The following is a 52500-nucleotide window of genomic DNA, read 5'->3' as shown; positions in this document are numbered from 1 at the left end:
ACAAGAGAGAGCGAGGAAGAGAGGGGCCTCGGGCATTGTGTAGGGTTTGAAAGCAAGGTCACTGATTTGGGCTAATTACATTACATAGCCCCTACTCAGGGCCGGTTAAGTCTGCATTAGTTGCAGTGCGTGCGTGTGTATGTGTGTGTTTGTGAGTATGTCTGTGTGCATGTGTGTTTGTGTGTGTGTGTGTGTGTGTGTGCGTGTGTGTGTGTGTGTGTGTGTGTGTGTGTGTGTGTGTGTGTAGAAAGAGGAGAAATGTCTTTATTTGTCAGTACGTAGCCTACATTGACGTATATGACAGATTTTAGGAGCACATTATATTGTGCTCCTGCGCCATCACTTATATTTCCCGAAACAGAGACACACACACACACACACACACACCAAATTAATGTTATCAAAGTAATCTGACCAATTTACAATTCAGGCATCAGTGCTAGCACATTAAGCGGGCTAGGTGATGTAAACCACATTACCCGTGGGTCTGGTTTTTCCCCTTCCCAAAGATAATCCTGCAGTTAGCCTGTTGGCCTCCGAACTAGAGCTGCTCTGCATGGCTGCCTTCCACGCCTAAGCACTAGCCTAGCCACTAGCCTGGCAACACAGCGGGCCCATCATATGACTGCATGCCCTGCTCATTGGTCTAATCGTATGGAAGAGACGATCAGAGGCTAGGAAATCACAGTGCGGGGCTAAAAGGAAACAACCTTTCTGCACGGGATTAAGCCAATCATGCCCTCTCCCTCAACTCCACAGATTGGCCACCTCCCCCCCGCCCTCGGCCTCTCTCTCTCTGTCTTTCTCTCACTCTATCCCTCTCTCCCTCTTTCTTGAGCTTTCTCTGTGCTTCTCTGCTCTTTTTTTTTCTCTTCTCTTTTTTTTTAATTATTTTTTCTTTTTTTTATACTCTATTCCTTTCAGTACGTCATGCCATATGGGCCAGGTGTAGTTAAGTACAATAACATTGTGCTGACATTAACAGAGAGAAGCAAAGAACCCCTTCCCACACACACACGCACATACATACACATACACACAAACACAAACACACACACAAGGAAGCAAACGCTAATTCGTCCAAATTGTTTTCAAGTTCAGTTGACCTTAACTCGACACACATAGCCTTGACAAAAATCTGCGTGGCTTGTTTATCTCTCTCTCCCTCTCTATTTCATAGTGTTTGTCTGCCTCTCTCTCTCCCTCTCTTTCTCGCTGTCTTTCTCTCTCTCCCACTTTCTTCTTCTGTCTCTCTTCCTCTCTCTCTCTCAGATAACCCGACCCGCGATTTTAACCTGAGCTCTCGACCTCCTGATGGAAGTGGCCGGGGGAGGGCGATGCGTAACACAGTGGTTCGTCTGCCCTGACATCCCCCCAACTCTGCCATCTTATCTGTGGATCAGAGGGACTGGCAGGTGAACCCTTTGTCCTGCCAAGGTAGGAAGGAAGGTAGGAAGGAAGGAAGGAAGGAAGGAAGGGGGAGCATTCAGCCACTCCAGGTCAAGGTGCACCTCTAATCCCTCCAGCTGTGTTACTAGGATTAGCCACCGGGAGTTGGGCAGGGGGGGATGCAGGGGCCTTCGTCCACCTGACACAGGTGAGACGGTTTCCACGGCGATGGCCCAGAGGCAAGGTCTCGGCTGCCATAGTCATCTTGGCACCTGCTACTGCCGTGAGGACGGAGTTAAAATGCAAGAACGGAAATGATACAGTATTTCATTTAGGATGTTACACATGTGAGAGAAACAATATTTATTTTATAAACACATGTCTCACACACTAACAAACCGCACATACACACTCACACTAAGAAACAGATACACATTCTCTTCTCTCTTTTACACATGACACACTTTCTTTCACTTACACATAAGTGTGTACCATGTGCACGCTGACTATGACGTGACATGAGTTAGTCACCTCTCTCTCTCTCTCTCTCTCTCTCTCTCTCTCTCTCTGTGGAACCGCAGCCCTGGGGAGCTCTAATTGAATTGGATTTCAGGGAATACTAATGGGCCCTAATGCTGAGATAACTGATACACAAACAATGAGTGATCATTGACAGCATGTGTTTCTGTTCAGTAATAAACATGTCACGGTAACGGAGGCAGCCGGTTGGCCCCTAATTAATTCACCTCCCACCCAGCATCCCTTCTCCCTCTCTCTTTCATTCTCGTACACACGCACACACCCACGCTCTCGAACGCACGCGCACGCACATATTCACGTACATATGCACGCTTGCGCGTACACGATGTGAGGGACACATTAACAAAATAAGTGTGCAGATAAATCAGTAAGGGCACAGTACATATATATTCACACACACACACACACACGCATCCCCTACCACCCTGTTTATAAAGTAAATAACATATACAATAAAATATTGTATATCCTTGCCCTTATATTAAATAGTATGAATAAAATGAACTCAAACAACAGCAAGTGTAGGGTTATTTCATGCTGCATACAAGCGCAGCCAACCATGCTATGCCTTTAAAAGTAGGCTATATACAATTTAAGGACTATAGGTTTAAAAATATAAATAGGAAATGATCAGCACAATATTCCTCCGACAAAATATATGGAAAAATAACCCCACATTGATACGTTTAAAGTTCATATAGTTTCAATAAAGTAATATCCTCGTGGCTCAAATTCCTAAAGCTCAACGTTGAAAACGATCGCAAAAACGAATGTATGGTACACACCATACATCCTAAGCTACTGTCAGCAGCTCGAATATATTTGTATGTCTTTGTGTTTTCTTTTTTTAAATCTCTTCTTTGTCTCACTACGCCTGCCGTCGGTCTCCACCGTGCCCTGCTGTGTTATGTGTCCAAACAAACTCCTTCGGTGTGGCCGCAAGCTGTGCCAACAGCGCAGCGCGTGTCAGTGGCGTATCCTTCACAGCCATGCCGTCAGTGGACGGAGCAGGGGAACCACAGGCTGCGAAACACTGGTCGTATTTAAGGCAACACTTCAGTCAAGGCATGATTCGGGTGATGGGTGATGGGACGGGTAGGCCTCGGGCCCCAGAGCGTCCTGATGCACGAACAAGGCCGCTACAGACCAGTTTAATCAAGCCTCCTGTCAGACGTGTGTATCATGAAACATATAGGCATTTGGGAGTAGGCTACGGAGGGAAAATGTATTTTCACCACTGAAAAATTCTTTCATCGGTGGGTTTGTGAGAACGGCCAGCCTGCTGTAGAGACTGGAATACAACTGTACATATTACATTTAACTTCTTAGGCATTTGGCTGAAGGCCTCAGGCAGATGTTCAAAGTAAATAACACGATTGCTTGTATTGCATTATCTGATAAAAAATCGAATTAATAATTTGACAAGTTATCAAACCTGTTTTTGTTTTGGCGTTGTTTAAGATGGATTTCTGGCATCGAAATATTTGTAGGAATTTTGCCTTATTTTGGTTGTCATTATTGTTTGTTGTTTGGTGCATTGCTGAACTTTGTCTCTAGTTGAAATTATAATGCACCATATCCTAATGTAATTATTCACTTCGAAAGAAATGCCTAATGACTATGGCAGAAGATCTTGCGTGATGGCATAGCCTACACCAGATGCACCATACACACTGTACTATATACTATAGGCCTATATAAGTAAGGTTTCCCTACTAGGGAATGTGATATTATAAATAAATTATATGGAACAAAAAAAAGTAAACCACTTTTGTCATTCTTTCCAAAATAATATAGAGCGGTAGTCTGAAAAGTCAGTTGGCTAGGGTAAACCAGAGGTGTAAACCAATATCGCATTTTGAGCGGCTACGTCACGCCCACCTCCTGCGTCACGCGTTGACCTTAGAAATTGAAAAGTTATATGGGAGTTCACGGAGCTACGTTTAAAAAGTGTCGGTTTCAATCTGAATATCTATGAAATTTACCTGTCAGGGTTTATAATAAAAATACAATTTCAAACAATTAAAAAGACTGAAACGGACTTAAGTACCCAATACCCTTACATATATACATCGGCATTACTTTGACTTGGGTTTGTGCAGATTACATTTTCTTTTTATTGCATATGTCTTGATTTAGAAGATTTAATTTCACTCCATTGATTCCCATTCAAAAATGTCAGTGTGGTCCAGCCGTGATGCAAGAGGTGGGCGTGCCTTAGCCGCTCTAGGACGTGCAACATGGTCCTACAATGACATCTTCTGGCTAGTAATGAAACTAATTTAAAGTTCCCAGATTGAAAATTAGGCAGAAACCACAGGGCAGTGATATTAATTAAAATGAAAAACATTTTACATCCGATTTAAACACTACTAAAAATATACAGAGACACATATTAACACAATACGACTATGTATCATGCAATGACAAGATAATGAAACATTTATATATAGAAGAGCAAACTATACGAATGAAAGTGTTTCTATTTCGTAACTTACCAATTGACAATAGGCTACTATATGAGACGAATGGAGCATGGTCGTGCTAGACCAGTTTCCCTACAAAACTAAAATGACAAATTAAAATATTTATATTTGTTGAATGTGTTTACTATTTACCACGCTTTTTTCCACTACAATATATTGATAGATACAAAAAAGATTTATGTATGTTAATTATGAGTTTATGCTTATTCAATTATGTTAAATGATAATAGTAGCATATAGCCAGAAAGCAAATCTAGTTTGGTCAAAATGATGGGGTACATACATCGGCCGTGGGTAAACGGATGTGGCAGTGTGTTGACATCAGACAACAAAAGGTCGGTAAACAAGAGATGCCCATCCCACATCCTAGTGTTTCCAAGGTTACCAAATGCAAGCGGCCTGCAGTAGCGCCAGAAAGCCAAAAGAGGGCAAAGTTTCCTCAGATTTGTGTAGACGAGAGATACCGCCATCACCCAGGTAGTGACTGTCCACAAGCGGTTCATCAGTCGACACTGGAGACCGAGGGGGGTGTCTTGCATAGCGGTGCTGTCTCGAGCCTTTCCTCTGTCTGAACACTGATTTTTAAAATGGTGATTAAAACAAGAAAACAAAGCAGCGGGAAAACCCAAGCGACCTTGGTCGAACGGGACAAGAGTCCGCTTGTTATTAAAAGTAACATGAAACGAGCAGGCAGAGAGGGAAAGGGTTTCGGGAGCTTTCTGCCCAATGTGATTTCAGCCAGCAGAGCCAAGCTTGGGCTCACTCCTGGTGCTTTCATGAAACTAGGAAGCACTCTACTGCTCGGTAAGTTATCGTTAGCTAGCTAGTTAGCCTCGGTGCTCAGCTGCTAACGGGTTCCTTACATCGCGGATACAGTGCTAAATATAGTGCTGAACCCTACGCGAGTGAGCGGTATAACTCTGCTCGTGACCCGGGTTATAGCTCTCACTCGTAACCGCCAGTTAGCTTTACCGTTGCTAAAGTTACGGTTAGCCGCCTACCGTTTGTTGTCCAACATTGACGTCAGTCACGTACATGGCTTTCCAATGTGTGTCGTCCCTTCTTGCAAAGTTGTTAACATGTTACCGTGAGTTTAACGAACCCCATCAAATCCGTAATGATTTCCATAAAATGTCACCCAGCATCACACTACTTGCAAGCATTTTAAGTTCGTTCGACCGCCAGATATTCCAAAAACACTGGTTATGTGTCATTGCAGTCTGCCATTCCAATTCAATATTTAAGGCTGTTCTTCTTTTGCAGCGGCACTTGCTGGATTTATCCACTGGTAAGGGATTATATTTAGTGTGTGTGTGTGTGTGTGTGTGTGTGTGTGTGTGTGTTAAATGCTGTTGCTTTTCCGAAACGATATTTGTTCTACCATGAAGTTACATTTTTTGACAGGTACTATATTAGAAGTAATAACCTATTATTATATTTGTGTGATAATTCCACTTTTACATTTTCGTGTCATGCACTACATGTATAATTTTATGTAGTTTATTTGACGTTATTTTGTATGTAATCAAGGGGACGCCTTAGTCTATGAAAATGTATTTCATGTTTTCATAGCATAAACATTGTCAACGTATTGGCCAACAAAAAGTGAACGTGAATAAAAATGTTTTTTCTTCTCTTTGTGATTAGGTATCACCTCACGCTCCTGTTTGAAAATGACCGACATTTTTCACACTTATCTAATCTGGAAAAGGAAATGGCTTTTCGGACGGAAATGGTAAATAGGATAGAATATATCAAACTATCATTATTGATTCTGGCTTTTCATCCATTTTAATGACTAACAATACATATTTTTTTAGCCAGCACCCACAATTAATCAAAGTGCATCATAAGGTCATTTTATTACTATGCATCACTCTTTCTCGTCAACCATAATCCAGATTATTATCCTGTACGGGGTGAGGTAAAAGACCTTTAAAAAAAAGAAAAGTTTATAACATTTTTGAAAGTGAGAATTTATCTTGCATAGGAAACCAAATGCACTGTGTGCTTCGGCCCCATCTGCTGAATCTATCTAATGTTTCATGTATGACAGTTCCTGCCACAGTTTCCTTTCTTCATCTCTTACTTTTTCTAGCCATTTCTATGCGTCCCTGTCCACCGGCTCCTCCCCTGCAACCATGTGTGTTGGCTACAGCTTTGTTTCTCGTTGTGTTCCAGGGCCTCTACTACTCTTATTACAAGACCATCATCGAGGCGCCCTCCTTCCTGAGCGGCCTACACCTGGTCATGAACGACCGGCTGACGGAGTACCCGCTGGTCATCAACACCCTAAAGCGCTTCAATCTATACCCAGAGGTAATTCAGCCAATAATGTTGTCTACATTATTGTGTAATATTCATTGTTATTAATATGCTATTATGTTATAAAGTTGTGTATGTGTTATTTCGTAATGAGCAGAGTAACCCAATACAAAATGAACAACACCCACTCCCAATGAAGCCACCGATCAGAAGGCAATTACCACTGAGAGAACACAACAAAAAGCCAATATTCGTTTGTTATTCAACCGATACTCATTTGATTGAATATCAACCTACCCTTATGTCTCTCTTTCCCTCCCACTTTGCCCACAAGGTAGTCCTGGCCAGCTGGTACAGAACATACACAGGCCTCATGGACTTCTTCAGTGTCCCCACTAAGATGTGCTGGTCCATCAACAGGGGAGAAGGCCTTGCTCCTGTTGACAGCTGCGAAGGTATTGGCAGTCGTCACTTTCGTTTTATCAGCGAACACAGCATGTTCATGTCTTATGTCTTGCACACATGTCACACACACGGATGTATACACACACAGTTTGAACAGTGACATCATTGGTCCGGGATTTGCCTTCCTCATTTGTCTGATCTGAAAAATTGGTGGTCCCCCCTTTTTCTTTAAAACAGAGTTGATGTTGCACACTGCGTTTTTTTGCAGTGTATGAAGCAATACTTTATTTATCAGAAAATAGCAGAGTGAAACGCTCCTCCTTTAAAGAGCCAGTGAACCCAAGACCACATTTTAAACGTGATAATTTTTCTTAAATGATCGTCAACATAGTAAGTAATTTATAACATTTTAATCGCTGTTTATCACTGAAATAATTCCCCAATTTAGAAAAAACTGGGGGAAAATCCTCTTTTGCCATTCTGGCCTAAACACTATGTGAATGTTCCACTCTGCTGCGAATGCAGATGGCGTTCCTTTCGTGACGTCGGAGTGCCTTTTCCAAGGCTCTCAGATGTCACGAAAAAGGGGTGCCGGTGGACGCCAGGGCAGCAGTTGACTGCGGAGTAAGAGAGATGGAGCGTAGGTTGTAGTGTAGGACCACGGTGTGTGTGGATGGTGAGGCTCCATCTGAGCAGCAACCACAGTGTCTGCGCCCGATTAAGGGTTAGGCATCACGGACATTTCATATACAACATCGCTCATTATAGTGGTCATACACAGCGACGATACTAAAACGGTATCATAAAGTCGGTCTGGGTCATAGCCATGGGGAAAGACAAAGACAAACCTTGAATAAGCTTAAATTAAATTAAAACGGATCACTATTGAAGAAAAATGCAGAGATGACTGAGAAGAATAAGTCTTTATCATTATACTCTAATTCTTATAACTATAAACTCATGCATGTTATTTATTTCCATCTTCATCGTCTCATTCTTTGTTGATTGATGAAGGATATATGAAGGATGGAAGGTGTGGACAGAATAAACTTTTCACAATGAAACTGAAATGCCTTTATTTAGCATAAGTGGTAAGAAAGAAATGTTTTTTTTCGATTGTTGAGCTTTGTCCAATCCATCGCAGTAGCGATTCCACAAAACAGACTCACATTTTAGTGTTTAAAAACCTGACACAAGTCTCCTTGCTGTTGTTTATCTGCATCAGCATGCAAGTCACGCCGCATGAGACATAGCAGGGCGTGATATTAGGAGATCATTGCTTGTTCAAACACCATAACGTTCAAGAATTACACCCTGTGGGGGTGGGTGTTTTGTGGTTAAACCTGGCCTACTGTCGTAATAAAGACCTGGCTTCCACGTGGCCTGTTGTTTAAGATTAAATATTCATCCAGAGGGAAATGACTGGTCAGCAACTGCAGTACAGAGAAGGAACAGAGCATAAAGTGCAAAATAAACAAATAAACAATCAATAGTACAAGAGCAGTAAGGTGCAATAGCTGTACAGCTAGAAATGTGTATATATAAATGTTAACACAATTTAATTCCAAAATAAACAATGCCACATGTAACATTACATTAAGGGCCATACATTTGAGATAAGTGGCATGGGGCAAATCCAAATATACAATGTTAAAATATCCAAGGTTACCAGTAAGGGACAGAATCAATCTGTTGGGACAGTGTGACGGTGATATGCGCACATTTAACAAATCCGCTGTAATGTAAAAGGTTTGACAGGATGCAAACCGTATATTTCAATTCTGTCAAAATTGCATAAGCTCCTTTGTTTTCAACAATTGTTTGTGTGTGTGTGTGTGTGTGTGTGTGTGTGTGTCCCATCCTCTAGGCCTGGGCGACCCAGCATACTTTTATGTGACCTTTGTGTTCCTCCTGAACGGCTTCATGATGAGCTTGTTCTTCATATACGGCACCTACCTCAGGTAACTTCCCTTGAACTTTCACCTACCTACAAAATATTAAATCCAACTCCTTGGAATTTAGTGGATAGAGCTGTTCGAGGGATTCAAATATGTATGCAAAGGGAAAAGATAAACGCTGATCGCTGATCTGCCTTCTCTGTTCTTATTATCTCTCTCTCGTCCTTGTGTTCACTGTCTTTCTTCTCCCTCCCCAGTGGAAGTCGCTTGGGAGGCCTGGTCACCACCGTGTGTTTCTTCTTCAACCACGGAGAGGTAAGCCTCACACACATGCACACACACATGCACACGCAAAGAAAGATAAATCAGTGCAGCAACACAAACACGCACACCTCCTGCAAACCAGACGGAAATTCTGCCTTTCACTTAGTGAGAAATAAACACTGTCTTCCCACACATTTAGATGTGTGTATTTCTGTATGTGTCTGTATGTGTGTGAAATGTATTGCGTTTCGCCTTGCCAACCCACACATCCATTTATTTTTGACAGCTATATCCTTAGTGGTCCAGTTCAAGCGTATGCTAACCTCCCTGGTGCGTATTATGAGGTTGTGCGTACCCCACTGTTGGTTTACTGTGGGGTAGTGACACAAAAGGAAATCTCCGCCTCACGTGTCGCTCATTGTGGGTGTGGGTGTAATATGGTACTAAGTAGTTTGGTAGAAGTAGCTTGAAGTCCTCTCAATACTTGAAACCGTCTTGTTTCTTGAGTGGATAGTGTAATAATACACTGTAACATGATCAGACATTACACACAACTAGCTGCTTAATCTGTCTACTCCCGCTTTCTGTGCGGATCTTCAGAGAAAGTTTCTGATTTTCCAGTATAATTTGCTCCATCCTGAATGCCTCCATTTGTGTCACTGCAAATGGAGGGGATCAACTTTGCTCTTGGATGAAAAAAATACAGATGCACGTTGTTTTTAAGTTATAAATATAACTGATAAATCTATTACCATTACTTCCAACTGAACTTACATTGACTTAACAGGACAGTTCTCAACAAGAGGACTCCCTTTAAAGAAGAATTGGTGTGTAGAATTGTACGCCTTTCGAATTGCTTGCCCTTGAAAAGCATTCAGTTGTAATGCATTGGTTTGCTCTCCTCCTCTACAGTGAAATTTGGAATTCCATTAAAGCATCCCAATACACCTCTAATTCCATTGTTGCTGATAATGTGATATGGAAAGCTCAACCATTTGCATATTCTTTTTTTCTGAGAGGTTAATTCATTCATCCTCGTTTTTCTTATAATGACCAATTCATGTGTATAATAACGGTACTGGGTTTGACGCTAATATCTGTAGCCCAACAGTAGGCATCGTTGAGCAAGTTGTCTTTCACTTCTGGGTGAAATGATACTGCCTTTGTCATTTTCGTCTTTACTCTTTATTTATTTTTCTGGGCTTTGCATTTTGTGTATTTAAACGTCCTCACTTTAAGCTTCCATCTCCATTCAGAGTGATCCAAATAAGAGATCATGAGCTTCTGTCTATTGCTAAAGGACTATTCTACTGTGTGTATGTGTGTGTGTGTGTGTGTGTGTGTGTGTGTGTGTGTGTGTGTGTGTGTGTGTGTGTGTGTGTGTGTGTGTGTGTGTGTGTGTGTGTGTGTGTGTGTGTGTATGTGTTTGTGCGTTCCCAGAGCACTCGTGTGATGTGGACCCCACCTCTGAGGGAGAGCTTTGCGTACCCCTTCCTGGTGATGCAGATGCTGCTGCTCACCTACATCCTACGGTAAGTGTGGGTCTTTTTGGGTTTGTACGTGGGTATTTTTACTAAAGAACAAAAAAAAAACATATTCAGAAATATCAGAAATATTCCCCAGAAGGCCTTTATGTTATCTTAAGGGATTTGGTCCTGGATATTTTTCTGTGACCGCTTTGGCTTCTTAAGAGTGCAAAGCATAGATGCCGGCCTTGGATTGCACAGAATGAATGAACTCTGTACATGCTGAGTGCGCATGCACATTATGTGTATACACGTTGTGTGTATGTGTGTGTGTGTGTGTGTGTGCAACAGTCATGAGCATATGAACATATATATAATCTTCTGTGTGTGTGTGTGCTGTCCCATGGGTCCAGGACAAAGAGACCTAGCAGAACGTCCATGGTGGCCCTGGGGGTCTCCACACTGTGCTTCATGCTGCCCTGGCAGTTTTCTCAGTTCGTGCTGCTCACCCAGGTACAGATGTTTTATTTTGATGCGAGTGAGTGACACAGAACGACACACTCGCATCTTTTGGCCTTTTTCACTCCGACGGCTGCTCTATGCAGGCGCCGTCACGCCGCCATGGAGAATTCCTAGGAGCTTCCGCTTCATCTGTCTCTCACACCGGTCTCTCCCGAATGTAACCCCCACCCCCCTCGTCTCGCCTATTTAATGGCCGTATGGTAGCGTTAATTTTCCTGTAGACCATTCCCTGCATGGAGAAAACTAATGAATGTATCAAAGATCCAAACGATTTGCCCATCCATTTTCCGCATCAGCTCATGTCCTTGCGACCCGGGCCGGCCGTGCGGTATAGTAGTATAGTATAATCCAGGTTTAAGCCAAGTGATCGCACCGGGAATGCATGGCAGCACTCGTGGGCGCCTGTTGAGGCCTGTAGAGTGTGCGACTGGCCAATCGAAATTTGGCGCTGAAGTCGCTTGGAAATAAATTCAATAGCGTGTGCCCTCTGAAGTAGCTGGCTGGTACATTAAACCATCCATTAGGGTTTGAATAAATGTAAACCTTTTTCCATTTATCATGCTCATAATACGCACATATTGTACTGGACTGCTTTTTTTTAATACTATTACTATTGAAGCAAAACTGGAGAGCTTAATGGAAATCATAGCAATACATTTAACTTCCTAGAGTCGACTGGAAGTTCAGTCCCAGTGTGATGATGCCTTGCAGTTAATATCTGCCCCGTTTTGACAGTATCCACACTGCCTAACCACATACCATGAGACACAAGGCTCAATGTTGGCAGGATATCGTTGCTACTAGTCATAGATTTGTACTTTCAGCCATTGTTTGAGCTGATGTTCGGTTGTGCTGCTTTGTTCTGTCCAGGTGGCCTCTCTGTTTGCCTCCTACATCCTTGGCTACCTCAGCCCCACCAAGCTGCAGTCCATCCTGGTGACTCACATGGTAGGAGACTTTCCGCCTGCACAGGGCAACCTTATTCAAAACCTGCATCTCATTTAAAGAAAAACAACCATGTCCAAAATACAGTGTGAATGACCCACAGATTAATTCATTGATTTTAAAGCACAATGCAGACTCTAAAACAAACTAACCCAACAGCTTGGTTCACTCTGCTCCCTCTAGCACTATTTCCATGGTTTCTCCACACCTGTTCCTCGATATCAATAGTGCTCATCAAAGGGTCGCAATTTCAGTTTAGCAAAAAAACATTTTCATGACGAATTTTTTATTTTTTTTTTTTATTTTTTTTTTTAAACATGTCTAAATTGGAAGCAACATGACACCAAACGTATGAGATTTTCTTTCCAGTCTCATGGAAGCCTTTTTGTGTCCCGTTTTGTCTCTCGTCTAAATGAGGGCTGTATGTGAGCGAGGGATGATCCAAGCATCTCCTCCACATTCCTTTGCCCCTAATCCTCCTCTGCATGCTGGGCTATGAGCCAGGGTCTGGAAGCCAGAGGCTGGGAGCTCCAGCGATAAGGAAGTCATCCAGAGATGGTGGAGATCTTATTCCAAGGGAGGGCATGCAGGCAGTGCATAATTCAAACGGCTTGGCAGTGATGATTTCTGTGCACGCGTGTGTGTGTCTGTGTTCCCATGAATAACAAATGCAGCCAGGCAGAAGCATGTGTTTCCCCTGTGACCTACGTGGCTGCCAAATCTTCAGTTGAGTTGCGACCGGAAGTTGGCCCAGTGTGCGAACGCACAGCCCTTGCTCCTATTTAAAATAGCCATGCTTCGTCTTGGGGAAGGCTAAGTTTTCATCACTTGGCATTTGGTCTATTCTAATTATTTATGACAATGTATCATACAACCCCCCACTCTCCCGTAATGATTGACTAACTTACAATCTAACAACAAGCTTCTTCTGTTTCAACTCTGAGGGACGAATCTACTAGGGATCGTTGCTATGCGACAGTTGAAGTCCCGTGAGAGATGAATATTTCTGACAAATTATGCAGGGCTTGTTTTGTCTGATCTTAGGGACTCGCTTTTGTCATGACAAAGTGGATGTGGTTTGTTTGTTTCCTCCCCGTGGTGTCATTGTCATTACACAGATGAGCTGCCTAACGACTGGATTCAGCATCCCAGTGTGAAGCTGGTGGTCCAGAACAAACAGTTTCCACACAACTGGGAGGCAAAGCAGATTGCGGTTGACTGACACATCGTTCTCTCTCTGTCTTTCCCTGGTTGCTTCCTGCAGATCGCTCTTGCTGTGTGTTTCCTCCTGATGTTTGGCAACTCCATGCTACTCACCTCCTTCTACGCCTCCTCTCTGGTCTCCATCTGGGTGAGTCAGTGCTCTGCTCCCCCGAGGCAGGGGGTGGAAGGGTGTGTGTTAGTGTGTGTGTTAATTTTGTGATCGTTTGACACTAAAATCGAGATCGAAATTCGATTAATCGCCCAGCCCTAGTGTCCGGTGTGTGTGTGTGTGTTTTGACATCTACAACAGACAATTTGCAGACAGATTCAAAGACCTCTGAGGCCATTAGCCACCAACCTACACGCCCGTCTCAATGGATGTTCATTAACTTAGCCTTGTCCTTTACATTTCAACACTATTTAGTAAACTCTGTCGAAGAACCCAAAGAACGACTGACAGGCCTGAAGCCTCACTCCCCTGCAAAGACAACTATAGCTCATAGTCTGATCTTTGCTTTATGCAAGTGTAATAATTAATAATAATTAATTATTAATTAATTAATTTGACAGTATATGTGGAATACAAGAAAAGAATAACTGCAGTAAAAGCATTGACAACTCAGGATTGTTTTCTCTGATTTTAGCTTCTAGTTTTAAATAATAAAAGATGCTCCAGTTTATGGCTTAGGTCACCACTACGTCTCCATAGCCATTTAATGCAGTTTATATATAAAGATACACAGTTACATATTGAGTATATTGGATATTCCTTGTGTTTGGTATTTTGTTGTGATTCAGAGAATTTCAATGTTTGGATGTTATGTTGTTGTCTTGGCAGGCCATCATCGCATTTAAGGACAGTTTCACAACAGTCTGCAGACCCGGGATCATCACTTGGGTACGCCCTGCTCGTCATGTAACTGCTGAAAATATGCTGCATTGAATGCTTCTTCATCTTAAAATGCAGGTCATGGAAAACATTGTGTCCAGGACCTTATGGTTGATAGTTGTATGCTTCATTTTAGGGAGTTGGTGCATTTGGCGAATCAGTGGAAAGGTTGTTTTTTTCTATCTCTGCAGCTCTATAGAGGATTTCAAGCTGACCCCACCCATAATATGATATCAACCAGCCAAACGCTGGCAACATACACCGCTGTGAACCGTTAGTCATTGCGAACATTTCGATATAAATCCTGAGTCAGTTTCAATGATTAATTTTATAAATATTATTTTCATTCCTCTCTGATGTCAGAGACTTGCGGCGGCTGTGTGCTATGACAGACTCTATATTCGACAGACTCTATATCAGAATCAGAATGTCTTTATTGTCATTGCACAAAGTGCAACGAAATTGGGGTAGAGGCTCTCAAAATAAGTGTTTTTTTTAAAAAAAGATATGTTTTAAAACAAAAGGATGGTCCTCATTTTTTATGGTTTATTAATGATATTATAAATGATTTTTGAATTAGGGAACGATGGCTTGGCAAACACTTTTGTTTATGAAAGGTGCTCACAGTAATGCAGAGCCAAAAGGCTTCTGCTGCATCAACCAATTCATCACCTCGGCAGCGATATCTGTACCTGCAATTTGTCATAAATGGCAAGCACTTGTAAAGATAGAGTAGGTGCTAAAACTGTCATCAGCAGTGGAAGTACTAAAAGCTTCATCACATCCGTCGACTCGATAAACGTATAAATACACAGTGTTGAAATGTCTACTCTGTAGCAAGAGAGATGATTTGTAGGCATGACAGCTCCTGTATGCTTTTAAGATCTGTTTGTCGACAAAGAGTGATGCGTGTTTTGATATGGATATAGTCTTCCAATTATTGGTAGGCCAGCCACAAGCAGATCAGTACGGTCATCCAAAGGAAATTAAGTATGATCAAACATATAGGACCACCTCTACCTATCAGCCTGATCATCTTTAAACCATTAATTGATATTAGCAGACACAGAAATGGCATTAGCAGTGACTGGCAATTTGAATAAGCTTTTTTAGAGCTTAGAGCTAACCCTAACCCTCAAGTGTAAGGCAGAAAACTATGCACACCACCTCTACAGCACCTAGCATAATGCCAGTTTGGGTTTATCTCCTTATAACCCTCCACCTTGTCCCCTCATGCATCTGCCCCCCCCCCCCATCCTCAGTCCATGCAGGGCCTGGCTTGGGTGGGCTCCACATTGGTGCTCAAGTTCCTATTGTCCACCGTGCTGGGATCCTCCGATGACGTAAGCCATTGTTGCTATGATGAAGTTAGTTGCATTAGGCTGAGGAAGTGAATAATATTGTGAATGTAAAGCGGTGGCATGCATACTACTTCAATATTCATGTTTTGCTCTACATGATAGATTAAGATATATATCAGGGAGGCATCCCGCTCAGTATATCTGATTCATATGTTTCTATATTTATATTTGTCATTTGTATATTGCTTCTGATGGGGGCGTCCATTTAGTGAGACAACCTCACCCTCAGTGATGAGCCTGGGTGAGGCGTGGGGTCGAGCTGTGACGTGTTTCCTGTGTTCCTGTAGGCTCACATCAGCGGCCTGATCAAGTCTAAGTTCACCAGCTACCAGGACTTCCACACGCTCATGTACACCTGCGCTGCAGAGTTTGACTTCATGGAGATGGAGGTAGTGTTTAATACATTTGATGTTTTGTACAGTTTATTTAGTTAAGTTAAAGGCAATCGAAAGAGGACAGTTAATCTGTGATGAATTATCTTAAAAGATGGAATCTGTTTGCTCAATCTATGTGTATAATACGGGGTGAAAATATGTTGACATCTTAAATGTCACTCTGTGTCCTGGTGAAATGTCAGCCATTCAGACCGCAGCGACCTGCTGTTTAGAAGCAGGGCTCCAACAGGCCCTCGACCGCTGTGTGTCTGTGTGTGTGCGTGCATCACATTTTGTAAAGGTTATGGACTATATACTGTTGTTCTCTGTGACTTTAGATTCGGCCTGAATAGAAAATTCATCCAGACAAATCTTAGCTTGTTGTTCTGTTCTGCTTCCGTATATATGATGAGCCACTACTTACACCTGTCCCCGCCTGTCTCAGACCCCACTGCGCTACGTCAAGACCCTGCTGCTCCCAGTCAACGTGTTAGTGCTCGTGCTCATCGCTGCACGGGTAACTTTTGCACCACACACACACACACACACACACACACACACACACACACACACACACACAGCGCACATACACACAGATACCAACGCTTAATTAGTGTCTTTTTTTGTAAAGCGCATGTCATTTATAGACCAAAAAAAACCTTGGCTGTTCCATGAATTCATGAATAAAACATGGTGCTAAAAATATACACGTGTCACCTACTGCCTCGTCAATTGTCACAAAACGACAGCTTGACAACTGCACCAAAGCTGAAGTCAGTTTAACACGCGTTGCTGATTATCTGCAATGAATTTAAAAACAGCATTGGGGGCGGTTGGTTGTAGAAAAAACGACATGTAGAGCCAATGGGGAGATTCCTGATGCATACCATTTGTTCATTTAATGTGATGTCTTTCTCTTTCTGTCTCTCTTCTTCTTTCAATTTGAATTGATTTATAAGCATGGGAAAACTACATTTTCATTGCCCGAGCACGTCAAATTAGCAAAACCCAAAATACAATGCCAATCTAAAAACATTTGTTTCTGTCCCTCTTTAGACGTTACAGGATGTGTATCACTCCCTGGTCCATGGAGACATGGCCAACACCTCCGAGTCTCAGAGTGAGCTTGAGGAAGAGGAGTGAGTGTCTGTTCCACTGCTTGTGCTCTGTTGTTCACGGCTACATTTGAGTGATGTAACCAGGGTCCAAAGTAAACACCTGCCACCAGCGAATAGGAGATAGATTTGACTATTTGGCAGGTACAAATCCTTGACTACATATCAAAAGAATTGCGTGGACAGAAGGTTCTTTCACTTTTAGATAAAAAGTAAATTTGGACCCTGACAGTAACTTAGCAGAAAAGGTAGATGCCAATGTCTTGAAGGGAAGCTCGGTGTCCTTAAACAGTTTGAATACACAGTCTGAATATTTCCATGCAGTCTGGAAACCATGCAAATCTCTCTCACAGTCTTATCTTTAGCATTTCTACGCGGTGGGCTACTGTATTGCATTAAACATAAACATATTACATTTTTCCCCCATAATGTATTCGTCTCTCTGCACTGTGCCCAGAGATAGCATTGCTGTTTTCTGCCTCAGTGACCCAAACTCATTCTGTTCTATTTGCTTCTTGCAGGCCGGAACTGATAGCCAAAGGAGAGGTGAGCGAGCACAAACTGCCCTATCTCTCTCTATCTCTGCAAGGTATTAGTGAGCGGAAGCAGCAGCAGCAGCAGTGTTGTCACCCTTGTGCCTTCCTGTGAGTGAATGCCTCTGTGGCTGCTGTCTCGTCCTCCGGCTCTCTTCCCTTGGTTCTCCGCTGGGAACTGAAAGCCAATGTTTCTCTTGCCGTGGAATCCAATCCCAAACCCCAGCGCCTTTTATTTAGTCTTTTTTTCTTTCTCTTTATCTCTTATTTTTTCAATACTATCTCTCGTTAGTCATATGGCTCCCACATGTCTCTCTGTCTCTGTGTTTGTCTCTCTCTCTCGCTCTTTATATGCTCGATCTCCATTTATCACTTTCTATTTATTGCTCTTTATCTATTCATCTCCCCCCTTTCTATTGCACTGTTGAGTTGTCTTGCACACGCACACACAAACAAGTGCATACACACACATGCACACATACATACACACACACGCAATGTTTGCTCCAACACACGATATTCAAGACACACACACACACACACACACACACACACACACTATATGCAGAGTTTATTGTTTGGCTTGTAACGCGCATTGCACAAATGCAATGTTAAAGATTATTATTGTTATGAATCACTGTGTGCTGTCTGCATTTGTTGTTTGCTCCTCCAGCTGGTGTACCACGGTCTTCAGCTGGTGGCGTTCTCCCTGCTAGCCGTCCTAATCATGCGTCTCAAGCTCTTCCTTACCCCTCACATGTGCATCATGGCCGCCCTCATCTGCTCCAAGCAGGTGACCGGTTTAGTCTGTTTTGGTTTCATTTTGATTTCTGAATGAATGAATATCGTTATGTATTGTTATTATCAGACTGTATTTGTAGTCAAATGTAATTATTGAGTGTTTTATTGTTTCTCCCCTCTCGCTTCCTCTGCCTCTCTGTCACTTTCTCACTCTCTTGCTTTTCTCTTGCTCTTCGTCACTCCCCATCCACCTCTCTCCCTCTCCACATCCCTTTCTCCCTCTTTGTCACTCCCCTCCTCTCTCCCACTGTACTGTCCTTTCTCTCTCTTCCTCTTTGTCACTCCCCCGCCTCTCTTTCCCTCCCAACTCCCATTTCACTCTCTTCCTCTTTTTCACTTCCCCTCCACCTCTCTTCCTCTCCATACCCCTTTCACTCTCTTCCTCTCTCTCCCGTACTCTCCTGTACTACCTATCTGTCTACCTCTTTCTCCATATCTGTGTCTCTGTATCTTTCGCTTTCTATCTACCTCTTTCTCCATATCTGTGTCTCTGTATCTTTCGCTTTCTATCTCCCTCTCCCGTTCTCACCCTTACTCTCTCTCTCCTTCTTCCCCTCCCTCTCTCCCCCCAGTTGTTCAGCTGGGTGGGGGAGAGGTCCAGGCTCCAGGTGGTGGTGTTTGCCTTTCTGTCTGTCATGGCCGTACAGGGTGTGGCCAACCTGCAGGCCCAGTGGGGGATCATGGGGGAGTTTAGCAACATGCCCCAGGAGGAGCTGCTTGACTGGATCCAGGGCAACACCAAGCCCGGTGGGTACTGCTGCTGATGGGGCTGCTGGTGCCAACACTGTTGCAGCAGTGTTTTCTGCTTTGTAATGGGGCTTTGGAAAATTAGACATTAGCTAAACTGCAAAAAAGTAGTTACATTGTAGGTATTTGAGCTCTCTCTCCCTGGCTCCCTTCCTTTCTATCTCTCACTCTGCCCCTGCTCTATATCTCTTACAATACCCATATCTGTGTACCCCTGTCACATTCACAATAATTAAATCTACTATTAAGCAGATGCTTTTATACAAAGTAACTTGCAGTGAATAGCGAAGCATTTCATAAGGGAGCATTAACATTTTGGTTGTGGAGATCTGTGCCACCTCCCTTACCACCACTAACACTGTCCTTGAATCTCTCCATCCGTCTACAGATGCAGTGTTTGCTGGAGCCATGCCAACGATGGCCAGTGTAAAGCTATCGACCGGCAGGGCCATCGTTAACCATCCACACTATGAGGATGCCGGGCTAAGGTCAGCTAGCACTGTAGCATAACTACGGCTTTGGTCAGCTAGAAGTGCACTGTAGTGTTATTACTAGGGCTCACGTCAGCTAGCACTGTAGTATAGCCAGGGCTAAGATCGACTACCGCTGTATCATTGCCAGGCTAAGTTCAGTTAGCACTGCAGCCTTTGTTATTTGAGGTAGATTATCTACAAACCAACCTCTGTCCAAATATTTGATTCCAAAGCTCCACGTGAAGCTTTGTCTTGCTTAATTTTGCGTTTGGCTGTTTTTCAGAAATGACAAAAGACAGAGTTAACTCCAATATTTATGTAAAATACTTAATAACAGTTAAAAGAGTATTTATTATTATTAGAAGGTATTTAAATGTTATTGCAACAACAAGGTCGGAAATTACTGCTATGCTTAATGCCAGCCGTCCCCATAAGGTTAGTGTGTGTGTGTGTGTGTGTGTGTGTGTGTGTGTGTGTGTGTGTGTGTGTGTGTGTGTGTGTGTGTGTGTGTGTGTGTGTGTGTGTGTGTGTGTGTGTGTGTGGTGCAGAGAGAGGACCAAGCTGGTGTACTCGATGTATAGCCGCATGTCCGGGGAGACGGTCAAGAGCAACCTCATGCAACTGGGGGTCCACTACTTTGTGCTGGAGGACTCCTGGTGCACAAGGAGGACCAGGTATGACAGACACACAGACACACACTAAAGATTGCGAGAGAGGTTGATATTCCCAAAAGCCTTGGAGTTGAGCCATGAGCAACCCACTGTGGCTGAGCCCCACATTCACAGAATGAACAACCGTCTGCATACACACCACCGCAGACCTAGTCCATCCCTTTATCTCTCTCTCTAAATATTCCTCCTTCTGTCCTCCCTCTTCTCCCGTGCGTGTGTGTGTGCGTGCGCGCCTGTGTGTGTGTGTGTGTGTGTGTGTGTGTGTGTGTGTGTGTGTGTGTGTGTGTGTGTGTGTGTGTGTGTGTGTGTGTGTGTGTGTGTGTGTGTGTGTGTGTGTGTGTGTGTGTGTGTGTGTGTGCATGCTAGGCCCGGCTGCAGCATGCCAGAGATCTGGGACGTGGAGGATCCCCAGAATGCCGGCAAGGTCCCCTTCTGCAGTCTGGTGAACAAAGACGCGCGGCCTCACTTCTCCACCGTCTTCCACAACAACGTCTACAAGGTCCTCAAAGTGCCCAGATAACAGCTCTCTCCCTGTGTGTGTGTGTGTGTGTGTGTGTGTGTGTGTGTGTTTATTTTCTTTGTATTGGTGTATATATATATATATATATATATATATATATATATATATATATATATATATATATATATATATATATATATATATATATATATATATATATGTATGTGTCTATATATATGTGTCTCCCCCTGTGGGTAACCTCTCTGTCTGGGGGTGACCTACTACCCCAAGCCCAAACCAGTGTTGATGTTTATATCCAATGAGGAGAACCAGGTCGGGTTTGTCCATGATGGATCCTCCACTACCAGTGGATGCTCCTCACATTGCCGGAACCATGAAGTTCACATGACCTCTAAGTTCACCCATGGTTCCTTTTTTGATGCAATCGCATTCTCTGAAGGCTTATTTGGAGAACATGTTTTCATTGATTTGCGGTACAGTTGAATTGCAGTGTTCTACTCTGTAACTTAGCGTTTGGATGTAAATGAACCGTGTATCTAAGTGTGTGAATGAGCTTTTGAAGAGGTTCACTTCAGTCAATATATAATAACCTTTCCAAGTACGTTTGTTTTAAGAGCCTTTACAACAGTTGCGTAAGCAGATGCTGTTGTTGCCAAGTGTTTTTAAAGTATTTTATGGACCGCATATCAATCAGGCCAGATACAGATGAGGGAGATCACATGGTATTCTATTAAGCTCCCTCTAGGCCAGATACACTAATGTAGATCTTCTTTTAGCAGAATTCGGGCCAGACTTTAGTATGTCTAGAGGCTTGATAGGTCTCCAATGGAACACATTTTGTGTATGTATTGCCTGTACTGGTCAATTCGTATAAATTGTAGGCGTATTGATATTCATCTAACAATAGAAAGTTGTCATTGTCTCCCTAGGTTTTTGTTTTGTTGGTCAGTAGCATTTGATTCCTCAAATTGAAGCAATCTTTGTTTACACTTGAAAGCCCAGCATAGTAATATTATTATTTTTTTCTACAGAGCACCCTTTGCCAAAACGTGTAGCTTTGGTCTGTCAAACGTGGCCTTTCTAGCTGAGTTAAATAGGTCGGTTTTGGTGGCATTCACAACATAGTCATGTTGTGTCCATATTCTGCTGTCATTTAGTATTAGTTATTCTGTTAGTTTTTCAGTATTAGAAATGCACTTCAACACTTAAGCTATAGTCCACAGCCCCGGTGCCATATGTTAGAACATGAGCAGTCCATTGGCTTGGTTTGCCTGCATACGTTCATTACAAACAACACAAGCCAGGACTGTATCGGCCAAAAGACACCTGTGATGTAATTGGATTAGGGGTTCAGGATGACTGCATCCCACAACAGCAAATTGCCAATCTTCTTGTTTTCTTTCAAAGCTACAACCTTCGCTAGCATCTTGATTAATTTGGCCTAGAAGGGGAAAGGAGGCCGGCATCGTAACCACTGGGAGCCCCTCATAGTCACAGGCCTTATTGCTATGAAAACTGTGATCTCTTTTCTTGGCAACAGTATTTAACTGTACTTTCTCGGGACCAAGATTTTATTTTATTTTAAATTTCTGTGTTGGTATGTTCTATTGTGTGCCCCATGGTTTAAAGGCACAGTTTAAGTGAGCTTGAGGAAAAAACACCTGCTACTCTTTCGTGGTACATATTTTCATGGTTAATTCAAAAGTACATTATATGAAAAGAACAAAATAGTATTAGTATGAGTATGTAAGACCTTAGGTGGCGTTATCTTTTTATCTTTGTTCATTCATTTCAATTGGTTTTAATTCATGTTCTGTCTTCAGTTACTTTGCCCTTTGATGAGTGAGACTGTGAAGTTGTTGACTGTATTTTATACAGTTTATTTGCAGGCTTTGTTCCCAATGTCTTTTTATAATGTGGCTATTTTTGTCTGCATTTTAAATGAATAAACTGTTTTTATTAGGAAATTTAAGTTGTCCAGAATTTCTTTTAATTAAGTTAATGGATCGATTTTTTTGAAACACCTCATCCCCAGCACACATGATTTAAAAAGAAAAAACTGTTGTACAACCATACTACAGTATATCAGTACGCTATCTGTATTTTCTTTCTTCTGATAAACAAGAAATCTTTCTGTACATTGTCCCCATCTATTGGTCTCCATTAACATTACATTAGGGATTCATGCAATAGATGTTAGATGTTTAATATCTTAAATGTACGAGATGGCTAACATTAATCTATCAATCTGGTCATGTTGGTTTATGTAATGTACATAATTGAGGAACAACTTCAAAAATCAAGTACAATGTACATTTCATGTGTCCATACACAGGTTCATGGTTTCACTCATTTCTGCCCAGTATATCTTTCAGAGTTTAAAATAGTTTATAGTTCATTGGTTCATAGTTTATAGTTCAAAGTTTAAAAACATTTAATTTATGTTTTTTTAAACAGGGAAAGGTAGGTCAAAAAATACAACAACCCACTTTGAGTAGGCCTAATATGCAAACATTTTTGCGGAAGCCTGATTACTCAATACCCATGGTTCAATCTTACACATCAGTATTTTCAATAGTCTAGGTGGTTTAAAAGGCAGAACAAATAAAAGCAATTCGGGTAGAATTCCTCCAGCTCCTGCTTTTTTTTTAATATTAAAAGATCATAGGTCAGTGTATCCTGTATTTTATTTGGATACATCTAATAAGAATGTAGTCTTCTTGTCCCACAGTCAACTCAACAATTACTGAAGATGTTAGCTTGCAGTTCCAAGAGAGTGCAATGTGTTATGTGGGCTATGTGTGTAAGCATTGCCACAAACGAGAGGGTATCTTTACATAATAGTATGTGTGAAAATATATTTTTGCTTTTCTTCTATTCCTAATGTGTGCATAGTTATGTATGATCCTCTGAAAGATGTATTTCTTGAATTATCAGCCTATTCAAAAACCATCTTCTTATAATGTAATATTATACATTCTCACAAATCAAAGGAGTTGACCAAACATAAGTGATTGACCAAGAAAAGCATTTGATCAACAAAAAATGAGTTACTATTAAATGTATAGGAGAGGGTAAGTAAGGAATTTATTTTTATTATCAATCAACTTAAGGACGTACAACATAGTAGTTACCCTAGGGCCTGACCACATCTAACATGTAAATAGAGACGCACCCTTGCTGCTCCCACATTTTCTCTGTATGATGCCTAGACCTACTGCACTATAGGGACGGACCAGGAAGTCACTGTATACTGCACTATAGGGACGGACCAGGGAGACACTGTATACTGCACTATAGGGACGGACCAGGGAGTCACTGTATACTGCACTATAGGGACGGACCAGGGAGACACTGTATACTGCACTATAGGGATGGACCAGGGAGTCACTGTATACTGCACTATAGGGACGGACCAGGGAGTCACTGGCCACTGTATACTGCACTATAGGGACGGACCAGGGAGTCACTGTATACTGCACTATAGGGACGGACCAGGGAGTCACTGTATACTGCACTATAGGGACGGACCAGGGAGTCACTGTATACTGCACTATAGGGACGGACCAGGGAGTCACTGTATACTGCACTATAGGGACGGACCAGGGAGTCACTGTTTACTGCACTATAGGGACGGACCAGGGAGTCGCTGTATACTGCACTATAGGGACGGACCAGGGAGACACTGTATACTGCACTATAGGGACGACCAGGGAGACACTATGTAGGCCTAATGTTCTATAGAAATGGAACAGAAACGGTAGAAACTGTACTCTGTAGGCCTACTGCCCTATAGTGCGGTGAATACCACCCTCAGTCTGATGTTTCCCCGCTATTCATATTGGCATAATTGCAGAGTTTAGGTTTAACCAATTTGAATTTTGTGGATGTCGATTTTCAATTGTATTTTCCTGGATTGTTCACCAGAGGGCAGTAGTCAAGTATATTTGGGTAGTATAATTTAGTGTAATTTACAGGACACCTACCCAATAATTGCATTGATACAATGAATACATAATGCAATGAACCAATGTTCAAAAATGAGTTTATTACATGGATTATTCCACCTAAATTCAGTAATACAATCAAATGCTCAATAAATTATAATTTCATCAATTAAAATGATCATGGATTACGTTTCCCACGAGATTCTCTATTTTTGTACCGCGAGACTTCAAAATATGTCATCGTCTGCGGCTGCGCAATTTCATTCGAAAACTTGCACGGTGAGGGACGCCGTGGAGGAGAAAGAAAAACGTAGTGGACAAAACACAATGGCGACAGCGGCAACTGGAGCTGGCGGAACGGGTTCGAGTGGACCGGCGACCGGTCCAGTGGGCGGCGGCACTGCCGTGGGTCGAAAGAAGGACGGGGGCCCGTCTTCGAAATTCTGGGAGAGTTCTGAAACGGTATCTCAGCTGGAGACAGTTCGGTTGTGGATCGCCAAGCACTACAAAAAGGTACGCTGGTCCTCCATTGAGTCTGAAGAAGGCCCGCGTCCAAGGCACAATGGAGCGCTTTTTAGCTCCACTCGTTTGTTGAGCAATACTTGTCAATATCGTCTATTTCTGATAGCTATTGGAAGCCTGTTTTACTGTTAATCCGCTAGTACGATGTATCTAACAAGTTTGTCCATCGTAATGAAAGGGCCCATATAATTCAACTTGTGTGTGTGTGTATGTGACTGGTTAGCTTTTGGCTAACAGTTTGCTAGCTATTCATGCATTGCCTGCATGGGCCCGAAAAAACAATGCATTTCTGGGTTAATGTTTACAAACCTCGGCGATCAAACTAAGGGTACACATTGATCAACCTGGCGATATTTGGAGAAATTCTGCACAATCTGCATAGTCTGGACACATTAAACGTGTGCATACGCAGCTCAGTCACGGGACGTATGTAGTCAGTTAGTTGGTTCGGTGAATTGGATAATTTAGGTTCAGTGTATGCTAAAAATGTCTTTAGCCAACCCTGGACAACCAAAAAGCGGCGGGTTTTGTTCGATGGTTGTGTGAAATGCACCGTACTGTCAACCACCATGTAGCTGTATATCTCGGCATGCTTTGCACGGTACACTAGACAAACAAAGAGCGTGAGGGTGTTTTCATTCCCTCATGTGTAAAGTACTTGGACCGCCTTCATTTTCTGTTTACAATGTTAACGCTAGTTTCACTCTGGTGTGCGTGCGTGTTCATTTCCAATGCTAGATGTGGGTCACGATGGACAGCAAATATTGTGCTTGTGTACAACTACTTGTCATCCGTCTTCATGGCTACAACTTGTCACTTATCTCATTGGATGGGAAAAGCTTGCCCGTAAACAACGAGGCGGAAAGCGTAGTAGAAAAATATATTTAATGTCCACGAGCATCGCGCTGATGTCTGCTATCAAATCAGTTCCTTCTCAAAATGATAAAAATGTAGCACCTGCCACTGATGATTAATATATAATTGACTACAAATAGGAGAAATGAAAATACCAAACTTTTCCTGCTTATAGCCTCAGAAATGAAAAAAAGTGTTATTTTTCTTTGTTTCAGATCATTATTAAATTGTAAATTAATTAGCTTCTTCATTCAGCGACACTTCGCGAAAAGGTTATTATGTATACGTGTAAGCCATATAGGGTATAAGTAAAATACATATGTGTGATGCTCTTTAGGTTTTTAGGTGGTGAATCAGTCCATCCCTACGAGTTGGCAGATTCATTAAGTTGTTTCGGGGGTCTAACGTGAGACTTGGTAAAGGTCTGTACCTGTCAGATCTACTGAATAAGTCATGGAAATGTTTCAATAACAATTGTGCTGAGATGGGAGAGCAGGCTGGAGAAGAGAGTGATGGATGTTTAGCACAACAAGTGGAAATGGGACCTGTGGTACACTGCATGTTGCCAAAAGGGTTAGCGTACTATTGAGTTGACCTCCCTGCCCACCCACCAAATATCTATGATACAAAATAATATTGTAAATTAAATAAGCAAGATGTGTCAAATAACTTGTCAAAAAAGTGAGCTGCTTTTAAAATATAGATATACGGAGAGAGGACCCCTTCTGCAACCCACTTGTGGGTCCCGACCCGCCGTTTGAGAAGCATGTGACTCAATGAAGGTGTTCTGTGTGTTCTCCCCCAGCATGTCCAGAACGACTCTCCCTCAAGCAAGTCGCTGGCTGGCCTGGTTGTCCAGTTGCTGCAGTTCCAGGAGGATGCCTTCGGTCGAAGGGTCAACAACCCCGCCCTCACCAAGTTACCGGTAACTAAATGAGCCCAAAACACTTGACGGACACAGCTATCGGTGACTTTAATTATCAGCTCTTGGGGCTAAAAAATAGCAAGACAAGCACTTATACTCATATTTGAACCTTGATCTGGAAAGGTTTTATCACTATACACCCAAAGCTACAACAAAATGTATGTGTACTCGTTGAAGGTCAATAAATGCTTCTGCCTAATAGTCTGATACTATACCTTAAAGTCACTCGATCTGATCAATAAATGCTTCGGCCAAAAAGTCTGATCACATTTCTTGTATTGCTTTGCCCTTGTTTTGTTTTATATGTCTCAGAATATTCCTCATTATCACGATGATCTGTTTACTTTCCATGTTATTCTATTTACATTTACATTGTCGCTTTTTGAGGAAACTATACTAGTATGCATAACTGCAACGTCCTCATCTTGCTCCTCTCTGCCCTCAGACCAAGAGTTTCCTGGATCTTAAGGCCGGTGGTGCTCTTTGTCACATCTTGGGCTCGGTTTACAAGTTCAAGAGTGAGCAGGGCTGGTAAGTGGTACCCATTCACCTAACCTCTGAACGCATTGCCTGTCCACTGTATGGCATTCTTAACCCATGCCCCAATCTATTGTTAATTAAAGTGACTTAAACAAAAAAAAGATAGATAAATAAAACTGCATGTTTACATACAGAATTTTATCCCAACTTGCAAATCAGGCTGAGAAGATTCAAAGCATACGTCAAAATTGGAGTAGCTAGCATCAAAGTTAAAAGGCTACATGACCTAGTAAAAAAAAGGAGGGCAGAGGAGTTAAAGAATCAGATTATGCTCCAACTGTAGAATAAAAAATGTGTCTACACCGCTAACAGGAAGATATCCATGTTTAACTCTAATGATGTTATTTCGTCCTTTGTCTTTTAATTTAACTCCAGGCGTAGGTTTGATCTCCAGAACCCCTCCAGGATGGACCGTAACGTGGAGATGTTTCTTAACGTGGAGAAGTCCCTGGTTCAGGTAAATGGAAAGACACGCCTACCAAGGATTTATGATGGCTTTGATACATTCTGTTAATGTTGCTCCACCAGTCAGTGGCATAGCCTTTTATATATGAATGTAATTTCATGTTGACTTTTTCTTCTACATTTCAATATGGCACGATTCACGCCGAACGGCCCAACTTGAGACTGACTGGGGTCTAACCCTTGACTGCTCTTGGCTTCCAGAATAACTGTTTGACTCGACCAACGGTCTTCCTGTCCACCGACATGGAGCAGAAGCAAGCCAATAAGCTCAAAGACATCATCAAGAGGCACCAGGTAAGTCCAGCCCTACAAACTAAAGTTAGCCAATCGCACTGGCTGTAGTTGTTAGTAACTTCTTTGATGCTAACTGTCACCTTGGTTCTTCAGGGCTCCATCACTGAGGATAAGTCGAAGGCAACCCACCACATTTACCCCTCTCCTACCCAGCAAGAAGATGGTAAGATGCATCCCAATGTGTGTGTGTGTGTGTGTTTGTCTGTGTGAACTGCTTCACTAATGTTTTGTGTGCTTGTTGCAGAGGAGTGGCTTCGTCCAGTCATGCGCAAGGACAAGCAAGTGCTGGTGCACTGGGGCATGTCCCCCGACAGGTATGCATCATATTCACTATTACTATTGGCTATTGCAATCCAATGCAACCAATTCCAAACAAGGAGTGGTAGGTCTGAGAACCACATACGCAGTTCACCCAATGTGTGGCCGTTGTGCTGTGCTCCTCTAGCTATGACACGTGGGTGGCCGTCGGCGAGGTGGATGGAGACGTGGAGGACCCCCCGAGCGCAGAGAGACCCTGGAAGGTGTGTGGAGCCCCCTCACCACTACTCGGCCGACCTTTTGACCTTTTACTGTTTAGAGAATTAGTAATTATTGAGCCCTGAGCCACACAAATCTGTCACCTGCAAAGCATTGTAACGGTTGTACTTTTGTTTTTGTTGTTTAGTCTGGGCCACTGGCCACTATGACCTTGTATTGGTTTACCAACCGCTGCCAATGGGGACCCCAGTTCTCAATCTTTCCCCCCATATTTGTCTCTCTCTCGATTCGTCTGTGGTTGTCGGTCCCAGGTCCATGCCAAGTGGGTGCTGGACACAGATGCCTACAACGAGTGGATGAACGAGGAAGACTATGAGGTGGACGAGAACAAGAAGCCTGTCAGCTTCCGCCAGAGGATCTTCCCCCGGGAGGAAGAAGTAGGTTGCGTGTGTGTGTGTTGGGAGACTGGCACCCCTTGAAAGTCTTGAAAGGACTTGCTGCTTGCGTTTGCTTTGTATGCCCATGCTTTTCTTTTGCCAGTGTCTCCCTGTGTTCTTTCGTCAGTCTGTCTGTTGCCCATCCTTTCCACTCTCCCACTTACTCTCTCTCTCCCTCCTTGCGTCTTCCACGGCTCCTGCAGAACTCATCTGTTCCATCAGGGTTTTGAATAATTGGAATTGGGATTGATTAGAGATAGAAAGGAAACTTGATGAATTAACCTAATTAATAAATTGAAGGTTAATCAATTCATTAACTTAAATTGTGAATCTCATGTCAGAAAGGCAAATGCTCTCAATTTTATACCAACATTAATATTAAATTTCCTTCTATGATCTGGGCGTGATGTATGTGATTTGCAGGAGCCTAGTATCTATTCCCTCCCCCCGGCCCCTCACCACCACCGCATCCTCCCTCCCCTTCTCCCCCTTCCCCCTCCTGTATGGGAATGGGCAACATGGTTGTTTTTAAATAGGATGCATGTCTTTCCGACGACAATAGTGGAACTGGATCCGAAACCCTTTTTCTTTTTTTAGTCTCAAACATTGGCTTGTTTAACAGTGCTTTGTCATTGGATGGCATCCAATTGAGTTTTGATGAGGTGCTCTAGTTTATAGTTGGAAACTAAAATCAATAAACAACACTAATATCCGTGTAATAGATTACACGGATACATCCACATTGACCGTAGCATTGTGTAGCCGTAGAGAACAGCATGTACACGCGGCCATGTTGCCCCCTCCCTCCCCTCCTCTCCCTGTGTGTTCGACTGTTTCCATCCTCTCATTCTGCCGCTCTTTCTCTCATCCTCCATCCCTCGCGCCCTGCGCCTCCCCCCTGGGGTTTGTCTGATCAGTCTTCCCGTACGCCCGACCGCAAGGAGCGCAAGGCCAACTCTGCCGGCAAGAAGAGACGCCGCTCTCCCTCCCCGCCAACCACCCCTGCAGAGTCCCGCAAGAAGGGAGGAAAGAAGGGGTAAGACCTCCCAACCACTGGCTCCGCGACACATGACCAGGCCCTATAAGTAGTGACCAGCCTCACCAAGCAGAGACTTCCTAGAGAGCTAATGCATGACTGGACCATCACTACAGTACAGACTCCTAGAGAGGGCTCATGCATGACTGAACCATCACTCAAGCAGAGACTCCTAGAGAGAGATCATTTATGACTGGACCATCACTCAAGCAGAGACTCCTAGAAAACTCATGCATGACTGAACCATCACTCAAGCAGAGACTCCTGGAGAGAGATCATTTATGACTGGACCATCACTCAAGAAGAGACTCCTATATAGAGCAACATTTATGACTGGACCATCACTAAAATAAAGAATCCAATATCACATAACCTATAAGTGAAACACATAAATATGAAAACATGTGTACAGAGAATATTATATCGATTATTTTCAGTGTCCAATTTCTTTCCAACTCTTGACGGCATTTGTCATTTTCCAAAAGTTTATATTATAAAATTACAAACATAAATAACAAATCTATACAGGTAACTTATGTGACTAGTAGGGCTGCCCTCTTAAACTTGATTTAAAAAAATAAGTTGATCAGAAGAGACTTGGTCCACTAAGTTTTATCTAACGCAACCAGCATCGCAACCGATCACATCTGTGAGGGAACATGCCCTACTTCAACTCGGATCTTAATCATCTCAGCTAAACAGCTATTGCCAGCTTTTCAATAAAGTTGTGTGCAGTTTTAAGTGTATGAATATAATTGACTAAATGCTCAATGTGTCCTTCCTGGTTGTTCAGACACATTCAGAACCGCTTTGTCAATGACGTTAATAGGCGGCTGTTTAGTTATTGCATCTTTGTATTATCTGTATGGATAGCACAATGTTAAGTGTTTCTTTTATAACACTCGTCTCACTTGAACTACGGCTACAGTTCCCAGACGGTTTCGGGTGGTACTCCGGACGTGGTGCTCTGTTTCGTCCAAATCTGTAAGCTTTCAGAGGAGGTGCACAAATGCAGACGATGGAAGCAGAGTACAGAAAGAAGGCTCCGTCCTTGTCTGTATCGAGTGTTGAGCATAAGTGAGCTTTAAGGGTCGACTCACGTCAGTCGGGGGCGGTGACAAGCGGACAGACTCACGGGTACATGAGCTCTCCCTGGCTGACCCCGGTTGTTTGCTCCAGGAACCCCGGGGCACACTGGAAGCGGCGTAGCCACCGCGGGGGGGAGGAGGATGACACGGAGGAGGACCTGAGCAAAGACCTGGACGACTCCTCCACCAACCCCACCCTGGACGAGACCAGCGGCACCAAGAATGGTACGCCCCCCCGGGGACACTCGCACGCTCATCAGCATGAACACCCGCTGAGGAGCTGGATATGATGGTGGCGTCCATCATATAAATATCTAGATAGATAGGGTAGATAGATATCTATATAGAGCAACGGCATGTGCTAACACACAAACATGTGACTGAACTAGGTGGCACACAATTGATGAGCTGATGCTTTTGTCCAAAGCGACCTACATTAATTGCATTCAACCATGAAGATGCAACCCAAAATGTGTAAAAATCACGCTATTCTTAGGCCCACACACACACACACACACACTGAATGCAGTTGTATTTAGGTCTTGCGAAGTCGTCTAAAATATAAGTGTCATGTACACCAACACAACCACACCTCTCGGGACTTACACACCCCATGTTCTATTCTCATATCCTTTCTGTGCCAGATGATGCCTCTGCGGCTATGGCCAGGAAAGAGTTTTTTCCTCTCCTTTCCTCTCCTCCCACTCACTACTCTCTCCCCACCTCTTGTCTCATTCTTTCATCGACAGCCAGTGTAATGGAAAACAGTGCCGGCACTGGTTAAACTGGGAGTACAAAGCTTGTTTGCATATTTACCATTCATGTAATTTTGTTCTCCCACAGATGACATGGAGGACGACTCAGTTCTGTCAGGTGGAAAGGTAAGGTCAAAGGTTGGGCCTTCGGTCCAGCCCGCCAGCATCCCCAGGATGAATACCAGTGCTCACCATGTTAAACACCTGCAGCCCCATCCCAGCCTAGCGAATCACTTTGGATTGCTGGCAATCAATGATTTGTTTAACATGGTGTAGCATGCCGGCTAACTGGTGGTTACCTTCACTCTTCCCACACCTTGATTCACCCTGAGAAGTGTAGCGTGAGGAATTCATTAACCTCTGTAATTCATTTGCATCCTTCCATCCAACCAATGATAATGACCTACATAGGAAGACACCCTAGAAAGAGGAGTTTGTAGTATTCTGATGTTCTATTGGTGGAATTCTCCATGTATATGTAGCAACTTTGTCTTAGACCTGGCATTAAAAGGGTTGATACACTAGCGTACTGCTGTCCAGAGGGACCTCAGGCTAATCAGCCGACTAGATGTAGAACAAGCTGTGTTCAGGCGAGGGCTCCCGCTTACCGGTGCTCTTCTCTCTGTCCCCCCCAGGAGGACGAGGAGCAGAGCAAGGCGGAGGTCAACCGACTGATGGACTCAGAGGACAACGTCACGGAGCAGACTCACCACATCATCATCCCCAGTTACGCCGCCTGGTTTGACTACAACTGGTGAGGAAGGGGTGGGCCAGCGTTGCCTAGTTATTTTGTTAGGTCGAAGGGTACTGGGCTCTCTACTCCATGAGACCTGGTTATCAGCATCTTCTGGGTCGGGGCGTTGTAGCTAAAGAATTAGTGGAAATCCAATAAATGCATGCTTTTCAGCCAGTCTGCTGACACATGAAGTTATTGGCAGATCGTTATTTATGAATGATCTGCCTGTAAGTGCGGCCCCATGCAACGTAGTTTTAGGATCTCTGTGCTATAATTATCTTCTGTTTAGTTATTTTGCAACTGACACTTGAGTTCAGATACAGGTCATTATGGAGAAAGTAGGGTAACGGCATCTTACTCAGGGATTGAGTAGTTCCCAAAAATGTTGGGCTCGAACCCCAGAACCTTAGGACTGGCATTCAAATTATCCTGTCCCCAGAGATATTCTATTTTAAATAAAGCATCAATAATGGGGGTAGGGTATAAATTGCTGTTTTCAAATCTTTTCATAATGGCTTTTATTCATTTCCCTTTCTCTTAGTATCCATGAAATTGAGAGACGAGCACTGCCCGAGTTTTTCAACGGGAAGAACAAGTCGAAATCCCCAGAGATGTGAGTCTGGGCCCAGGCAATCCACACCTTCTCCTTCAGAAGAACACACGCACATTCAACACCACAATGTTCTGTCTAATAAGGATACTGTTTGCATTTGAATCCTGTTCACTTCTTTAGTTTTATTAAATAACGTTACTTCTCCAAAATAATGGGGTATCAACTAATCTATAAAACGGCTCATCTGATTGGTTTTGGTCCAGTGCTTTGCGCTTCTCTTTTTGTCCGCACTATATATTTTAAGTGGGACTGGTAAAAACGAGCTATAAGAGAAAGGAATGACCGTTTCAGTGCTGACCGCTAATGTGTGTTCCCCGTCTCTCGTCAGATACCTGGCCTACCGCAACTTCATGATCGACACGTACCGCCTCAACCCCCAGGAGTACCTCACATCCACCTCCTGCCGCCGCAACCTGACGGGGGACGTCTGCGCCGTCATGAGGTGGGCGTGTCTTTACGGCCGCTAGTGGGGCCCAGTGGATTGTCTGGCTGATGGGGGGGCTTACTTTATACCCGGGGGAAAGGGTGTCGAAACAGCAGCAGATAATAAAACTAAATATTAATGTAACAATGCAATTAATGCATTGAGTAAAATACAAATTATATTATTTTGATATACAGCATTATGCACAATAATGTATGATATTAAAGTACATGCAAAGCAGATGTACTTACTCGTTGTATTCATCTCTTTCTGTCCTGTGTCTCTCCCCCACCCTAGGGTGCATGCGTTCCTGGAGCAGTGGGGTCTGGTGAACTACCAGGTGGACTCTGAGAGCCGCCCGCTCCCCATGGGTCCGCCCCCAACCCCCCACTTCAACGTCCTGGCCGACACCCCCTCGGGACTTATCCCCCTCCACCACAGACCCCCGCAGGTCCGAACACGGACAAGCACACACACACACACACACACACACACACACACACACACACACACACACACACACACACCAATGGCACACGTGCATACTAAACAAACTGGGAACAATCGGATTACCACCATAGATAAGATGACTCTCAATGTGTACTCGTTATAAAAAGTATGCTTAACTAGCGAGGTTCCCTTTTTTATACGGTAACTCAAGTTGTCTCTTGCTTCTCCAGATTCCTCCAGCTCAGCCCATCATGAACTTCTCGGACAAGAACAAAGACAAACCCACCGATATGCAGAACTTTGGCCTACGCCCCGACCTGTACGCCAAGAAGAACCTCAAGGTCAGCAGCACACGCACACACACACACACACACACACTCCCCTTTATCTCTTCGTCTACCAAATATGATATGCTATGTGCCATGTATTTCATATATTGTATGATATATAAATCATATCTTATCCAAGCGTGTGAGGGCCTTGTAGTTCTCGCACAGCTTTACTTCAGAAATTATCTCTAACCTTATAAAAAAAAATGGAAATGTCTAATATGATAGTGATCATGAATCCATTGGTTGTTCCATTTCACACATGACGGGTTTGTACCACACAGCGATGATCACCTCTGAATGGTTTACTGTGCCCACCGGGGTGAGATGTGAAGCCTTGTTATCCTCCTGAATGAGAGCAGCTCTAACGGCTGCAGCGCTCCGTAGTGCCTGTGTTCACTCTGTCTGTGTGCAGGGCAAGGGACCCACCTCCGGCCGGGAGTGGAGCGAACAGGAGACCCTGCTCCTCCTGGAGGTACGTAGACGTCCCACTCTCAACACACACAAACCCCGTAGTGTGGGAGGGAGGAGGGGGAGGAGGAAGAGTGACTATGCAGCTAGATGTGGTCTGTCTTTTTGTCTTACTCACAATAACAATGAACCCCCCCCCCCCCCCCCCACGAAGGCGCTGGAGATGTACAAGGACGACTGGAACAAGGTGTCGGAGCATGTGGGCTCCAGGACCCAGGACGAGTGCATCCTGCACTTCCTGCGGCTGCCCATCGAGGACCCCTACCTGGAGAGCACGGAGGCCACCCTGGGGCCCCTGGCCTACCAGCCGGTGCCCTTCAGCCAGTCGGGGAACCCCGTCATGAGCACCGTGGCCTTCCTGGCCTCCGTGGTGGACCCCCGCGTGGCCTCGGCCGCCGCAAAGGCAGCGCTCGGTGAGTCCTCCGGGGTGTCCTCGTGGGTGTGGCTGTCAGTGCCACACCCACACCCCCATGGTCACATAAAATGACTTTAAACTAGCGATGATCACTCCATTGATCTCTGAAGGGGCTTCTCCTTACATTATTATGGGATTCTCACACTCCCCATGGTAACCCCCCTTCCTCGTGTGTCTCCCCCCCCCCCCCCCCCGTCTCCAGAGGAGTTCTCGCGTGTGCGTGAGGAGGTGCCGGCCGAGCTGGTGGAGGCGCACGTGAAGAAGGTGCAGGAGGCGGCCAGGAGCACCGGCAAGGTGGACCCCGCCTTCGGCTTGGAGAGCAGCGGAATCGCCGGCACTGCCCCCGAGGAACCGGAGAAAACCGGTGCGTGCGCACACTCCCAGCAACAGGCACACGCACGTTGGTGACGTGGACCCGATTCACATACACCACACTGGCTGCCCACTGCGAGTCCGTTTCAGTTGGGACTTCGGCCCAAAGGTGACGGCCATTTTGGCACCGAGCTTGGTGTGTCAGGTGGAGAAAACGATTAGCTGTACAACTTCAACAATTGAAGATGAATATGTAAGACTCCAGAACTGGGTAATTTACAGTACGTGATCAACGATTCTGTAATGATTTGTAAATCAAACCATTTGACCAACGAATTTAGCCGTTTCTTCATGAAGCAGTTCAGTTAGAGGGTTCTTGGCTGTTTTTAACATGCAGTATTTTATTCCCGTCCACCAGGGGGCAGCAGACCCCTCTGATATGTCATAGCCAGCAGGCAGGGCGTTACATATTTTTTAAGCGTTTTTTTGTGAAAGGGTGAATAAAGGCATGCATTACGTACATGCGCGGGTCGCTGCTGTAGTTCCCACTGGATTCACACAATGATGGCAGATGGGGAGAGGGCGAGAGGGGGGTGGAGGGAGAGTTGACATAAACTGGGTCACCACACTGCCACAGTCTCTCAGATCTTTCATTATCTCCCCCTCCCTCTCTCCGCCTCTCTCTCTGTCTCCATTGCTCTCTCTTCCCCTCCCAGCGCTCCCAACCACTTTTGAACAGGAGTTAATGCGTTTGAGAAGCACGGGGCCGATCGATGGCTTTTAATGCGACAGAAGTGCTCCCCGGGCACTCGTCACATAATCAATATTCAAACCAATTCACGCGCACACGCACACCCGTGACATCTTCCATGTGCACCATCACAGACACACATGCACATTCACATGGATGCACAAAGGCAGACACGCATAAAGTCAACACATTACTCCTGCGGGTCTATTCACCTCAAAACAATACCAGATGGGTTGCTTTATACCGGTACGTTAATACATTTTTACTGTTTTATGAGTCCCTCTGCTCACATTTATTGCATTACTTATAACGCTGTCATCACTCCATTGAGGTTAGACGCATTACAATATTGTTGTATCCTGAGTACGTATGTTCTTCTTATAATGATGATTCTTTGCATATATAGCGCTTTTCAAATGACTCAAACGGCTTTACGTAGTGTGTGTGTGTTGCTAAAGCTCACCGCTTGTTGCCCTGTGGTTTCAGAGAGCCAGGAAGCAGAGAAGATGGATACCGACTCCGACTCGCAGCAGGGGGATAAGGTAAGGCGGGGGGGAGATCAAAGGCTATTATGGGAATAATGAATCGACTTATTTGGAGATGATGAGCTCAAAGCTGGAAAACATGTTCCTGCCGCATCCTCTTGTCAGCCAGCGCCCAAACAGCCCTCCTACAACCTGGATCAGTGCAGCTCTAATCCCCGGCCCCCCGACCTACTGAACACCGTGGCGGTACTCTGGTTTGTTTCTGTGGCGCGCAGGCGGAGTCCAAGGAGGAGGCGGAGAAGCCCAGCGAGTCCGCCGAGAAGAGGGACGACAAGGCAGAGGGCGGGGAGAAGGTGAAAAAGGAGGCGGGCGAGGCCACGGAGCGCCCGGAGGCAGAGGCAGAGGGGGCGGAGGTCAAGACCGCCGGCGCCACAGGTAACGGGGCCGCGCTGAGTCACAACGCTTTTGACGCCATCACTGTTGCCGTGGCTACCGACTCACCTCGTTTGCCTCCACGCTCCCCCAACAGACAAAGACAGCGAGGAGGCCATGGAGACGTCGTCCGAGAAGGGGAAGGAGAAGGAGGAGAAGAGCCGAGAGGAGGAGGACGACGATGAGGAGGAGGAGGAGAAGGGCGAGGGAGATGAGGAGGAGGAGGACGAGAAGAAGAAGCTGGAGCTGGATGTCGGAGAGGGGAACATCGCCACTGCTGCGGCTGCCGCGCTGGCCTCAGCCGCCACCAAAGCCAAGGTGAGGCCCGCCTACCCTAACCCCACTCCCTGGTCACATAACCCCACCCTCTGGTCGCATAACCCCACACCCTGGTCACATAACCCCACTAGTCCCTCAGGCCCTAGCCTCAACCTCTTAGCCCCACCCCTCCGTACCGTACCCCCGACCCCTACCCTTTTTTACCCAAGTCTTGAATCCACCATCCCACCAACCCTAGCCCCTCCGCCTAAATCCTGGGCATCATTAAGACCTGTACTGGGAGCATGGCGTATGTATGAGTGCAGAGCCGTAACATCCCCCCCCCCTCCCGTCCCTCCAGCACCTGGCCGCGGTTGAGGAGAGGAAGATCAAGTCCCTGGTGGCCCTGCTGGTGGAGACTCAGATGAAGAAGCTGGAGATCAAGCTGAGGCACTTTGAGGAGCTGGAGACCATCATGGACCGCGAGAAGGAGGCCGTAAGTACATTTAACATTTTTGAGTTTCTGTTTTGAGACTTGGGCCTTTTAAATCCACCACATAGGGGCCTGAACGGCTCAGGATCACAAATGTAATCACTTGGACAGCGCCACCTGTGGGGAAACCCGTGTCAATGCAAAAGCTGTTTCTTATTGGCTCACGTTTGTGACACACACAAACAGACACAGAAGCAGCAGTTGACATGCAGCAGACTTGCTAGGTAGCAACTAGCCACGCTCCACAGGTTTGAAAGCTGTATTCAGTAGGGAACACACTGTGTCTCCAAGCCTAGCAGACCACCCACAACCCTCCTGGTCACACGGACATAAAGCTTCTTGGACACCCCGAAAGTGCCAATAAACCCATTTGTAAAGTGAAACACTTGGTGTGTGCGTGTGTGTGTGTGTGTGTGTGTGGTACTTGGGGGGGGGGGGGTGATTTGGCGTGTGAGTGTGTTCCCTGGTGCTGCCAGGCAAAATGTTGAACTTTGTCGAGTGTAGAAGGCACTGGGAGCCCGGCCCAAATCATCTGCTCCGTAAATAGAGCATGAACAGAAGAGCTGTTTTGCTGAAGGCCAGTGGCACAGGGCGTCACACGCATCACAAACACCCACACAGTTTATCCTCCTTACCAACAAGGATCTCCACCCTGAGCCTGCGGATCTGTCCTGAGACCGCCTCTCTCCGGTCTAGTCCTCTCTTTCTTTCTGTCTCTCCTGCATTCTTTCTTTCTCGTCCTCTTGACCCTTTAACACTCTCTCCTACCGTCACCATTGCAATACAATTCAAAAGAGCTTTCATTATGGTCATGAATAACCCGCCCTAACAGCCGCCCGTCCCTCTCCCTCCCTCCCTGTAGTTGGAGCTGCAGAGGCAGCAGCTCCTGACGGAGCGGCAGTCCTTCCACATGGAGCAGCTCAAGTATGCTGAGATGAAGGCCCGCCAGCAGATGGAGCAGCAGGCTGCGGCCGCCGCCGCCCAGGGCCAGGGCCACCACGGGGGACCCCCGCCCGCCATGCACTCCGGATACCCCCCCATGGGCCATCACGCCATCGGCCCCCACCACCCTGCAGGTGAGAGACAGTGAGAGAGAGAGAGAGAGGGGTAAACTCGCAGGTGAGAGGGGGAGAGATTAAACACACAGGTGAGAGACCTATCAAGACAGAGCATAGAGAGGGAGGTTGATTGCGGTCGGCGAGAGGGAGGAAGGGGGAGGCAAACCTGGATTTAAAAGGTGGTGGTGAGAGATACCTAAGGAGACAGGAGAGAGACAGACGGTGAGAGCAAAGCAATACATCAAGGGAGATGGAGCACGTCGTTCACTGCTGACATCACTTCTTTGTGTCCTGCAGGACCAATGGGACCAGGGCCCGTCCAAGGGCGTATGATGTCCGGGCCCCCACCTGGCGGCCCCCCACCAGGCAGCATGCCACCCATGATGGGCCCCCGGCACCCAGGTGCACCCAATGGCATGTGTGAGTACTAAGCCTTGTTTGTGTCTTTCTAAATGTACTTAAAAGCGTTTCTGTTATCTCTATTTGTAAAAAAAAATATATATATATATATATATATATATTTGATTCATAAAACCGTCATGAAATGTAAACCCTTTGTAGACTGCTGTGAGGCTGATCTGAACACATTGGCCTTTCAGAATCTATTGTAATAATGTAATAAGTGTGTATTTCATCTAATGTTGATAGTACTTGAAAAGGCTTTACACAGCATGCTTCCAAGGCACGTTAACCATGAACCGTGAAACATGTTTCTAATTATTTTCGGTCTTTAGTTGCATGCCAAAGCGTAAACCCTCAGGGTCTCTATGAACAAGATGTTTGGTTATTGACGTTTCTAAAGATTTCATGAACCATGTTCTCGGTTCTAAAAGGAACCTCCTCTCTTCTTCTTCAGATCCAGGACCGTCGGGTGATGGGATAGTGGCAGTCCCCACGGGTCCTCCAGCGCCCCCTGCTGCACGGGTGGCAGATAACTAGGACACTCTCACACAAACACATACATACACTCACTCTCACTATCTGACGCGAATAATGGCCTTCCTTCCTGACTAAATATTTCTTTCCCACTAGATTCTTATTTTAGAAACACATTCTTACTCTCTCATACATACAAACACAAACACACACAGGGCTCAAAGGCAAGGCTGACCCAAGCTTCCATGGCTCCATCTGTCCTACATATCCACATCCATGCATGCACATACACCCACCCCCAAGGCTTCTCTCAGGGCACAGCGGCGAGGGTCGTTTAGTAAACACTGTTTTGTACTCTGCTATGGCCTCACAGGCGCTCATCCGCAGAGTCATCCCTATTTAATGAACTAGGGAGGATGACACGATGAACCCCCCCCTCCCCCCCATCGCTTATTTACCTCCTAATGATGCTGTAGACTCCCACCCCCCATCCCGTCTCTCTCAGCCTCCCTTTATAAAGACCCCAATACTCGAACACACGTACACACCATCACACACACATATACTGTCTCTCTCTCTTGCTTGTCCTCTGTGATCCTTTACCACCAGGGGGAAAAGGCTATTGTTACCCAAGAGTTCAGATACATCAGTAGTGTGGCAATCATGTGGACTAAGGGGATCAATCCAATGAACACGCATACACACGAAAACACTGGCTGCCCAAATGCTGAGTATCTACCTCTACGCTTCTTAAAAAACGATACACTGTAGGTGTGTGTCTGTGTGTGTGTTGTTGGTGGGGGCATCCATTCTATTGATCGAAGGGTGTGGTTATTACACAAGCCCGCCACCCATCCGTAACACACTTAAACACACCCAATTCTGGATGTTCTCTGTAGACTGGCTGGACACATTGCAGTGCGTATCAGAAGCACGTGGTGCCATCTCGGTTTCTGACTGAATCACTACTGTGTCTGTCACGTGTACTCTCCTGGTGCACCGGGCACTACTGGATCTGTAACATGCGCTCTCCTCTCGCCACTGCACTGCTGTGTCTGTACACGTGCACGGTGGTCATCTACGTGCTGATGATAAAGCCTACTACTCCTAAGCTTACTTCGCTCTGCGCGGTCTCCTCTAATGCAAGCCCCCCCCCCCCCCCAACACCGCCTACCTCTCACACACACACTCCCCACACACACAGGACTTGATTACAACAGTCTTATTCCACTCTCGAGCTTGATGGGGAAAATGGGTCAACACAAGCTAACATGTTCGTATATACTCATAGTTTAAGTACGTGTGTAACTACATGTGCTTAATATGTACATATGTCCATCAAAGTTCTGCCAATATATGTACTTGTCAAATGGCTAATTATATCAACTATTACATTTTACATGTTTCATAGCTGGACTGAGATGTTGTAATCAGAGTACGGGATTGAAAAGCATATGCCAAATGCAAACCTTTTGATTATTTGCAGTACTTAAGGTACGTGGTGGGCTTATGCCTTTAGCTCCACCCCCTTCCCCCCCCCCCCCCCCTGTCCCCTCTGCTGTTTTCTCGCTAGTACTGTTAGCAACTCTCTGCTACCTCCTCTTCGCTCCTGGCCTAGCTACCTCTCGTTAGAGCTCTTCCTCTTGCTAAGCGCTACCTCTCCCGACGTGGCCGCGCAACGGCCTAGCTTTCCTGCCTCCTCCCACAATGCCGTGCGCTTCCAGAGCCAACGGACCGCTAGCACGTGGGCCACCAGCGCCGTTCTCCGTCAGGAAGGAGGAACGCTTTCACCCGCGCACACACATACACACGCATAAACATACAACACACGTGCACCCACTTTTCGATGACACAAGTTTAGCGTACCCCCTAACTGAACTTTCCAGGCTGTTGACTATTTGTCCTGGAAGGAAAAGCCAGGAACCCCTTTCCATATGTAATACTTTTTTGGCTACTCTTTTTGTGTTTATGGTAATGTATTTTTGATGAATAAACTTTGTGTAGACTGAGCTCTCATTGTTCTTCAGAATATTTGTAGCAGTTGTTTTTATTTTTTTTATGTTTATTTTTTTTTTCTTTGCGTTTGTCTTTTTATGGGGTCTGGACCTACACACTGTCAAATAAACGTCTTTTTGTATGAGCGCCACGTCTGGAGTTGGTCATTTCAGTCCACTCTCGTGTCCTCTCGTAACCCTCCAACAAGCCAAATGTTCCTTCAGTCTGCAGTTCAAGTACAAATACATTGGCCTTTACTTAAACGCCAATATCTGCTAATGCGCTTAAACTATGAAAAACATTTTTGAATGTCACTTGCTCTAGAAAGGCTATGCTAAACTCGAAGTTGCTCCTGACACCTTCCACACTGTCAGAAAAGTGGTGCTAAATGTATGAGTTATTGGAAGGTGTTTTAATGACCACAAACTATTTGGCATAGCCCAGTGCAATAAACCCATTAATCAAATGGCTTTCAGGCCAGAACATTATCATGGACTGTCCTAACAGTGCCATTCTGCAGGGAATGTGAATCTTGATTGTAATCATATCTTTGCTCTTTCATTTGAAACATTTGATCAAGAATGCCCACATCGATTTTGTAACCATATCACATGTAGTCTACTCTTGGCCCTGTCCGCGAGCCCGGGCCAGGTTCCCAGTGTGCTAGATCCACAGCGCTGGTTGCCTGATCACTCCACTCCTAGCATCTGTGTGTAACATGATGGGGGACCCGGCGCCAACCACCCTCTTAATCCTAATCGCTGCCGGCCAGAGCTGTAATCTGGGAGAGGGGGCGCGGGAGATGGGCCATGAGGATGTTATTGAGACCATTTTGGGGGCTGGCACACCGATTCATTCTTGGGTGGGATGGGATGGGATAAGGGCTTTCTGTTGAACGTGTTTACAGTTTCAGTCTTCAGAAGACTGGGTCATGATTAAAGGGGAAACGTTTCAGGCTGAATCTCTTTTTATTTTTAACCGTTTTGAAGTGGTCAGCTAGTAATGTGTCAACAGAATCTTCCTAATTCTCTGGTTGTTTCGGGCAAATCGGCCACATGTGGTCCCAGTTTAAGCCTGTCTCTCCGAACATGTAAAAAACATTTTGTGTGAAACACTTGATGCCGTGCATATGGCAACCATTCCACTAATCAAAGCAGTGGTTTGACCTCATTTACTTTCTTGTATGTTCTCACTATTAATAATATATTTTGGTTGAATGTTTAATATGATGGCTGCATTATAGAAGAGCTCGAAAAGAAGGGATTCCTCAAAACACCTGGGTTTTAAATTTGACATCTTTAAGAGGTATGATTATTTAAATATATTTATATGTATATGGGTTTCTGTGCTCGGTCCATACATTACGGACCATATGGCAGCACTTATGGGCACTCTGAACGCCTTTTTTAATTAACACTCTCCTCCTTGATCCATACATCCACACTGACTCTGCCACTACAGGTTAACATCAAACTACAGCTCCACTATATCTCTCTTCTCTTCCACTCGACCACCATCCCTGCTCTTACTATTCTCTCTCTCTCACCCTCTGTCACTTAATCTTGTCCTCTGTCGTCTGTCTCTTGTCTTTTGGTTTATTCCAATCTGTTGTCTTCCTTACCATCTGTCCATCCATCTTGTCTTTTTTGCAGCCCTCCTTTTCTAAATGGGAGACAAGGATGTGGAGGAAGAGAGAGAGGTTATGTCTTCTGACAGGCATGGATGGATGGATAATTGATGGAAAGGTTGATGCATTTTTGGATGGATTGGTGTGTGGCTGGGTTGGTCAGGTGTGCTTGTGTATGCGGATGGATAGATGGAGCAATCATCACGGTTCACTTGATGACTACCATCTTACATGGAAAATCATTCTCTAACTCCCCTTATGTAAAAATCATCTCCATTAAAAAAAATAGATAAATATGTCCATTACTGTCAGTCATATGAGGCAAATGTAAGTGTTTCATAATAAAGTCATTCAGATGTATTAAACCATGCTTTGTTCTTCTGCATTATTCATGGTTCCAACTAGCCTTTGGGGTTTCATAAATGACAATCTAATTAAATCTCATCTTAACGACTTAAAACATCAGTAATCATCCCACAGTGTCCGCCTTTATTTTCCCCTAATGAAAAAGAATTTGGTCTGTTTATGGGATATATTGTTGTTATATCATTGTTACTCGATCCAAACTTCCTGTGTGACCTGCTGTGTTCATGTGGTTATCCCACCAAGAGGAAGTGTGTAGTATCGTTAGAATATTGTGGTGTTCGAATGCAGGTGTGTATCTGCTGTGCGCTCTCATCCTCCTGCGCACGGGTTCACCCTGTGTCTCTTTACTTAACCGCAGCAGCCGAGTGCCCTTTTGTTGGAGGAGGCTGTTGCCACGGCAACGGCTCCATAGCAACAGTTGCTGGGCCCGTGACATGGGACGTTCTTTCTGTCAGGGGCCAGGGTGGTGTGTACGGAGAGCTCTATCTGGATGCTCTTCAGATCCTCCAGCGTTCCTTTGTGTATCAGATCAGTCCCAGCACCAAGCCAAAAATTGATGTTATATACACCAATACTATGCACAGGAGAGAAGGGCCTAGTGGAGATTCAGGTATTCGCAATCCAACAGCAGAAGCAGAGTTTATGTATTGGCATGGATGAGTAGGTGGGGTTTAGGCATCTTGCTCAGGGGTGCATACAGGTTGCCTGGGTTTGAACCCTGCGTGGTCAGGCATGTGTAAAACTGCCATCTTGATGTGTGCGTGTTCTCATCAATGATGAAACGTGTAAGAGGGCCAACAGTTCGTAAAAATCCTCCCTTCTCGTTCTCTCCACTCTGCTCCTCTCATCTCCTATCTGCCCTTCTTTTCTCCTCCTCTAAATTTAATCTCCTCTCTTCACATATTCTCTCCGATTCTCCTCTTTCATATATTGCCTTCTTTTCTGCTCTCCTCTTCTCTCATCTCTCTTCCCTTTTTTCTCTTTGTCTCTCCTCGTCCCTCTCCTCTGCCCTACTATCCTCATCGCTCTCCTCTCCTCCTCTCTCCTCTCCTCTCTCCTATCCTCATCTCTCGCTCTCTACTCTTCTCCTCTGCTCTCCTTGTCTCTCCTCTCCACGGCTATCCTCTTCGCTGTGCTACTGAACTCGATGTCCCTTCTCTGACTCTGCTGATGCTACAGGGAGCTCAAAGGACCATAATTATTTCCCCTGTCCCAAAATGTAATGTTGCTTCTCTTGCCCGTGTCTTCTATTCTCTTACTTTTTCTATGTTCCCTCTTTTTTCCTCCCCTCTCTGTCCTATCAAGTTCTCTGCTTGATGTCGTATAATGATGAAGATGTTGCAGTGGTCAGAATAAATGATGCACGATCATGTATCACCGCAGTCCTAACCCTGCTCCTAACATCCTCATCATCATACTCATTATCATGAATCAAACTGATGAATAACGGACAGACCTGAACAGGCCAGCGCACATGATCACATCACAAAGATGTCATACACACTTACACGTGGAAATATGAAATGCTTCAATTTGCATCTCATCCATAAACAGAAAACAGTCATATCTGACCGTCTTTCACACGCACAGACATGTTTGGCTTGTATCATTGGGCTATTAATAAGCTTGGTTGCCATGCCTCATTGTGTTCTGAGAGATGGATTGATTTACATTCTGTTTTCCTTAAACACCCTCGCAACACGCAGCTCTGTGTGGGTGGTTGGGGCCCCAAACTCCAGAAACTTCTTGAAAATGTTGACCCAGACCAAGTTTTTCATCCGTATCCATGTATGTTTGAGCCATGTTTTGTGTGTGGCCGTGCAAGATTGTGTTTAGTGTATTCTTTGTTTGCAAAGTTGCATGCTTATGAAATGCAGGTTTTTTGTTGACACACACAGCAAGATTCAGAATACATCACTATTGACCCTGCAGAATGTAGGACCTCTCAGGAACTAGCATTGGATGAGTTCCTCAGTTCATAATACTAATACTACTAATAATAAATGGTGTTTGTTTTGTGATATGTCCACGAATTCCCTGTGTGAACGTGTGTGAGTGTGTGTGTGTGTGTGTTTTTATCCTTTTTTCTACATTCATGCATTTGTGTGTGTACTTTTCCAACCTCATGTTGACGTTTCCTTGACAAAAGCACCAGGCCAACAGGTTCTGCAGTGGAGACCACACACACACACACACACACACACACACACACACACACACACACACACACACACACACACACACACACACACACACACACACACAAAGGCACAAAACAGCAATACCATGGACAAGTGGAGCATTGTGGTTCTATTTGGCATCCTAAGTATAACGTGGAGCTCTGTCTAACATTAAACTTGTATTTTGTATATTTCCAGAAAAAGTAATAATTGTTGTTCATATTGATCTTCAGTTTTCAGTCCAATTCAGTCTCTGGTGCAGTGGAAGTGTCAATAACCCGAGACCCCTGATTTATTCTTGTGCATATAGATCAGGTATACATAACTTGTAAAAGCCTAATATTTGTGTTTGATCCAACAACAACGTGGGGCCATCGATGTTCCATCCCCACGGAGCCAGCAGACGAGCCTTCGTGAAGGACAACAAACACAGACAGGTGTTCACACACTGCCTCTCACTGTTCTGATCTCCGCCTGAAATACGCCTCGAGTCTTCTCTTCGTCTTTCATGCAGTATATTTGGAGGACAGTTCATAGATTTTCTGTACTATAAAATGTGGAGAACATAAGACGCCCAGTGTTCTTCCCTGGCTGGGTGTTTGTGCGAATCTTGTGCTGTGTGAGTTCACAAGGAAATACGACCCCAAGTGCATCGACTCGAATCATTGTTTGCTAGAAAGATAGATACATCTATCTATATGATAGATAAACAAAATGATAGATAAACAAAAACGCTAAATGAATGACAAATACGATTAAGAGCAATTGTGCGATTGTGAGCGATTGTTAAGAGCGATTGTGCTAGCACATAAGATGCATATATATATTATATATATATATATATATACATTCAATATATATATATATACATATGTATATTGACCATTATAAATAGTGATCAACATAAGACCATAGGCTAACAATTCTGGCCAGATTGGCCAGACTCCAGCAGCGTGAGCTCCAAGGCTAACGTCTGTTCAAATTGCCAACTATCTGCTGCAACATAAGCTAATGAGATGTCATACGTGACTATAGAGACATATAGGCCACTGGATAACCCCAGGTCAGCTGCTCAGGAAATGTTTCCCAGCCAGGGCTGCGCTGTAGTCCTCATCAGAGCAGACAGTTGTGCTCCAGGTGGCTGGGGTTTTGTATATAAATGTAAAGAGCTGGATTGTCCAGTGACATAAGCCTCAAGGAATTATGTTGCCCATAACCTCAGTCCCCACTAGCAGTGGGTAGACTGTGGTTATGATATGAGATTGAAAAGGGGGTTGCATTGGCCCTAATCCGTGTGATGACGGACTGTCTCGATCAGGAACCAATTGTCTCGTCCTGTCCACATTAACAATAACAGCACGAGGCACACATCATATTCAATAAGAGGATTTCATCCCCCCTCCCCCCAAAAAAGGGCGGCCCATTTGTATTTCTGTATGTGTTCGCGCATGTGTGTTTGTGTGTGTGTGTTTGTGGAGTGTGTGGCAGTGATAAGTGCATGGGGACTTGCGTGTACACACCAGGGCGTTTGTCTGTATTTTTCGCATTTGCATTCAGATTTGCTTTTGAATCAATATTCCAAAAATCATTAATTCCAGGTGAATTTATTCACAGACAAATTCCTATCACAATGTGTTTTACTTTGTGTGTGAGATTAACCGTCTCAACCGGGGAGAGGGTAAATGAGAAAGAGCAACACGTAAATATGAATCTAAAAGGGAGAAAGAGAGAGACAGACACAGCGTGAAACCTGAAGTCTTGGGTGTAATCACAGTCTTTGTTTGGAGGAATAGTTGCACTCTAGATGTGATTTGCAACAGACTGTTTACATTATTCACATACTCAAATGCTGTCTTGGCCTACTTTTTACAAGCCATTGAACACATCTAGAATTCTCTTTGTTTTTAATCAAACACTGCCTGCCTCGTGTTCAAATTGTTTGTGCCAATTTAGCCTACCTTATTTTATTTTAGCAAAATGTGTTCAACTGAGATTGGGTAGATGTAGGCTACTTTTATGTGTTGCGTAGCGCTCTTATCAAATCTCTCTCTCTCTCTCTCTCTCTCTCTCTCTCTCTCTCTCTCTCTCTCTCTCTCTCTCTCTCTCACTGTCGCTCTCCCTCTTCTGCCTCTGTAGTTTCGTTTGGTCGAAGAATGCACGCGCACCCTCGACCATCCTCACCCCCGAGAACCGCGCGCGCATCACCAACACATCCGTTCATCTCCCGCCCCCCGCTCTCTCTCTCTCATCATTGTCATTGTTTGTTTCTCTTGATTCTTATCACAGATTTTTGGAAACGTAGCATTGCGATTTAACGATGTTAAATCCCCTAAATTCGATATCGCATTACACACCAAGTCGCCCATGATGCCAAAAGGCCCTATAGATGAGTTTTGTGAAAGTACGAAGTAGTGAGCGGTCTTTGTTGTGGTAGTCGACGCTAAACATATGATTGTCCTTTATCCATCTGGCGCTGGAGTGAGTCGGCGCGTAATGAGCAACTCATTAATGAACCAAAAATCGACAATGTTTCATGGGATAGGGGGGCGAGGCGCGTTCGTCGCAGCAGCCAGCGTGCACACTCACGGTGGGACCCAAAAATCTCCGAGATGAATAGAGGATTATTCTAAAGGAGAAGAAAAGCTCTGGCAGAGGGAGGAGGGGGGCTTGGGAAGAGAGAGGGGGAGGGGGATGGGGGGGAGGCGAAGGGGAGTCGGGGTGGGACTGACAATCCTCAATCCCCAGATGAGACCGTCGCGTTTTCCAGCGGGTCTCCCTCCACCTTGTGTGTTTCCCTGTCCTGAACTTCTCTCCTGAACTTCAATAGTGCCAGAGAAAAAGCACTAAATCCCAAACCAAAAAGCTGGTGGAGCTAGCTAGCTGTACGCTAGGAGGATCTCCCCCCCACCCCCACCCCCGAACTCCGAACTACTACACACAACTTGCGCGTCTCGCTGACGATGGCGCGCTGAGCAGCTGAGAGGAGCGCTGAAGTAGTAGCGAGGAGACCACCACTCGAGACCACCACACGACTATGGAGGAGCGCAGGGAGGCGGGAGTCTAGACGAGTTATCACAAGTGCAGGCTGAATCCAGATTACGCGTTTTTTTTTCAGCCCGTTTGACTAGACAGGTCCCACGATTTATTTAGATTTTTTATCGGATTTCATTCGTATCGCTTTTTGCACGCAAGGATGCACGAAAAGGACGCGAGGTGTAGCCGGGGATGCTGGCCGCCGGCGCTGCTGCTGTCATGCGTCTTGGCTCTTCTCCTGGTCCCCTTGCCTGTCCGTGGTAAGACGAATTGTGCATTTCCTTGACGAATTAGTATTGTTTTTTTATGCAAACCAAGAGCGATGATTCATAATATTTCTAAATGCATCGTTTTACGATCGAGTAAAAGTCCCTCTCTCAACAATAAGCGGGTCGGAGGAACATCAAACGTGTCCTATACAGTCAGCATTATAATGTGGCTTAGATTTGACAAGTTGGGTCTGCCGTAGTAAATCGGCGTCGTTGGATGAATTGCTTTTACGCGCATACCCTGATCCATATGTGCGAACATTGACACAAAAACGCGTCTAATTATTAAAGCCATTGCCTTCATTTGACGCCCAGCTTTGACCCACTGTCACTGTTCTGTCCCCAACCGTGGAAGTGGGTAATCGTGGCGAGCCGATGCAGTAAACTCGCTCCCCCGAGGCTGCTCGCTGTCACTATGGCAATGATGGAGCCGAGGGGACACAATGGGGAGGATTACGGCCGAGGGTCCCTGATGAATAATGCATGAGGCAATCTGAAGAGACATTCTGATACACACAGTGCTTTGGCTTCTGGGGCAAAGAAAGAAACGGTCCAAAACAAAATCAAATAAGACACACAGAAAGAGAGACATATCGGCGTTCCTTCCCCTTTGTCCTTTGGAATCACTGCGCAAAAACATCAAGTCTACATTTTCTGAAGTGGGGTGAAATCAGGTCCATTGAACCGGCGGCTGCAGCTCTTAATCAGTGCCGGGTATCTCCGCTTGTATTTAAGCAGTTTTTCTTTTATTCAGTAATCAACCCGCCGTTCATCACTGGCCACTGGTTTAGTTTGGGTTCTCTCATTGAGACAGGGTCATTTCACATACTATACCCAAGCCGGTGTTTGCTTTGTGAATAACATGTGAATAGCACAACCAAACCTAACACTCTCTACAGGGACTTCACTTGCCCCTCTTATTTTTTTAACCCCCCTCGCTCTGCCTGTATGCCCGTCCGTCAGGATGAACAAAAACGGGGTGGAAAACACAAACGGCAATTCGGGCACACGAAGGGGATTCATCTGGGTTGTTGATACTCCGGTGGCAATATAATTAAGCAAAAAAGAAAATCTGGTCGCAGATGTAGTGCAGCTGCCTGCATCCGAATCAACCTTGGGCTACACTCCCCCTCCCTTCCCCCACCACATCTCATCGCCAGTCAAGTGTATAGCGACGGCTTGCCCTACATCCCAGAACGCAGCTTATAGACGCACCGAGACCGGGGCGGTTGTTACCGGGATTTGATCCGCTCTCTCCGTGCGTCCATTTTTTATGTTTCGGCCAGGTCTTTTTTTTTATTATGGGTGATATACAGTGACAGCCTCCCCTCCCCCCTTCCTCCCCCACCCATCCCCCCCCTAGTGCACAGTTGGTGATCGCTGTATAAACTGGTTAATGGGTGTTGAGGGATTGTCCGGGGTAATTGGGACCAAGACTCGTTTACACGCACACGCATGAACACACACACACACACACACACGCACAAACACGCCCTATCTATGTATCCATCTATCCTGCTGACACAAAACGGTCGGTTGACAGCGAGTTAATCTCCAAACCAAATCCCCAGCCCAGCCGTTTAGTAATACACACACACACACGCACACGCACACACACGCACACACACACGCACACACACGCATTAAAACGTTATTGCCTACAGTCCTGTTTAGCGGCGATGACGGATGCCATACGACTCATTTCAGACAACTTTTCCTCCCTCTTCCCTCCTTCTCTCTCCCTCGTCCTCATCCTCATCCTCCTCTTTGTGACCATGGTAACTGCAACTGCTATTGGTGGAGGAACAGTGTGTTCTCAACATGAGCAGCCTCCTTAATATGTCCAGCAGGGACAGTTTCACGACACCAACACTGGCTCCCATCTCTTACTCAGACCTGCTCCACCTTGAGTGGCTCTTCGATGACCTGTCCAGACCATCTTTATCACAAAGTGTGTGTGTGTGTGTGTGTGTGTGTGTGTGAGCGTGCGTGCGTGCGTGTGTGCTTGTCTGTGCCTGATTTAACAGCTAAATCACATGCCAGTACTTGTATTTTCTGGTCAATGTTGCCACTTGTTCAGTGAGACATCCCAGCTCTGTGAATACTATAGGTTTAGCTTTACATTGGTATTGGCAGTTGATGCACCTGTGCATCGTTTCATAGCAAGGTTAGAAGGGAACTCAACTCACATTCCAGTGGCATTGAGCCACTGGTTTGTGAGATGCTGAGATCCATAGCGAGCTCATAGCTGGAGGCTGAGAACAAATTGATATCACTGATATGACACCAAAAGGGCCACCAAATCGCCTGTTTTAATATTCATAACAGTTACAGGAGTCAGAACACAAGAGGAATAGGGTTTTCCAGTTCATTTATGAGTGGTAGTCAAGTGCGGGATAGGAGTTAGAGTGACGCAACAACCTCAAAGCCTTCGTTATCATTGGCCCTTCATGCTGCCACTGCTGCGTGAACACTCGGTGGCGCGGACGTTGAACCCACGGGCCTGCATTACCGGTTATATTGTTGCCGTGGCGACAGGCAGGCATGTATCCAGCGCATCCCCACCAAGTCATTGAGGTAACTTGTAACTACTCCACGATAACGTCCCCTCCAAAGCATTACTAGGTGCAGGGGAGGTCGTCTGTCGGCCCGAAGGAGTGGCTCTGGTGATACCAATGTCATGTGCATCTCACACCTGCCAACTTTTATCTGATTGGCTGTGTTCCTCACCTGGACGTCACATGGCTGTGGCTGAGCA

General features: G+C 44.9%; 3 protein-coding genes across 4 annotated transcripts in view; all 3 read left to right on the top strand.

Moving 5' to 3' along the window:
- The first annotated feature begins 4928 nt into the window (after positions 1-4928).
- On the top strand, positions 4929-20947 carry dpy19l1l (dpy-19-like 1, like (H. sapiens)). The gene is made up of 22 exons (XM_079734594.1): positions 4929-5219; positions 5679-5703; positions 6063-6150; positions 6597-6734; positions 7015-7135; positions 8953-9046; positions 9241-9298; positions 10688-10779; positions 11127-11226; positions 12106-12183; positions 13445-13531; positions 14222-14281; positions 15535-15615; positions 15921-16022; positions 16453-16524; positions 17064-17146; positions 17644-17668; positions 18329-18448; positions 19029-19203; positions 19592-19691; positions 20225-20350; positions 20714-20947. The coding sequence occupies exons 1-22, from the start codon at positions 5003-5005 to the stop codon at positions 20865-20867; spliced, it is 2196 nt and encodes a 731-aa protein (XP_079590720.1). The 5' UTR covers positions 4929-5002; the 3' UTR covers positions 20868-20947.
- Positions 20948-25058: 4111 nt separating this feature from the next.
- On the top strand, positions 25059-42413 carry smarcc1a (SWI/SNF related BAF chromatin remodeling complex subunit C1a). 2 transcript variants are annotated; one of them, XM_079746848.1, is made up of 27 exons: positions 25059-25288; positions 26958-27077; positions 27523-27608; positions 27993-28074; positions 28284-28376; positions 28470-28539; positions 28621-28690; positions 28822-28897; positions 29165-29290; positions 30232-30326; positions 31506-31639; positions 32258-32295; positions 32805-32923; positions 33447-33518; positions 33847-33960; positions 34240-34393; positions 34623-34733; positions 35137-35196; positions 35347-35605; positions 35810-35971; positions 37157-37212; positions 37431-37590; positions 37685-37905; positions 38207-38341; positions 39201-39414; positions 39694-39816; positions 40253-42413. In XM_079746848.1, the coding sequence occupies exons 1-27, from the start codon at positions 25103-25105 to the stop codon at positions 40333-40335; spliced, it is 3219 nt and encodes a 1072-aa protein (XP_079602974.1). In that variant the 5' UTR covers positions 25059-25102; the 3' UTR covers positions 40336-42413. The 2 variants fall into 2 exon arrangements, with proteins under 2 accessions (XP_079602974.1, XP_079602973.1); XM_079746847.1 differs by having other exon boundaries at positions 30208-30326.
- Positions 42414-49633: 7220 nt separating this feature from the next.
- The window catches only part of cspg5a (chondroitin sulfate proteoglycan 5a), a gene marked incomplete at both ends in the record, with an annotated part of 29720 nt that continues 26853 nt past the window's right edge, over positions 49634-52500 (top strand). Inside the window, one exon of the mRNA XM_079746609.1 lies at positions 49634-49733. Coding sequence (XP_079602735.1) covers positions 49634-49733 — 100 coding nt within the window. The remainder of the gene's footprint in view (positions 49734-52500) is intronic.

Source organism: Pollachius pollachius, assembly GCF_949987615.1.
Source record: "Pollachius pollachius genome assembly, chromosome: 1".
In the NCBI taxonomy this organism is placed as follows: domain Eukaryota; kingdom Metazoa; phylum Chordata; class Actinopteri; order Gadiformes; family Gadidae; genus Pollachius; species Pollachius pollachius.
The sequence above is the reverse complement of the archived record's forward strand: the minus strand, read 5'-3'. Positions and strand labels throughout refer to the sequence as shown.

Bases quoted from the DNA above. Each gene is read 5' to 3' on its own strand.
- dpy19l1l (XM_079734594.1), top strand. From the start codon at position 5,003: ATGGTGATTAAAACAAGAAAACAAAGCAGCGGGAAAACCCAAGCGACC. The intron at 11,227-12,105 runs GTACAGATGTTT...TGTTCTGTCCAG, and splicing joins AGTTCGTGCTGCTCACCCAG to GTGGCCTCTCTGTTTGCCTC. The intron at 16,525-17,063 runs GTAACTTTTGCA...GTCCCTCTTTAG, and splicing joins TCGTGCTCATCGCTGCACGG to ACGTTACAGGATGTGTATCA.
- smarcc1a (XM_079746847.1), top strand. From the start codon at position 25,103: ATGGCGACAGCGGCAACTGGAGCTGGCGGAACGGGTTCGAGTGGACCG. The intron at 31,640-32,257 runs GTACGCCCCCCC...GTTCTCCCACAG, and splicing joins GACCAGCGGCACCAAGAATG to ATGACATGGAGGACGACTCA. The intron at 37,906-38,206 runs GTGAGGCCCGCC...CCGTCCCTCCAG, and splicing joins CAGCCGCCACCAAAGCCAAG to CACCTGGCCGCGGTTGAGGA.